This window comes from Marmota flaviventris, chromosome 3, assembly GCF_047511675.1.
Source record: "Marmota flaviventris isolate mMarFla1 chromosome 3, mMarFla1.hap1, whole genome shotgun sequence".
Taxonomy (NCBI): domain Eukaryota; kingdom Metazoa; phylum Chordata; class Mammalia; order Rodentia; family Sciuridae; genus Marmota; species Marmota flaviventris.
This window is the reverse complement of record NC_092500.1, coordinates 99,310,454-99,382,542: the sequence shown is the minus strand read 5'-3', so window position 1 is coordinate 99,382,542 and position 72,089 is coordinate 99,310,454. Positions and strand designations below refer to the sequence as shown.

The 72,089-nt window shown below is 34.1% G+C and overlaps 1 protein-coding gene, 1 non-coding gene and 1 pseudogene across 3 annotated transcripts; 2 read left to right on the top strand and 1 right to left on the bottom strand.

Moving 5' to 3' along the window:
• Positions 1–43,968: 43,968 nt before the first annotated feature.
• On the bottom strand, positions 43,969–50,772 carry LOC114082882 (NKG2-A/NKG2-B type II integral membrane protein-like). Of its 2 annotated transcripts, XM_027923985.2 has the most exons (7): positions 50,697–50,772; positions 48,929–49,266; positions 48,462–48,563; positions 47,941–47,991; positions 47,246–47,397; positions 45,569–45,669; positions 43,969–45,282 (listed from the first exon to the last, which is right to left on the bottom strand). In XM_027923985.2, the coding sequence occupies exons 2-7, from the start codon at positions 49,173–49,175 to the stop codon at positions 45,171–45,173; spliced, it is 765 nt and encodes a 254-aa protein (XP_027779786.2). In that variant the 5' UTR covers positions 49,176–49,266; positions 50,697–50,772; the 3' UTR covers positions 43,969–45,170. The 2 variants fall into 2 exon arrangements, with proteins under 2 accessions (XP_027779786.2, XP_027779787.2); XM_027923986.2 differs by lacking the exon at positions 47,941–47,991.
• A 2,835-nt stretch (positions 50,773–53,607) lies between these two features.
• On the top strand, positions 53,608–66,988 carry LOC114082900 (centrosomal protein of 70 kDa pseudogene; annotated as a pseudogene).
• A 340-nt stretch (positions 66,989–67,328) lies between these two features.
• On the top strand, positions 67,329–67,433 carry LOC114082912 (U6 spliceosomal RNA). The gene has a single exon (XR_003581056.2). It is a non-coding gene; the product is annotated as a U6 spliceosomal RNA (small nuclear RNA).
• Positions 67,434–72,089: the final 4,656 nt, after the last annotated feature.

Sequence of the window (72,089 nt, the reverse complement as noted above, 5' to 3'; positions counted from 1 at the left end):
AGTGGTTATAACATACATAAATGAAACAATGCCTTTGACAACTTCTACATTTTGTGTTCAAGTGGATTTTTGTTGTTTGTTTCAGTGCCTCAAGTATCAAAGAATCCTAGAATTTCGAAAATCACATAAAATTTGGACATTACTTATCCCAAGTACCCAGGGAATCTGAAAAATGGCTCATTTGTTGCAGATCCAGGTGAAAGAACCAAGGTTTCCAGAGACACAATTTAGTTTCTCTTGTGAACCTAAGAGCAAGTCCTCAAATTACATTGATTTATTTTTCCCTTTTGTTTATCCTCAGTAATTCATTTGTGCATCGATAAACAACAACAACTACAAAATCCATGCATGTGACTTAACTCTACAATTCACACTACCCTCTTGGTGAGGTTGAGAATAAGTACTAAAGATTTGCAATGGTCTTTCTGAGGTTTTGGGCAAATGGCCCTAGAGTCTTTCTATAGTGCATTCAGTTCTTTTCCCCATTATTTCAAGTAAAATTAGCAACACAAAAGCTCAATAAAAGTAAACAAGTAGTAGAAAATTTCTGATATTTTCATAAAAACTATTGTCTCTTGAGCTAGTATCTATTAAGAATCCTTGTGTGGCAATCATAGTGATTGACAATGGATGTACAAAATTGAATAAACTGTAAACCTTTCATCTAGTTGTTTACAGTCTATTAAAGACAAAGATTAAAAAAATGTGGCATATGTACACAATGGAGTTTTTCTCAGCAATAAAAGGGAATAAAATAATAGCATTTGCAGGTACATGGATGGCCTTGGAGAAGATAGTGCTAAGTGAAGTTAGCCAATCCCCAAAAAACAAATGCTGAATGTTTTCTCTGATATAAGGAGGCTGACTTATAGTGGGGTAGGGAGGGGTAACATGTGAGAAATAGATCAATTCTAGATAGAGCAGAGGGGTGAAGGGAAAGGGAGTGGGCAGGGGGTTAGCAATGATGGTGGGATGTGATAGACATCATCATCCAAAGTACACATATGAAGACACAAATTGGTGTCAACATACTTTATATAAAACCAGAGATATAAAAAAATTGTGCTGTAAAAATATAATGAGAATTGTAATGCATTCCACTGTCATTTATTTTTTTAAATCAATAAAAATAAATAAATTAAATAAAGACAAAGATATGAGCATATGTTGTTAAATTTATATGTAATTTCTATGAAAGACACAAACACTAGATGTTATTGAAAATGGTATTCTAGATGACACTTACCCATTGGGTTGCCAATATCAACTACAAGAAAATGATGTCACAGAAGGTGTTTCAGATGACATGGCTTTTATTTAGAGAGTTTCTCTGTACTTAATATGTTATATATGATGCTGAAATTGGTTAAAAGATACAAAGAATCAAAGACAGAAAGTTCAAAAACATGCACAAAAAAAATGAATCCATACAACTATGTTCAGTCTAGCCTTGTTAGTTTAATAAGTGGGACTATGAATAGCTAGAGATGAGGATGAAGGACTGAAGAGCCTGGAACCATAAGAAATGGTTGTGAGTAAAGAAAAAAGATCCATAAACTAAGCTGTATTGTTGGTAGTAGGTAACATGTAGGTCATAAAAAGCCTTCACGGAGTTTAAGATTAATGCACAAGGTCAGACTTCCATGCTCTGGGTAACAGTTTGACCTGTTCAGGGGACAATGAACTCCATAATAATGGAGATAAAAGAACAAACACAAATAATTATAAGTCCCATGCAATAGAGATAACTGATGTTTTCACCTGAAACTGTGATATCGGAAATGGTGAAGAAGATACTACTTAGGGAAGTAAATTGATAACCTGATGACATTAAATCTGACAATAGATGAAGATGAGTAGGCAGAAGGAAGGACAAGAATGATTCTTATTTTTAAATATTTTGTTATATTATTATTAACATATGCCAATTATACATATTTATAAGGTTCAGCATGATATTTTTTCTGTAAATATAAGTAATTTATTTAGATAAAAATGTCTAAACAAATCCATTTACAATTAGTACATTCTCTTACTTCCTACATAATGCTCTGTGGCACACAATTGTAGTTTGAGATATCAACAAATACTAAACTCCTAGAACAGTCCTCACTCTGCAGAGTGTCTCTTACACCTCCAGATATTCAGCTGTCACTTAAATCTTCATTAGCTTAAAGGTGAGAGATTGTGACATTTCGAGGTCAGCTCAGGAATTGAACCCTTATTTGTGGGACAGGCCTTCCCACTTGTCCTGCCAATCTTGCTGCTATGGTAGTCAAGCACATAAGCATAACTTAGTTTCAGAACAAAGTCCGTCTCATAGTGTTGTCTGCTTGAATAGCAAGTCTTCGTGAATTCCAGAAAAATCTGCCTTTTGATATCCTGAATACTCATTCTCTATCAGAGCATGCATGTGTACACACACACATTTTCTGTGTATGTATGTATGTGTTAACATGGATTGTTCTGCTAGTTTTGACCAGAATCTTAATATCCTTTTCTTCGTTTTTTTTTTTTTCTTTGATCAGTTCACCTTCCAAATATACTGGTAACTGCACATCTTCAACTTGTTCAGCATGATATTTGAACACACACACAGCATACATTGATCAAATTCAGTCTCCCATTATCAACTCTTCACCCTCCTACTTTTTCCAACATCTAATAATAATCACTATTCTATACTCATGTTAACTTCTTTCAAATTCCACATATGAGAGAGATCAAGAAGTACTTGTCTTTATGTGTCTAGATTATTTCAATTAAAATCCTCCAGTTCCATCCATTTTTGCTGCAAATGACAGAACTTTATTCTTCTTTATGGCTGAACAATATTCCATTATGTGAATATCACACTTTATCCATTCATCTGTTCATAAGCATCTAGTCTGGTTTCATAACTTGGCTATTGTAAATTTCAATTATATTAATATTGATATACATGTATAAATACAATATGCTAATTATAGTTCTTTTAGATAAATACCAAGGAGTGGGAGAACTAGTTTATAGGGTTGTTCCACTATTTTTGAGGAACTTCATACTTCTTTTTAAAGTGATTTTTCCAATTTGCAGTCCCATAGTGTATTAGTGTACATTACATGCCACATCCTTGCCAGCAATTATTGTTAGCTTTATTCTTGATAACTGAAGTGAGATGAAATCTAACTGGTTTAACATAGCCCTGGTATCAAAACTAGATAAAGACACATCAGATAAAGGAAACTATATGCTATAATCCCTGATAACTATGGATCCAAAAATATTCAATAAATTATTAGCAATCTGTATTTAAAAACACATTAAGGGGGCACTGCAAAAGTGGTTCAGTGGTAGAGTGCCTCCCTAACATGTGTGAGGCATTGGGTTTGATTTTCAACACCACATAAAAAAATAAATAAATATAAAGGTTCATCCACAACTAAAACTATATATATATAAATTTAAAAAAGAAAACCACATTAAGAAGATTTTACACCACCAACAAGTTGGTTTCATCCCAGCTATGAAAGTTTATTTCAACAATTACAAATCAATAAATGTAATTCATCACATTAAAAAATCAAGAAAAAAAATCACATGATTATTTTCACAGATACCAAAAAAAGCCTTTTATATCATCCTGTACCCATTCATGTTAAAAGCACTGAGTAAACTAGGTATAGAAGATACTTACATCAATATCATAAAGGCTATCTGTGATAAACCCAAAGTCAACATCATACTGAATGAAGAAAAGCTAAAAAAAATTTCTTTTAAAGTCAAGAACAATATAAGGATGTTCACTCTCATTATAAACTATATTTAATATAGTTCTTGAAAATCTAGCCAATACAAATAGGCAAAAAATAAAAAGAACACAAATAGAAAAGAAGAAGTCAAATGACCTGTTTGCAGATTATAAGATCCTATACTTCTAAGACTCAAAAATTCCACCAGAAGACTTCTAGTGCTAAAAAAGAAATTCAGCAAAGTAGTAGGATACGAGATCAGCATTCATAAATCACTACCTTTTCTATACTCCAATAATGAATCTGCTGAGAAGGAAATTAGAAAAATAATTCCATTCATGATAGTCTCGAAAAACACTGAGGAAAAAATTAAGGGAAAGACCACTACTATGACAACTATATAACATTGAGGAAAGAAATTGAAGATGCCGTTGGAAGATGGAAAGATCTACCATGTTTTTGGATAGGTAGAATTAACATTGTCCAAATAGCCAAATTACCAAAAACAATCTACAGATTTAATGCAATGCCCACTAGAGTGCCAATTGTTAGGGTCTGTAAACAAGTCAAGATGGCGCCTGGCATTTTGCCAGAGAGAGTGGTTTGTGAACTAATGCCAGCGAGCCATTAAGTGTGGAGATTCCTTATTGGTTGACTGCTGTATCTAGTTTATGTTAATTAAGATAAGCTGTGTGGGATGTATATATACCCCTCCTGTCCTACAATAAACGGCTCCCACTCCTGCTGTATCAATGTACACAAGTTGCTCGTCACCCCCTGGTTATTTTGCTGCAGCCGGACTGCGGCACCAATGACATTTTTCATAGAATTAAAAAAAAAAAAAAAGAAAAGCTCTATAATTCAAATGAAAAAAGAAATGACCCAGGATATCCAAAGTAATCTCAATCAATAACAGTGATCCTGGAGGCATCAAAATACTAAACTTCAAATTATACTACAGAGTTATAGTAACAAAAACTACTTAGTATTGGCATGTGCACAGACGTGAAAACCAAAGGAACAGAATAGAACACACAGAGACAAATTACAAAGATACAGAGATCTGATCCTTTACAAAGTTGCTGAAACATTGGAGAAAAATTAGTCTTTTTAACAATGGTGCTGGGAAAACCGGATATCATACCTACACAGAGAAGAATAAAACTAGATCTCTATTTCTCACCCTGCACAAAAATCAACTCAAAGTGGATTAAAGACACCTAGGAATTACACCAAAAATTTTCCAATTGCTAGAAGAAAACATAGAGTCAACACTCCAATATGTTGACACAGGTACTGACTTCCTTAACCAGACCACCAAAGTGCAAGAAATGAAACTGAAAATTAGCAAATGGGGTGGGATAAACTTAAAAAGCTTCTTCACTACAAAAGAAACAAGTGTGAAAAGAGAGACTACCGAATGGGAGATCTTTGCCAGCCACTCTTCTGACAGAGGATTATTTTCTAGAATAAATAAAGAACTCAAAAACTAAATACCTAAAAGCAAAGCAAAACAAAAAATCCAATTAAGAGATGAACAAAAGATGTTAACAAATATTTCTCAAAAGAACAAATAAGAATGGTCAAGAAATATATGAAACGATGTTCAACATCATTAGCAATCAGGAAAACACAGACCACTGGCTATTTTTGCTTTTGTTTCCTGTACTTTGATGGCTACCAAAAAAAAAAAAAATAATAATAATAATTATCTATCCCAAAACCTTGACATGTTTCCCTATGCTTTCTTCTGGTGGTTTTTTATAATGTTACATATTGCATTTAGGTCAAAGCTCTATTTTTAGTTGATTTTTCTGTAAGATAAGAGAAAATGTTCAAGTTTCAAATCTTCATAGGTATCAGTTTTCCCAGAACCATTTATTAAAATGGCTATCCTTTTTCTAAAGTATATTTTTGGCACCTTTATCAAGAACACTTGGTTTCAGATGTGTGAGTTTATTTCTAGGATTTCTATTCTCTTCTACTGGCCTATTTGTCTGTTTTTATGCCAGTTCTATGCTGATTTGGTTATGACTATGTAGTATGTCTTGCAATCGGGTTTTGTGGTAATCCCACTTTAGTTCTTTTTATTCAAGATTGGTTTGGCTATTCTGGGTCATTTGGACTTCCAAGAGAACTTTGGGGATTGTTTTGCTAGTTCTCTGAAGAATGTCATGTTATTTTGATAGGGATTGTAATAAATCTGTAAATTGCTTTGGGTAGTATGAACTTTTTAATATTATTTATTTTTCCAGTGCATCACATGGGAGGTCTTTCCATTTTATTTTACTTTCTTTGGTCTTTTTTCACCAGTGTTTTGAAATTTTCATTATAAAAAATTTCCCTTCCTTGGTTAAATTTATTCCTAGGTTTTTCAGTTTTAATTTTTGGGGGATGCTGGGGGGTGGGGGTGGAGGGCATTGTAACTATTTTGAATGAAATTGCTTTTGTGATTGTTTTCTCAGAATTCTTGTTACTGGTGTATTAAAATGGTACCTGATTTTTGCATATTGATTTTGTACCCTAAAACTTTACTGAATCCATTCTTCAATTCTGATAAATACATATGTTTTTAGATTTTGCTGAATGATTTGTTAGTGGTATCCTTAGTATAAAGGATACTAGAATAACCATCCTAAGGAAGAGGATGGTGACCTACTATATGGTCATAATGAAACGTGAGTATGTATGTATGTGTTTACTATTTGAGAAATTTTATGTTGTTTTAATTTTACTGAAAAATCTCTAAGAGGGAAATTTTATATTACTGACATATACAATTTTCAATAGAAGGTAAAATTAACAATGAAAATATAAACCGGGGATATAGAAATACATTTAGTTCATTTAATTAATTCACTGTTATTATCCAATTCAGAGTCTTTGGGGGGGCAAAACCTAAAAATGTACATATTTTCTTATGAGAGCCACAAAGAAACATGATTATAATTAAGAAAGTAGCCTCATAAAATGCCAGGCAGAATTTTGATATTAATTTTTTCTTCTTGCTTTACACTACCAACTATGAGAAAACAAAATAGTCAGATTAGTAAATTGGGAACCCAGGATTGGGCATACCCAGCTCAGTCAGTCACTGAGCCACTTCCAAAGACTGAGAACCTTCCCAGCTGCCTGCTAAAAACATATAGTCTGCTTAGATCCAACATACAATAAAAATTTTAAAGGATTCCATCTTTTACTGAAATTAGTTCTGAAATAAGGACTGCCTGATTTTAGGGTCCATATAGCAAGCACATTATATTTTCATACCTAAGATTAATTCTCAGAAAATTTGATAAAACTGCCATTTTGATCTTTATATCCTTGATGTCTATGTGATGCCTTCGATTCTAAATTCACCTACTGGCTATCATTCTCCTAATATTGTTTCCTGTACGTATCATGTGATTTTTAGGGGATTTGACCCAAGATCATCCTGTTAAGTAATTGAACTTTCTTATTGTGGACATATTTAAAACATAGGAATCTCTTTAATACACTTTCTTTTAATACATAAAAAATGGTTCAAGAGAAAATTAGTTTTCTTCATCAAATTTATTAAGTGGCTTATCTTTTTTTTTTCATTTCCAATTATAAAAGAAGCATTTGTGATGAAACACTCCAGCTTCTTTGGTTTGAACATTTTTTCCCTTTTAAAACTCATGTTGACATTGTATTCCCAATGTAATGGGAACGATGTTGGGCTGTCAGGAGGAATCAATGCTTTTGTTAGAGGAGTCAGATCTCACTTTCATAGGATTGAATTAGTTACCACAAGAGTGTGCTGTTAAAAAGTGAGGTTGCCCTTGTGTTTTGCCTCTTTAACATGTTGTCACTGGCTCTCTACTTTCCACCATGAGTTGAAGCCCCTCACCAGAAATGCCACAGATGGCTGTATCATGATTTTGGACTTCCCAATAGCCAGAGCTGTGAGTCAAAATAAAATTCTTTTCTTTATAAGGTGTCTAGTACCAGATACTCTATTATAGCAACAGAAACTATACTATGGCGGAAAATAGGTACTGAGAAGTGGGGTGTTACTATGCATATATATACATGTATATATATATCATGTGTGTGTGTATTATATATATATGAAAATGTAGAAACAGCTTTGGAACAGGAAAGTTCAGAACATTGGCAGAGGTTTTGTCCCTGCCCCCACCCCGCTCCCAGTACTGCAGCGTTTTTAAAGACAGTCAGTACAAATAGATATTACAGTATTCTCCCAGCCCCATAATGCATCATAGAATATGATCTCTTTTGTCCTAATAAAACACTTGTATAAAGCCTGTGACCTTGCAATCATATCTTTCTTTTTTCTTATTTTTATTTATTTATTGGTTCTTTTTTAGTTACACATTACAATAGAATCCATTTAACATAATTATGAAAGCATTAAATATATTTATTCTAATTTAGTCACCAATACCTCTCTTTCCCTTCCCCTCCCTCACTCCCTGCACCCATCCCTCTATTGATTTTCCTACCATTTACATATTGTTATTTTTTAAATTAATTTCTTGTGGATGAACACAGTAATGAGATTCACTGTTGTGTATTCATATGTGAACATAAGAAAGATGTCAGATTCATTCTACTGTCTTTCCTTTTTCTATCCCCACTCCCTTCCCTTCATTCCCCTTGTCTACTCCACTTAACTTTTATTCTTTTTACCCCCTCCCTACCTTTATTGAGGGTTAGCTTCCACATATCAGAGAAAACATTCAATCCTTAGTTTTTTGGGATTGTCTTACTTCACTTAGCATGATAGTCTCCAGATCCACCCATTTATCAGCAAATGTCATAAATTTGTTCTTCTTTATAGCTGAGTAATACTATATTGTCAGAGTTTTGAAATACAGTCTAGAAAAGGCCTAGAATGCAATAAATGGATCCTTGAGGGTAATTCTGGTGAAGATTCAGAAGACAAAATGACTACAAAGTCTGGAAATTCTTTTATTTTTTAAAGAATTATTTAAAGCCATTTTTAAAAGAATATTTATTTTTTAGTTGTAGTTGGACAAAATAACTTTATTTTATTTATTTATTTTTATGTGGTGCTGAGGATTGAACCCAGGGCCTTGCATATGCTAAGTGAGCACTCTACCACTGCCACAACGTTAGCCCCTGGAATTTCTTAAAGAGATTTTTTACATGGTTGTTATAAACATACCCAGATAGGAATGTGGATGGCAAAGGCCATCCTCATGAGGTCTCAGATCAAAATAGAAAATAGCTTATTGGTAACCAGAATAAAGTCCATCCTTGCAAAGAAATTGGCTGCATTGCATCCATGTGGTAGGGCTTTGTGGAAGGCAGAATCTAGAAGTGATGAAGGAGGATTTCTGGTGGAGGGAGTTTCACTGCAAATACTTGAACAGCTGCATGGTTATCTTGGAATTTGTACAGTAATATAAAAAAGGAAATGGACTATTTAAAGACAGAATTTATAATTTTAAAAAAAGCCAAGTATAAAATTAGGAAATTTTCAGCCTGGCCATGTAAAGAATAAAAACCATTCAAGAGTTTGGCTGAGTGGCTTGTTACTAAAGAGATAAGCATGAATGGAAAGAAGTCAGGTATTATTTGTGAAGACATTGGGGGAAAGTCCCCAGAGAAAGCATTTTACAGGTATTGATGCCTCTCCTTTCAATACAGTGTTACTGTGATGTGAAGCTCTGTAGGAGGGCAGAATTGTTTGGAAGTACTGGCCTGGAGCTTCCTTGGAAATTTGTTCCCCATATTCTGGTGCAGCACTTATTGACTGTTCTATCTTCAGCTTAAAAAATTCCAGAGTAGCTGATGCTTCTGTACATAAACTGTAAACCTTGGTGACACTCAGACTTAGTTCAAAGTGATCCTGGGTGCAGTTCATGATTTAGCTGCAGAGTGAGCAAGCATTTTAAGCCTTAGTGGCATCTGCATTCATGTGGTACTAATTCTACAGGAGTGCAGAATGTAAGACAGTAAGAAGTTTTCCTTCACCTAGATTTCAATGGATGCATTGGAATCCCTGGAGCTCATTCAGAAACTGGCTGAAGGGCTAGTATTGCCATATAGAATTTCTATGATGACAATGCTTAAGGAACCCTTGAAGTGGAGCTATAACTTGGACCCTGGAACAGTAGACCCTGGTAGCATGTGATGCCTTCCTGGGAGAGACATAGGCACCACTATGCAACTATCATCGCAGGGGCCTGAAGCACAGATTGGGCCTGGCAAAGCCATAGGAGGGAAGCTGCCTGACATTTTGGAGGCCCCAACTCCCCTGTGTGTCCAGAAGGTGGCACATGGAGTGAAAATTTATTCTCCAGCTTTAAGAATTCATGCCTGCCCTCTTAGGCTTCAGAGTTGCTTGGGGCCTCTTACTTCTTTCGTTTGGCCTATTTCTCCCTTTTGGAAAGGGAATGTCTGCCCTACTCCTGTCCCACTATTGTATTTGGAGGTAGATAACTTGTTTGATTTTATAGGTTCATAACGAGACTTCAGATTTTGGAAATAATTTTTTATGTGTTGTTAGTATATTATGTTATACTAATATTGGAGTGCTTTTTGGCATGATCATACATGAATGGAATATAATTTGCTCTACTTCAGTCTCAATTCTTCTACTCTCTCTACCTTCCTCCTCCCCCTGTTCTCCTTTTTCTACCCTACTGGTTGGTCTTCCTTCAATTTATTTATAGTGTTTTTAATTTTTTTTTAGGTTAGTGCCTTACAAATACGCATAAAGGTGAAAATCACTGTGCTATATTCATATATATACAGAGCATAATTTGGTCATTTTATTCCACTATTCCTCTCTTTCCCCATCCCTCATCTCTCCCCTCAATCCCCTTCCTCTGCTCCACTGATCTTCCTTCTATTTTCACAGGATTCCACACGCCCTTGTTTTCATTAGTTTGTTCTAGCTTCTGCATATGAGATAAAGTATTCAACCCTTGACTATCTGATTCTGGCTTATTTCATTTAGCTTGGTGTTCTCCAGTTCTATCCATTTATCAGCAAATGCCATAATTTCATTCTTTTTTATGACTGAAAAACACTCCACTGTGTATATAATATACCACATTTTCTTAACCCATTCATCTGTTTACAGGCACGTGGACTTGTTCTATAACTTGGCTATTATGAGTTGCACTTCCATATACATCGATGTGCCTGTATCACTATAGTTTGCTGATTTTTGTCTTTTGGATAAATATACTGAATAGTGAGATTGTTGGGTCATATGGTGGTCCTATTCCTAGTCTTTTGAGGAATCTCCATACTGCTTTCCAGAATGATTCTACTAATTTGCAGACCCACCAATAATGTATGAATATACCTTTCCCCCCACATCCTCACCACAATTTATTATTATTTGTATTCTTGTATTTCAGTCTTGTCATCTTCTAGAACACTGTAAAATTTTCATCTGGTACCAAATCAGGGATGGTTAAAGATGGGCTTGCCAAAACTTCACAGTTTTTTTCAAAATTTCAATTCCAAATAATATAGCTTTTCTATACGTTCAAAATAACCTATGAAGGAAGGAGATTGGAGTTCTTGACCAATGAAGAAAAATGGTAATTATTCCAACTATTTCAGTAAGGAGAATGCATGTCCAGTAAATAGTTTTACTCTTGCTTATTGTCCAGATATGATAGGTATTGGATTCATAAAAATAATAAAGATTTGATAGGTGAAAATGAAGCCAGATTTAAAGTTAGGTAGTCAGAGTAGTTAGATAAATCGGGTCTAATGCCGAGTGAAATCTAAAATGGAGGCCATGCTGGCAATGATTCCGGGAAACGCAGGACAACTCATGGAATGTTAATGAAGTCCCGAAAAGGCCCTAGGCCAAAGTCCACCTCAAAGAAATGTTAATGAACAGCCCCCAGCAAAAAGGTGCTGACTCAGAAGTCCTTCCTGACCAGATTACTTCTTTGGCCCACCTGTGTCCCACCCCTCGGGCCTTCCCACCTACATTCCATCACTGAAAGAACTATAAAAAGGGGAGACAACATCCCTTCCATGGATTCCATCTCTTGGGTCCCCTTCTTCCTCCGGGAGAAGTCTTTTCTGCTGTCCTTTAATAAACTTCTAAATTCTACTCTGACCTTGCCTCGGCGTGCTTCTTTGGTGTTATTCTTCAACGTCACCGGTCAACAACGGTAACAAAAGGAAAAATACCTCTTGGAACTACTTTTTTTCATATTTGAGGAAGAAAATATTTTTTAAATCACATATAGTAAGAACTTAATATGGTTGGACTTTATATTAAGGATCTTATTATTATTTATTATTCAGAACAGCAATTTTATTAGATACAATTGTAGTCATATCAGAAGATATGAAACTAGGAAACTAGTGCATAAAGTTTCTCAGTAAAAAATAACAAATATAGTAGCAAAGACTTAGGAGCTAGCAAAGGCTTTTCTTGTGCTTTTATATGTGCTTTTCAATAATCCTCAAGTAACTCTATAAAGACACTATTTCTACCGTATTCGACAGGGGTAGGCACTGAACCAGAATAGATGTACAACTAAGTTAGACTACTAATAAGGTCCAACTAGAATTTACACCCACATGATCTAGTTACATTGCCCATGTTTTAACTTTAAACTACATTGTTTGTTCCTTATTAGTATATTGATCAAGGACCCTGTGTGAAGGATCTGTCTGATATTCTTAAACCCTATACAAGTCATCTCACAAAATGTTTTTGAAAGAAGAAACAAAACCATAGGGTAGAAAATTAATAAAATGCAAAAGAATTTTTCTAATTTCCAATATTTTCTTTTATAAGCAAACTATAAATAATGAAATATATAAATAATAATGAAAAAAATGATATATAATAAAAAATATAATTTTAAAATATTCCTATGGCTATTATAGTAGATTAAATTATTTTTCAGTGAATCTACACTTCCTCCTCTCACCACGATCAGAAGAGTAGAATTTGTAGTCAACTAATGATAGATGTGGCCATGTGACTTATTTTGGTACTATAAGGTGGGTGGGAAAGTGACAGCATATGAGTTCTGAGCTCATACATTAAGAAACACAATTAATTTTTTTCTGATATATAAAACCATAAAAATTGAACATATTTACAGGGAAAATATGATATTTTGATATCTGTATGCCTTGTTTAACCTCAAACTGTAAACCTCAAACTCTTGCCATTTCTTTATGATGAAACATTTAAAATACTTTCTCCTAGCTTTTCAAAATATACAGTACATTAAATAAAGAAATATAAATTCTACTTGCCTTTCTGAGAGCTGCTTATCTTTTTATTTGTTTATTTATATATGACAGCAGAATGCATTACAATTCTTATTACACATATAGAGCACAATTTTTCATATCTCTGGGTGTGTACACAGTATATTTACACCAATTTATGTCTTCATACCTGTACTTTGGATAATAATGATCATCACATTCAACCATCATTTCTAACCCCATGTCCCCTTCCCTTCCCCTCCAACCCCCTGCTCTATCTAGAATTCATCTATTCCTCCCATGCTCCCGCTCCCTATCCCACTATGAATTAGCCTCCTTATATCAAAGAAAACTTTCAGCATTTGGTTTTTTGGAAAATTTCACTTAGCATTATCTTCTCTAACTCCATCCATCTACTTGCAAATGCCATGATTTTATTCTCTTTTATTCCTGAGTAATATTCCATTGTGTATATTTTCCACATTTTTTTATCCATTCATCTATTGAAGGACATTGAGGTTGGTTCCACAGTTTAGCTATTGTGAATTCTGCTGAAAGACATTGATGTGGCTGTGTCCCTGTAGTATGCTGTTTTTAAGTCATTTGGATATAGACCAAGAAGTGGAATAGCTGGGTCAAATGGTGGTTCCAGTCCCAATTTTCAAAGAAATCTCTATACTGCTTTCCATATTGGCTGCACCAATTTGCAGTCCCACCAGCAATGTATAGTGTACCTTTTTCCCCACGTCCTCACCAACACTTATTGTTGTTTGTCTTCATAATAGCCATCATTCTGACTGGAGTGAGATGAAATCTTAGAGTGGTTTTGATTTGCATTTCTCTAATTGCTAGTGATGATGAACATTTTCTCATGAATTTGTTGATTGATTGTATTTCCTCTTCTGAGAAGTGTCTGTTCAGGTCCTTGGCATATTTATTGATTGGGTTATTATTATTATTATTTTTTTTTTGGTGTTTAGCTTTTTGAATTCTTTATATACCCTAGAGATTAGTGCTCTATCTGATGTGTGAGGAGTAAAGATTTGCTCCCAAGATGTAGGCTGAGAGCTGCTAATCTTTACTATTAAAAGGATCATGCACCAGCTGGGGGCAGTGGCATATACCCGTAATCCCAGCAGTTTGGGAGGCTGAGGCAGGAAGATTCTGAGTTCAAAGCCAGCCTTAGCAATTTAGCGAGGCCCAAAGCAACTCAGTTAGACCCTGTCTGTAAATAAAATACAAAATAAAGTTGGGGATGTAGCTCAGTGGTCCAGTGCCCCTGAGTTCAATCCCTAGTACCCACCCCAACCCCCCTGCCAAAATCATGCAAAGTGTTCTGAGGATAAGATATATTAAAAAGATCTGAGCTGAATCTGTGCTCTGGAGTCAAGCCTATTCAAGCGCAGCACAGATCAACTGAAAATCAGAAGCAAATGGTTGAATGAGAAATAAATGCTTATTTTTTAATATTAATGCAACTTTAGGTTGTGTGTTATAAAACTTTCACTACTGGATTCAGTTATAATTTGTAGAAATATATTTCATGAAATTAATTTTGAATATTCATTTTTTTGCTCTATTTGAATATAGAGAATAAACATAGAGAACATAGAGGATATCTCTATATTTAAAGATAGGAATACACGTGGAATATTTCTTTGGAATAAACAAGAATCAAGAATAATCAAGCTCTCTCCTGTTTTAAGTGAACTATGGTGGAAATAGTCTCAAATTATTGTCATATCACTAAAATGCATTCCTAATTTGCCCATAACTAGATGCTTGACTCATATAAATTCTTTTAACATTTTAATTTTTCTTTAATCCTTCTTTCTTAATTATTTAACATTTAATTTTTTCCACCACAGTATTTTTCTAAGCATAATAATAGTGACAGAAAGAGAGAGAGAATTAAAAAAAAAAAAAAAAAAAAACAGGGCATCTACCAACAAGGAAAAAGCAGACACATCAAATATATATATATATATATATATATATATATATATATATAATAACATTGATTATTACTTAGTGAAAAAGTCAATCTCCACCAGAAATTGGTATTTATTGTTAATAATGCCATACTAAAATACATTTAGAAAATAACATTTCTGGTTCCATTCTTGGAGGAAGTGGGACAGATCTCAAGACTATTTTATAGTAATCTGTGGTTGTTCTAAAGTAACTTTGAGTACAAATTAATGACTTATTGTACTCTCAATTCCAAATCTATTCTTCATTGACCCACCTTGAAATAAGGGAGCTAGACCCTGGTCACTTTTCTCCCTTTCCAGCTTACATGATAAGTTTGTTCAGTAAAAGTCACTGAAGACTGTAGACAAGGCACTTCTTCCGGGTTTCCAGTTGTCTTTTCTCCTTTTGCTTCTATGGTGAGGATGCCAACTTCATGCCTACAGGACATCCTGTAGTGTTCACCTTCCAGCAAATATTTGTTTCCAGTCTCAGTTATAGTTCTCCATAATCCAGCCTCTAACTGCTGGCACAATGTCATGGAGCCTTCTTGCTGGCCAGATGCTAGTTGAGATCTGTCATAATCAGTTTTACCCAACGATGACACTGTCTTCAGCGAGGGAATAAACCCTTCTTCAGCAATTAGACTTGCCTTCAAAGTTATTCCTCCTTTAAGTACTCTCCTCTACTGCTAAGGTGTTCTTTGCAATTTTCTTTGATCATCTCTTAGTAGGCTCTCCTCTGCAAATAGTTAAGACTTTACATGAAACTTCTCCTGATTTATGTCTTCAAACTGAATTCTAACTTGTACAGTGGTTCCCGTTGCCTACGATTTCATTATCTGTGATTTCAGTCACCCTCTGTCAATCACTTCTATAATTTGGATCTAAAATATTTGTCGAGAGGGAACTGTGACCAAACACAGAGCAGGCCCAGTGGCCGGCTGAGGGGCAGAGCCGCCCCCCACCCCCCTCGCCTGCCAGGTAGGGGAAGGGTGACCACCGACAGAAAAGGCCCAGTGGCCTGCGGCGGGACAGAGCTTCCAATCACTCCTGCAAGGTAGGCGGGCCTGCGACCCACTGGCAGAAGAGGAGCAGCCGCCTGCTGAGAGGCTGAGCCGCCCCCTCCCCCTGCGCCGGCATAGTAGAGGGAACTGTGACCAAACACAGAGCAGGCCCAGCGGCCTGCTGAGGGGCAGAGCCGCCCCCCACCTCCCTCGCCTGCCAGGTAGGGGAAGGGTGACCACCGACAGAAAAGGCCCAGTGGCCCGCGGCGGGACAGAGCTTCCAATCACTCCTGCAAGGTAGGCGGGCCTGCGACCCACCGGCAGAAGAGGAGCAGCCGCCTGCTGAGAGGCTGAGCCGCCCCCTCCCCCTGCGCCGGCATAGTAGAGGGAACTGTGACCAAACACAGAGCAGGCCCAGCGGCCAGCTGAGGGGCAGAGCCGCCCCCCACCCCCCTCGCCTGCCAGGTAGGGGAAGGGTGACCACCGACAGAAAAGGCCCAGTGGCCCGCGGCGGGACAGAGCTTCCAATCACTCCTGCAAGGTAGGCGGGCCTGCGACCCACCGGCAGAAGAGGAGCAGCCGCCTGCTGAGAGGCTGAGCCGCCCCCTCCCCCTGCGCCGGCATAGTAGAGGGAACTGTGACCAAACACAGAGCAGGCCCAGCGGCCGGCTGAGGGGCAGAGCCGCCCCCCACCCCCCGCGCCTGCCAGGTAGGGGAACTGTGACCACCAACAGAAAAGGCCCAGTGGCCCGCGGAGGGGCAGAGCTTCCAATCACTCCTGCAAGGTAGGCGGGCCTGCGACCCACCTGCAGAAGAGGAGCAGCCGCCTGCTGAGAGGCAGAGCCGCCCCCTCCCCCCCGCGCCTGCAAGGTAGTCGGAACTGTGACCACTATCAGAACAGGTCAGACCTGCAACCGAGAGACAGAACAGGCCCAGTGGCCTGAGGAAGGGAAGAGCCGCCACCCCCCCACGCCTGCAAAGTAGGCGGACCTGCGACCCACTGGCAGTACAGCCCCAGAGGCCTGCAGAGGGGCAGTGCCGCTGCCTGCACCTGCAAAGTAGGCAGAACTGCGACCACCGACAGAACAAGCCTAGCGGCCCGCAGAGGGACAGAGCCGCCGCCCGCGCCTGCAAGGTCGGCGGACCTGCTACCGACCGGCAGAACAGGCCCAGCGGCCTGCCGGCGTGGTAGGCACATTTCCCCAATTGGAGGAGGGGCAGAGCCGCCGCCTGCGCCTGCGAGGGAGACTTTGCAACTATACAAGACCAATATAAATATATAGGGGGAAAATTCAATAGCACAACAGTTTCACCAAGCAGAAAGGAACGCGAACAGTATGAAGAGACAAGGAAAGAAAGGACCACAAGCATTGCAGGTCAACTCAACGTTAGAAGAGGTAATAGCTGCAGCAGATGGAATGTCAGATAAAGAATTCAGGATATACATGCTTCAGATGATCTGGAGTCTCAAGGAAGACATCAGACAGCAAAATCAGACAATGAAAGATCACTTCAACAATGAATTACATAAACAAATCCAAGAAGCAAAAGATCAACTATACAGGGAAATAGAGGTTATAAAAAACAAACAAACAGAAATCCTAGAAATGCAGGAAGCAATAAGCCAACTTAAAAACTCAATTGAGAATACTACCAGCAGAGTAGAACACTTAGAAGACAGAACATCAGACAATGAAGATAAAGTATTTCAACTTGAAAAGAACATAGACAGCTCAGCAAGACTGTTAAGAAACCATGAGCAGAACATCCAAGAAATATGGGATAACATCAAGAGACCAAATTTAAGAGTCATTGGGATACAGGAAGGAAGAGAGTTTCAAACCAAAGGAATGAGCAATCTATTCAATGAAATAATAGGAGAAAACTTCCCAGACTTGAAGAATGAGACAGAACCCCAAATCCTAGAAGCCTACAGGACGCCGAATGTGCAAAATCATAAGAGACCCACACCTAGACACATTATAATGAAGATGCCCAACATACAGAATAAGGAGAGAATTTTAAAAGCTACAAGAGAAAGGAAGCAGATCACATTTAGGGGTAAGCCAATCAGGATAACAGCTGATCTTTCAACACAGACTCTGAAAGCTAGAAGATCCTGGAATAACATATTTCAAACACTGAAAGAAAATGGGTTCCAACCAAGAATTGTGTTTCCAGTGAAATTAAGCTTCAGGATGGAAGATGAAATTAAAACCTTCCACAATAAACAAAAGTTAAAAGAATTTGCAGCTAGAAAACCATCTCTTCAAAACATCCTTGGCAAAACATTACAGGAAGAGGAAATGGAAAATAATAATGAAAACCAACAGTGGGAGGTAGGACACTAAAGGGGGGAAAATAATCAAAGTGGAAAACAAACCATGTTTAGTAACATAAATAAACAAATATGGCTGGAAGAACAACCCATATCTCAATAATAACCCTAAATGTTAATGGCTTAAACTCACCAATCAAGAGACACAGGCTAGTAGAATGGATCACAAAACAAGACCCAACAATATGCTGCCTACAGGAGACGCATTTGATAGGAAAAGACATACATAGGCTGAAGGTGAAAGGTTCGGAAAAATCATATCACTCATATGGACTTCGGAAACAAGCAGGAGTATCCATACTCATATCAAATAAAATAGATTTTAAGCCAAAGTTAATCAAAAGGGATAAAGAGGGACACTACATACTGCTCAAGGGAACCATACACCAACAAGACATAACAATCATAAATATATATGCCCCAAACAATGGTGCAGCTATGTTCATCAAACAAACTCTTCTCAAGTTCAAGAGTCTAATAGACCACCATACCATAATCATGGGAGACTTCAACACACCTCTCTCACCACTGGACAGATCTTCCAAACAAAAGTTGAATAAGGAAACTATAGAACTCAATAACACAATTAATAACCTAGACTTAATTGACATATATAGAATATACCACCCAACATCAAGCAGTTACACTTTTTTCTCAGCAGCACATGGATCCTTCTCAAAAATAGATCATATATTATGTCACAGGGAAACTCTTAGACAATACAAAGGAGTAGAGATAATACCATGCATCCTATCTGATCATAATGGAATGGAACTGAAAATCAACGATAAAAGAAGGAAGGAAAAAGAATACATCACTTGGAGAATGAACAATAGGTTACTGAATGATCAATGGGTTATAGAAGACATCAAGGAGGAAATTAAAAAATTCTTAGAGATTAATGAAAACACAGACACAACATATCGGAATCTATGGGACACACTGAAAGCAGTTCTAAGAGGAAAATTCATTGCTTGGAGTTCATTCCTTAAAAAAAGAAAAAACCAACAAATAAATGATCTCATACTTCATCTCAAAATCCTAGAAAAAGAAGAGCAAAACAACAGCAAAAGAAGTAGAAGGCAAGAAATAATTAAAATCAGAGCTGAAATTAAGGAAATCGAAACAAAAGAAACAATTGAAAAAATTGACAAAACTAAAAGTTGGTTCTTTGAAAAAATAAACAAAATCGACAGACCCTTAGCCATGCTAGCGAAGAGAAGAAGAGAGAGAACTCAAATCACTAACATACGGGATGAAAGAGGCAATATCACAACAGACACTTCAGAAATACAGAAGATAATCAAAAATTATTTTGAATCCTTATACTCCAATAAATTAGAAGATAGTGAAGGCATAGATAAATTTCTTAAGTCATATGATCTGCCCAGATTGAGTCAGGAGGATATAGACAACCTAAACAGACCAATATCAATTGAGGAAATAGAAGAAACCATCAAAAGACTACCAACTAAGAAAAGCCCAGGACCAGATGGGTATACAGCAGAGTTTTACAAAACCTTTAAAGAAGAACTAATACCAATACTTTTCAAGCTACTTCGGGAAATAGAAAAAGAGGGAGAACTTCCAAATTCATTCTACGAGGCCAACATCACCCTGATACCTAAACCAGACAAAGACACTTCAAAGAAAGAAAACTACAGACCAATATCTCTAATGAACCTAGATGCAAAAATCCTCAATAAAATTCTGGCCACTCGGATACAAAAACATATCAAAAAAATTGTGCACCATGATCAAGTAGGATTCATCCCTGGGATGCAAGGCTGGTTCAATATACGGAAATCAATAAATGTTATTCACCACATCAATAGACTTAAAAATAAGAACCATATGATCATCTCGATAGATGCGGAAAAAGCATTCAACAAAGTACAGCATCCCTTTATGTTCAAAACTCTAGAAAAACTAGGGATAACAGGAACGTACCTCAATATTGTAAAAGCAATCTATGCTAAGCCTCAGGCTAGCATCATTCTGAATGGAGAAAAATTGAAGGCATTCCCTCTAAAATCTGGAACAAGACAGGGATGCCCTCTCTCACCACTTCTGTTCAACATAGTTCTCGAAACACTGGCCAGAGCAATTAGACAGACGAAAGAAATTAAAGGCATCAAAATAGGAAAAGAAGAACTTAAATTATCACTATTTGCAGATGACATGATTCTATACCTAGCAGACCCAAAAGGGTCTACAAAGAAACTATTAGAGCTAATAAATGAATTCAGCAAAGTGGCAGGATATAAAATCAACACGCATAAATCAAAGGCATTCCTGTATATCAGCGACAAATCCTCTGAAATGGAAATGAGGACAACCACTCCATTCACAATATCTTAAAAAAAAATAAAATACTTGGGAATCAACCTAACAAAAGAGGTGAAAGAGTTATACAATGAAAACTACAGAACCCTAAAGAGAGAAATAGAAGAAGATCTTAGAAGATGGAAAAATATACCCTGTTCATGGATAGGCAGAACTAACATCATCAAAATGGCGATATTACCAAAAGTTCTCTATAGGTTTAATGCAATGCCAATCAAAATCCCAATGGCATTTCTTGTAGAAATAGAGAAAGCAGTCATGAAATTCATATGGAAAAATAAAAGACCCAGAATAGCAAAAACAATGCTAAGCAGGAAGTGTGAATCAGGCGGTATAGCGATACCAGACTTCAAACTATATTACAGAGCAATAGTAACAAAAACAGCATGGTACTGGTACCAAAACAGGCGGGTGGACCAATGGTACAGAATAGAGGACACAGAAACCAATCCACAAAACTACAACTATCTTATATTTGATAAAGGGGCTAAAAGCATGCAATGGAGGAAGGATAGCATCTTCAACAAATGGTGCTGGGAAAACTGGAAATCCATATGCAACAAAATGAAACTGAATCCCTTTCTCTCGCCATGCACAAAAGTTAATTCAAAATGGATCAAGGAGCTTGATATCAAATCAGAGACACGCCGTCTGATAGAAGAAAAAGTTGGCTACGATCTACATACTGTGGGGTCGGGCTCCAAATTCCTCAATAGGACACCCATAGCACAAAAGTTAATAACTAGAATCAACCAATGGGACTTACTCAAACTAAAAAGTTTTTTCTCAGCAAAAGATACAATAAGAGAGGTAAATAGAGAGCCTACATCCTGGGAACAAATCTTTACTCCTCACACTTCAGATAGAGCCCTAATATCCAGAGTATACAAAGAACTCAAAAAATTAGACAATAAGAGAACAAACAACCCAATCAACAAATGGGCCAAGGACCTGAACAGACACTTCTCAGAGGAGGACATACAATCAATCAACAAGTACATGAAAAAATGCTCACCATCTCTAGCAGTCAGAGAAATGCAAATCAAAACCACCCTAAGATACCATCTCACTCTAGTTAGATTGGCAGCCATTATGAAGTCAAACAACAGCAAGTGCTGGCGAGGATGTGGGGAAAAGGGTACACTTGTACATTGCTGGTGGGACTGCAAATTGGTGCAGCCAATTTGGAAAGCAGTATGGAGATTTCTTGGAAAGCTGGGAATGGAGCCACCATTTGACCCAGCTATTCCCCTTCTCGGTCTATTCCCTAAAGACCTAAAAAGAGCATGCTACAGGGACACTGCTACATCGATGTTCATAGCAGCACAATTCACAATAGCTAGACTGTGGAACCAACCTAGATGCCCTTCAATGGATGAATGGATAAAAAAAAATGTGGCATTTATACACAATGGAGTATTACTCTGCATTAAAAAATGACAAAATCATAGAATTTACAGGGAAATGGATGGCATTAGAGCAGATTATGCTAAGTGAAGCTAGCCAATCCCTAAAAAACAAATGCCAAATGTCTTCTTTGATATAAGGAGAGTAACTAAGAACAGAGTAGGGTCGAAGAGCATGAGAAGAAGATTAACATTAAACAGGGATGAGAGGTGGGAGGGAAAGGGAGAGAGAAGGGAAAATGCATGGAAATGGAAGGAGACCCTCAGAGTTATACAAAAGTACATACAAGAGGAAGTGAGGGGAAGGGGAAAAATAATACAAGGGGGACAAACGAATGTCAGTAGAGGGGGCAGAGAGAGAAGAGGGGAGGGGAGGGGAGGGGAGGGGGGATAGTAGAGGATAGGAAAGGCAGCAGAATACAACAGACACTAGTATGGCAATATGTAAATCAATGGATGTGTAACTGATGTGGTTCTGCAATCTGTATATGGGGTAAAAATGGGAGCTCATAACCCACTTGAATCAAATTGTGAAATATGATATATCAAGAACTATGTAATGTTTTGAACAGCCAACAATAGAAAATTAAAAAAAAAAAAGTCAAAACTTGGCAAAAACCTTTCTCACAAGTTGAGAAAACACAAGAAACAATTATAAAATTTCAAAATTAAGCTGTGTACAGTATTTGAGCTCTTGTTTAATTTGTTTACTTCCTTTTTCACATTTGTGGTGGTAAAAATGGCAGTCATTTAAGCAAATCTGTTTTCAATAATCCCATTTTGCTAAAGGCTTCAAAATTTTAAGTTTGGTGTTTTATCCAGTGACTACTTTTAATTAAAGATTCACAACTGAAAAAAAATAAATAAAAAAATAAAAAAAATAAAATATTTGTCAAAGGCCCATGTGTTAACGTTTTGATTCTCAGCCTCTGGCGCTGTTGGGAAGTGGTGAAAATTTTGAGAGGTAGGCCCCAGTGGGAGGTAGTTTGTCATTGGGTATGATCCCTCAAAGGAGATTGTGGGACTTTGGTCTCTTCCTCTCTCTTTGCTTTCTAGCCACCATGAAGTGAGCAACTTTCTTCACCATGTACTGAAGTCCATAATTTGCTGCTTTATTACAGGCCCCAAAGCAATGGGGTCAAGTGTCTAAGGCTGAAACTTCCAAAAATGTGAGCCAAAATTAAAACTTTTATTGTTTTCTGATTTATCTCAAGTGTTGTGTTACAATAATACAAAACATAATCACAGTTAATGAAAAATTACAGAAATAAACAATTTTATTAGTTTCAAATTTTAGTTCTGAATATTATAATGAAATTTCATGGCATCTTCTTCTGTCCTGCCCAAAATATGAATCCTGCCTTTGCCAAGAATATTCACATTGTACATACAACCTGCCTTAAGGAAGAAGAGAGAGAGAAACACCACATCACATCACTTTTATTACAATATATTTTATTAATTATACTATTTAGTTATTGTATTTGTAAACATTTTAATGACTAATTTAGAAATTAAATTTATGTATAGAACATAGTATATATAGGGTTCAATACTATCTGAATTTCAGGCATCCTCTGTGGGTCTTGTAACATATCCCTCATGGGTAAAGAGAGATCACTATATACCGTTCCACATAGAATTATTGAGTCCTTATTTTTAAAAAACTTTCAAGATCCAAAACAAATCAATTTATTTGAAAATATAGATGGGCTTATTCATCTTATTCAAGATTTTGAAATAATAATTTTTGATAAATTGTATTTATATTTTGTACATGAATTATTATCATGTATTTCTTAAGCTCTTGCTATAATATTTATTATTTTTGCTATAATATTTATTATTTTTCATAGCAAAAGCTTAAGGAATGTATAATATATAGCTGGATATATTTTAAAGTTAATGAGAATAAAGATTTTAAAGTAATTCTAAGTAAATAATAATATTGCTTTTTAATAAAGAATATATATTTTTTATTGGTGCATATTAATTATACAAAATAGTAGGTTTTATTGTGGCACATCCATACATGCATAGCATATAACATAATTTGATCAATTGTACTTTTCAGTACCTTCCTTTAATCTAGCACCCCCTTCTCCTTGTTCTCCTTTCTCTACCCTCATATTCTCCCTTCTACATTCATGACATACTGTTTTATTTTCCCTACCATCCAGATGTGAGAGAAAACATGATTCTTGTCTTTGTGAGTTTGGCTTATTTTTCTTAACATAGTAATTTCCAACTCCATCCATTTTTCTGAAAGTGACATAATTTTATGTCTCCATTATGGCTTCATTATACAGATGTCACATATTTTTTCATCACACTTAGGCTGATTTTATAATTTGGTTATTGTAAATTGTACCATGAAAAACAGGGATGTACATGTATCTCTGAAGTATTATGACTAGTTCTTTCAAATGAATGGCAAGAGGTAGTCTAACTGGATCACATGGTAGTTCTATTTTTAACTTTTTGAGGAAACTCCATACTGATGTCCATAGAGGCTATATGACTTTGCATTCCCATTAACAATGCAAAAGTTTTCCTTTTTCTGCATCTTCATCCACACTTATTATTATTTGTATTATTGATGATTGCCATTCATATTAGAGTGAGATGGAATCTCAGCATAGTTTTGATTCATATTTCCCAGATGTCTATAGATGTTGATTTTTGTTGTTGTTGTTGTTCAAATGATGGTTTGCCACTAGTACTTCTTTTTGAGAAGTGCCTATTCAGTTAATTTGACTATTTGTTGAATGGTTTATTTGTTTTGTTTTTGATATTGAATTCTTGAGTTTTTTATATATTATGGATACTAATCCTCTGTTGTGGGAGGCCAAACTCGCACGTGACCACATTTGTCTCCTCTTCTGATTGGTGTGGCATCCTCACTCTGTGACCTGGTTGCCTATGTAACCCAGAAGGTAGCCCTGATCTGTAGGGTGCTAGCAACTGTGTCTTCATGCATGGCATGCCTTCCAACATCCCTATGGGTGGAGCTATGCTCACCTGTTCCTTTGGAATATTACCCCTTGCCCTGTTTGGGATAGAATGTTCCATGGAAACACCCTTTGTGTGTCCCCTTCTCTTACTCTGCCCTTAGGTGTGGCCTTCCTAGATGTCAGTCAATCTGCTGACAGCTGACATCTGAAGCTAGACTCAGCCCCTTGAAACCTGACCCCTTGCCTCATTTGAATAGCAGCACGTTCGGGTTCTCTCTCTTTCTGTGGACCCTTAAGGTGAGAGAAGCTGTCACAGCATCCACAAAGAAAAATGTTGAGGGCCACAACCAAGTCAAGATGGCGCCTGGCAGTTTGCCAGGAGGAGTGGTTTGTGAAGTAACACCAGAGAGCCATTAAGATGATGAGGATTCCTTAATGACTGACTGCTGTATCTAGATGATGTTAATTAAATTAAGCTGTGTGTAATTAGTTGGGTATATATACCTCTGCTGTCCTGTAATAAAGGGCTCCCACTGTTTCAATCTTCACAAGTTGCTTGTCACCCCCCGATTATTTTGCCCAGCCAGACTGCGGCAGAAAAAGATATTTCTGTCTCTGTGTGGTTATTTCGCGCAGCCCAGTTTCCCTGGAGTGACCCCTGAGTGTTTTAGTCACAAGCAACCCGCGCAAATGGCGTACCTGGGTGGGCAAAAGGTCTGAGTTTTTATGTTGCTGGAAACATGACACTCTGTTAGAAGAGTAACTGGCAAACATTTTCTGTCATGCTACAGGCAAAAAGTAGAAATATATTATTTATTTATAGATGGCATGAGTAGTACTACACCATACTTAGGTAAACCACAGCACTTGGTATTTAGAAACATACTTTTATTTTCTAGGATTCAGAAGAAAATCTGTGTAAAAATTCAAATATGCACATATCTATTTTCTGAAGATATTGAAAACTAGAAGCATAGAGATTAACATATGTTATAAACATATACAAATAAAATTCATGAGGTTATATGTTATTAATATTGATAACTAAATTGATTAGCAGTGTGTGGGGCATGGGGACAAGAGGGCAATAGCTCATAGAATTTTCAGTCAAAAGTGCTGAACATGGAAGAAAATTAATGGGACAAAACCACAATTTTTCTACTCTGAGATGGCTCTGGTCTTCTTTGCAGGAAGTATAATGCCAGCCATAAACAGAACAGAAAGATCCTAAAAGTGACAGCACAATAGGATGATATTAGCACTTATATACTCAGGTAACAGGAAAAAAAAAAATAGGCATCTGTGTAGAGGAAACCAAGTTGACCCCAGAACTGAGTCATTGTTAAAATCCAGGAATGGATGTCATATTTCTCACAACTATCAGTATATAGATCAATTACCAACCACAGAACTCATATTTGCCTTGGACACGATTCTAGAATAGAGAGAGTGGAATCACCACAATAGAGGAATAGATAGTACCAGGCTTTCATTCCTCTAAGGAAGCAACTTAACAACAACACAAGAACTAAACTGCCTTTATGAGCACTTCAGAAAATAGCTACAAGATGGCAGTGCATCATGTGAATGCAAAGACAATAAAAAATAAAGCAGTATGGTACTGCACAAATTCATACCAACCAATGAAGCAAGATAGAGAACACTCAATTAAACTGTACTGACTATAGTAAAAAGACCTTCAACAAAGATGCTAAGACTACACATTGGGGAAACAATAATCTTTTCAACAAATAGTAGTGGAAAAACTGAATATCTACATGGAAAAGAATTAAATTAGTTTTTTCTTACATTCCATACAAAAACTAACTTAAAAATGGGTGTTTTTACCTCTTACTTTCCAGACTTGAAAAGACTGGGGGTAAAAATGTAAATCACAGAGTAAAAGAAAAATTTATTTAAATGTCACAAACTTAATAAGTATATAATACATAAATTTTATAACAAGAACCTCTAAGAAGGAAAAAATAGACATCAAAGGAAAAAAAAGAAAGAAAGAAATGGGGAAAAAAGGAACCAAACAAACAAACAAAAAAAGGAACCAAACAAAACTAGATTATTCTAATGATTTATACCAGAAAATCATGTTCAATCCAAAATTAATAAGAAAAATATTTATTAATGTCAATGATATTGCTATACAAACACTGGAACTTCTAATATTAAAATTTATGATACTACTAAATTTTGATGAGGATTGGATCAAGGAACATATCCTGATACTATTAAGTAAACAGATATTAGTACAATAAACTAGTAAACATTAGGATTAATTTAATAAATTTTGGCATCAAGATAAATTTATGAGCCTGCAATTTCATTACATTTATAGATGTAATATGCTGGCAAAGTACATATATAAGGAGGATTAGAAAATATAAAAATATTTCCTTATTTTATATTGGTGCATTATAATTATACAGAATAATGGGCTTTATTTTTACATATTCATACATGTGCATGGTATAACAATATCATTCCCCCAGTATTTCCCCTTTCCTTCTCTTCCTCCTCCATTCCTTTTCTCTACTCTACTGTTCTTCCTTTGATTTTCATGAGATCATTTTCCCCAACATTTTTTTTCTTTTTTTAATCTCCAGGTTTTACATATGAGAGAAAACATATGGCCCTTGTTACCTGATTTTGACTTATTATTCTTAAAATAATATTAAGAAAAATTACACCCATTTTCTTGCAAATGCTATAATTTCATTCTTCTTTACAACTGAATGAAATTCCATCATATATATATATATATATATATATATATATATATATATATATCTATCTCACATTTTCTTTACCCATTCATCCACTGGTAGATACTTAGGCTTGTTCCATAATTTGACAATTGTGAATTGTGCTGCTATAGTATGCTAACTTTAACACTTTAGGATAAACACTAAGGAGAGGGATAATTGAGTCTTCTGGTGCCTCTATTCCTAATCATTAAAGGAATCTCCCTACTAATTTCCATAATGGTTGTACTAATTTTCAATCTCATCAACAGTGTAAAAATGTGCTTTTTTTCTGCACATCCTCTCCAGCGTTTATTGTTTGTATTCTTGATGATTGCCATCTGACTGGTGTGAGATGAAATTTCTGTAGTTTTTTTTCCCCCTGTTTTTATTTGTATAGTTTGTACCAGGGATTAAACCCAGGAGTGCTTTACCACTGAGCTATATCCCCAACCCTTTTTATTTTTTTATTTTGAGACAGGATCTCAATAAGTTACTTAGTTCCTCTCTAAGTTACTGAAGCTGGTCTTGAACTTGCAATCCTGTCTCAGCCTCCCAAGTCAATAGAATTATAGGCATATGCCAACTCAGTGTAGTTTTGATCTGATACTTCTCTAATTGCTAAAGATATTTTTATATAATTATTGGCCATTTGTATTTCTTCTTTTGATAAGTGTCTGTTTAATTCATTTGCCGGTTCACTAATTGGGTTATTTGGATTTTGGGTGTTAAGTTTTCTGAGTGCCTTATACATTCTGGATATTAATTCCCTGCCAGAGAGTAGCTAGCAAAAGATTTTCTCTTATTCTGTAGGTTCTTTCTTCAAAATTTTCCTTTGCAGTGGAGAAACTTTTTAATTTGATGCCATCCCATTTATTAATTCTTGGCATTATTTTCTGAGCTGTGGGAGTTCTACTGAGAAAGTTGTTGCCTGCGCCTTATGCTGGAGCATTGATCCTGTTTTTTTCTTCTCAAGATGCATTATTTCTAGTCTAATTCCTGAGTCTTTAATCCATTTTGACATGACTTGTGTGCAAGTGAGAGATAAGAATCTATTTTAATTTTTTAAAATATGAATAATAAGCTTTCCTGCATCATTTATAAAGGCTATTTTTCTCCAATGTATATTTTTGGGACATTTGTCAAGGATCAGATGACTGTATCTGTGTGGGTTTGTCCCTGTGTCTTCTATTTCGTATCATTGGTCTATGTGACTATATTTTGCTAATATTATATAATTTTCCCCCTTATATCTCTGTAGTATAATTTAAAGTCAGGTAATTGTTATGCCACCCACATTGCTTTTGGGGGGGGGGGATTGTTGTTGTTGTTGTTTTGTTTTTTTGGCACAGAATTGCTTTTGCTCTTCTGAGTATTTTATTTTTCCAAATGAATTTTAGGACTGCTTTTTCCAGTTTGGTGAAGAAATGTCATTGGCATTGTGATGGTGATCTCATTGAATCTTTAATTTTTTGGTAATATGGTGAATTTAACAATATCAATTCTGCCTATCAAGCAACAGGAGAAGTCTCTTCATCTTCTTTGTGTCTCCTATTTCTTCAGGGTTCTATAGTTTTTATTATAGAGGTCTTCACCTCCTTAGTTAGATTTATTCTTAAAAAACTTTTGAGGCAATTATGAGTGAGACTTTCAAACTAGTTCCTAAAGATCCTCTAGATTTCTGTGATATCTGTACTTATTTCTCCTTTTCATCTCTAATTTTATTAATTTGGGAGTTTTTTTAGCTAGTTTGACAAAAGGCTTATCAATATTGTTTATCTTTTCAAAGAATGAATTCTATTTTTTTTTCCTCTCAATTTCATTATTTTGGCTCTGATCTTAAATACTTCCTTCCTTACACTGGTTCTGGTATTAGTTTACTTTTCAAGACCCTTGATATGCAACATAAATTATTTGGGATTTTTCAGATTTTTTTATGTAGACACTCATAGTTATAAACTTTCCTTTTAGAACTACCTTCACAGCATCCCACAGATTCTATTGTGTTGTAACACTACTCTTGTTTGATTCTAAGAATTTTGAAATTTCTCTCCCGATCTCTTCTATCACCAATTTAGCACTCAAAAGTGTATTATTCAAGCTCCATAAGTACACATAGTTTCTATAATTTTTATTCCTTTTCTGAAGTTGATTTCTTTTTTCTTTTCTTTTTTTTTTTTTTTTTTTTTTTGCAGTGGAGATTGCACCCTGGGGCACTGAGCTACATTCCCAGCCCTTTTTTTTTAAATTTTGAGATAGGGTCTCACTAAGTTTCTTAGGGTCTCTAAATTGCTTAGGCTGGTCTGGAGCTTGAGTTCTCCTAAGTCTCCCAAGTTGTTGAAATTACAGGCATGCACCACCACACCCAGTCTCTGGTATTGATTTCTAATTTCATTTCATTATGATCAAATAAGATAAACAGAATTATATTGATTTTTATTTTTACTAAGATTTGTATATGATTAAGATATTGTCTTTTGAAGAAGGTTTCATGACCAGGTCAAAAGAAAATGAGAAGTAAGAAGAAAGTACCTATTGTTGGATGCAGTATTTTATAGATGACTTTTAAGTGCATTTGATTTAGAAGATTTTTTAGGTCTGAAAAATCTTTACTGAGTCTATGTCTAGATGACTGATCTATTGTTGAGAGAGGTGTGTTGAAATCACCTAGCATTATTGTATACTATTTCATATATCCACTTCCAAAACCTAATTTATTTTCTCAATAATATTTTTGAGAAGATTTTATTTTTACCACCATGATGGTCACTAAGATAAAACAAATGATTCCTTGGTCCCAGCAATGAATTTCTCTGGAGATGATAAAATATGCTAAGAGAAATTAAAGAAATGCAAAATGAAGATGCAGACAGATGTTTAGATGTTGCATATAAGGGAATCTTCATGCACAGGGAATCATAATGAAAAGCCTGAGCCCCAAATGCACATCTACAATTGTAATTCTTTCAGAATGTATCATTACATTCAATAACTAGACTGCTCCTCATAAATGAAGAATATATGAGCATATTCTTACTTTTAACCTACCATCCATATTCTAGAACAGTTAGATTGAAGATTGATTAAATGTTTACCCAGGCAGCAGCAGTTCTTGTCATTTTCTTGAAGATCTTGAGAAACATTTTGAAGGTCTTATTCCACATAGGCTAATTCCTGCTCAGTTTCTGAAAAGGAGCAAAGTTTTCTTGTGTTTCTTTTGATGCTTCTTTGGGTCATTGGCCTGCTCCAGTTCCTAGGAGATTTTTCATCTCTGCAGCTAGGTGTTATCAAGAACTGTGCTGTATTATAACTCTTTTAAGAAGTTAACATGTGACTTACATATTGATGAGAACCTAGCATAGTCAAACTGGGTGATGGGGTTAGGGGGAGAGCAGTACTTGTCATTTTGCAGTTGAAGAATTGGAAAGTCTGCTTCTATTATCTTTAGAATATTAAATCATGTCCCATTGTAAGATAAATAATTTTAGTAGATATTGTATATTTGATATATCTTCAATTCAAAAACTAAAAAGCAATAAACAAGGAATAAAGAAGGGCATGCATAAAATTATTCTTATTAGCTTAGAGTAATATTCCACAAAAATTTTTTAAGATTAGAAAATCAGTATTAAAATTTTAAATGCTATATTGGAAAAAAAAACGATGCATTGATTTTTATGACAATTTTGAAATCCAATAATAATAAAAGACTGAGTGTTCCAAAGGTGGACAAAATAGCAATAAGAAAAATAGTAATTTACTGTACTCAAATAGTTATATTCAGTGACTACTGTTGTTGTGCCCCAAAGGCTCATGTGTTGAGGACTTGGTGTACAATGCATAATATTCAGAGGTGGGCCTTTTTGGAAATGATTGGATCATGAAGGTTTAAACTCATAAGTGCCTTAATCCATCTGATAAATTCATGATCTGAGTGAACTTTTGGGAAGTGGTGCCCCATTGGTGAAGTGGGTCCTTGGGGGCATACTCTTGGAGACTCTATCATATGCCAAACCCTTCTTCTTTCTCTCTGTATCCTGGCTGCCATGAAAGGAGAAGCTTTCCTCTGTCATGTCCTTTAGCCAAGATGTTCTGCCTCACTCAAGCCCAAAGAAATGGAGGCAGCCAATCATGGACTGAAACTGTGAGATAAAATAAATCTTCCCTACTTAAGTTGTTTATATCAGATACTTTATGAAAAGTTAACACAACTACCATTTATTTGTTAAAAAGGAACAAAGTACTATCAAGTGATCTTTTATTTTAAATGAAGAGTTCTGAGAAATCATTAAAAACTTTTTAAAGAAATAAATATTTTGTAGGTTGGAAAATGAGACACTAAACTTATGTATAACATAAACAATATGGAAAGCAAAACAACAAGTACTTCTGAAAAGTACTTGTCTTATAGAAATAATTGGCTAAATTATTAAATTGATTGATTAAATGACTAAAATATTAACCCATAAAATGAAATATAAAATTGTAGACCATTTATCAAAGGACACTGTTGCTTCAAATTTTCAGAAAGATTCTATCAGTGAGCGTCACTTTAGTTGTATAAGTAATTGTAATAATTCAAATAATGTAATTTAATAACTCAGTCCTTGGGCTCTGCATTTAGTGAGATCTAGAATTAATTTGTCTTTGTAACTTACAATATGGGACCTTATGATGTTAATTGATGTCTAATAATCTAGTTTACTTATCTAAAAGAAGAATAAAAATTTACAAAATACAATTCACGTTAAACTACGCTCAAAGTGGCAATTCTAAACTGTCAATAAATATTAAGTACTTTTAAACAGTTTTAACAGAATTTTTATGTTATTATGTCTGTTTCACATCAGTGATAATGTAAGACAAATATATTCATAAATGTATATATGTGTGTATACCTAATAGTACATATATATATACACATATATGCATATATATTTTTAACATGTACTATTTACAAAAAGCAAAATTAATTCTTCATTGTCATGATGCCAACTACTTTTATTTTAAACTACATTGATATCACCAGGCACGGTGATCCACTCTTCTAATCCCAGCAAGTCTAGAACCTGTGATGGAGGATCTCAAGTTCAAAGCCAGCCTTAGCAACATAGCAAGGCCCTAAGCAACTCAGTGAGACCATATCTCTAATAAAATGTAAAAAAAAAAAAAAGGGCTGGTGATGTGGCTCAATGGTTAAGTGCCTCTGGGTTCAATGCGCAGTGCCAAAAAAAAAAAAACCTATATTGATATGAAACTCAAATATGCTTTGCATGTGCACTTGAATAATTCTCCACAGGCAACAACTTGAATACTTTAAGAAATTCTCTAATATAGTGCTTTTTAAATTTTAGAGTTGTTTTTTCACCCTGAAATTATTCAAATAAAGATGATGTGTTCTACATTGATTTGTTTGGTATACAAGTCTCTGTTGCATCACATCTAGCATTTATAATCTTTGTCACTAATTACTCCAAGGAAAAACCACTTTATTGCAACTTTATTGTTTCTCTGCCTTAGTTCTAAACTTTTCTTTTTTTAATTGAACTCGTTTTATATTACTCATATTGTTCTGCAAAAAAATATGCTCCTTGAGGGGATAAAATATTAAATAATAGTGAACTACCACCATGTTAGAGACCAAAATATTAAATAACTTTTTATTATATTATTTATTGATTAATCCTCCAACCATAAATAATTGTCTGCATGCTAATTGGAATATTTGTTGTAAAGCAAAAGCCTAAGATAAACTATGTTGAAGAGGGAAGAAAATAATTTTAAGCATTTCACCTAGCCCCAGAAATGAAGAAGCATTTAAAACAAGTGCTTTAAATGACACATGAACATAATGAAAAACAAAACTTTAAACCTAAAGTATAGTTTGTTTAAAATGAAATTCTTTTTAACATTCCTCATCTTTTATCCTATCATAACAAAGGATATTCACCTCCATGCCACCTCTAAGAGATTGAGCCCAGCCAAAGCCAACAATTCAGCCTTCTAAAATCTACAAAAATGGAATTTAAATCCATTGTTAAGTAGCTGAAATCTTGACTCCCTTTAAGTCCTTTATGACAATGCCTACTGTTGGTAGTTATGTGCCACATAAAGACATGTTGGTAAAATTTCTTTGTGATGAATCAAATGTACAACAGTGGTCCCACATGATCATATCACCTAGGAACATCATAACTGTCTTACTTATCTATGATGTTCACAAAATTACAAAACTGCCTAATGTTTCTCATAATGCATCACTGTCATTAAGTAATGCATTACTGTATACATATTCTTACTAATTTTCTTTTATTATATTTTCATAAATTATCATCAATTTATGAAAATATAATAAAAGAAAATTATATATGTGTGTTCCCTGTATTCTTATTAGAATTAAATTTATCTCTATTTATATATTTTCATAAATTAATAGTCTTTTCTTAATCATATTATAGAATTAAAACAATGAAATTATTTGTTAAAGGTGCCAAATAAAGTAACATTCACTGATGTTCTATTTTTATTTAATTTAATTTTGCTTTTTTGGTGCATTAGGGTTGTACATAATAATTGGGTTAAATTTTATACAATCACACATGCATGCAATTTAATTTATTTCTATTTAGCTTCCTGCTGCCTCCTCTTTCATTCCCCTCCTTCTTCCTCCTAATTACCCTCATATTTTACTGGTCTAACTTGTACTTGTTTATATATTTTTAATTGGTGCTTCATAGATATACATAAAGGTGAAATTTACAGCAGTATATTTACACATGCACTGTGTAATTTTGTAAAATTTGCATTTTCTTTTCTTTCCCATCACTTCTCCCTTCCCCTCATTCTCCTCCTACTCTAGAGATCTTTCCTCTATCTTTATATCTCATTCCTGTTTTTTCCCTTACTTTGCTCTGGCAGCTACACATGAGAGAGAACATCTGACCCTTGATTTTCTGAGTCTGTCTTATTTCACTTATCTTAATGTTCTCAGTTTCATCCATTAACCACCAAGTGCCATAATTTCATTCTTCTTCACGGTCAAGTAAAATTCCATTGTGTATATGGACCATATTTTCTTAATTCATTCATCTGTTGATGGGCACCTAGTTTGTTTTCATAACTTGGGTGTTGAAAATTGCACTGTTATAAACATTGATGTAGCTATATCACTATAATATGCTGATTTTAGTTCTTTGGGATAAATATAAGGACTGGGATATCTGGGTCATATGGTGCTTCCATTCCAAGTCTTTGAGCAATTTCCATACTGCTTTTTAAAGTGATTGTGCTAATTTGCAGTCCTATTAACAATGCATAAATGTACTTTTTCTTCCACACTCATCAACATTTATTATTTTTATTTGTGACTTTTTTTTTTCCTATTTGTATTCCTTAAATTTCCTTCTCTTGCCTGATTGCTCTGGCTTGAGTTTAAGAACTATATTGAATAGGATGATGAGAGTGGCCATTCTTGTCTTGTTTCTCTTTTTAGAGAAAATGCTTTCAAGTTTTTTGTTTTGTTTTGTTTTTTCATTTAGTATGAAGTTGGCTTTGGGTTTGTCATATATAATATTTATAATGTTGAGGCAATTTCCTTGTATTCCTAGTTTCTATAGCCTTTTTAACAAGAATAGCTGTTGAATTTTGTCATATATTTTTTTCTGCATCTATTGAAATGATCATATTGTTCTTAACCTTAACTCTATTTATATGATGAATTATGTTTACCAATCCCTGGGATGAAACCCACTGATCATGGAGTACAATCTTCTTGATGAGTTTTTGAATGTGGCTTGCTAATATTTTATTAAAGATTTTTGCATTTCTTTCACCTGGTATATTGATCTATAGTTCTTTTCTTGATGTGTCTTTGTATAGGTTATAGAGACTTCATAGAATGTATTAGGGAATATTCCCTTCCTTTCAATTTCCTGGAATAATTTGAGGAAGAGTTTAGTCTTCTTTAAAATTGGGTAGAATTCAGGTGAGAATCCATTCAAATCCTTAGCTTTTCTTTGTTGGAAGGCTTTTAGTTTCTGTTTAAGTTTCATTATAAGATATTGGTTTGTTTAGGTTTACTATATCCTCATTATTCAATTTGGGTAAATCATATGAGCTTAGAAATTTGTAAATATCATCCAGATTTTCCAGTTTATTGGAGTGGAACTTTTCAAAATAATTTCTACTAATCCTCTGGCTTTCAAAAGTGTCTTCAGTGATACCTCATTTTCCATCTCTAATTATGTTAAAATGTGTCTTCTTTCTTTTGGTTAGTTTGGCTAGGGGGTTATCAATCTTTTTCTTTTTTAAAAGGCAACTCTTCACTGCATTGTTCCTGTATATTATTCTCAATTTTATTCATTAATTGAAGCTCTGATCTCAATTATTTCCTGTCTTCTACTTATTTTGGCATTAGAATATTCTTTCTTTCCTAAGGTCTTTAGGTATAGCATTATCTTATATTGTGTGGGGGAGGGGTGCATGCTGGGGATTGAACCCAGGGCCTTTGCATACAAGGTAAGCACTCTCCCAACTGAGCTATATTCCCAGCCCCTGGAATCTGTTTTTTAATGTAGGCACTCAATGCTATAAACTTTCCTCTTAGAGATTTTTGTACATTATGTCTCTGTGCTCAGAATTTTTTAATTTTTCTTTGATCCATTCTTCATTTAAAAGCAGACTATTCTATCTCCATGTGTCTATGTAATTAGTGTAATTTTTCTTGCTGTTGGTTTCTAATTTCATTCCATATGCTGTGATAAGATGCATAGGGTTATACTATGTTTTGGTTTACTAATACTTACTTTGTGACCTAGAATATGGTCTATTTTTTAGTAGTTTCCATGAGCTGCAGAGAATAAAGTAAATTCAGCTGTTTCAGAGAACTATATCCTGTATAGGTGTTAGCTGTATTTGAAAAGTATTATTTAGTCAGAAATATTTTATCAATTTTATATTTGAATTACCTGTCTATAGGTGTTGAAATCACCCAGTATTATTACATTGAAGTCTATCTGGGATTTAATGTCAAGAAATTTTCTTTTTTTATGTAATTAGGTGCATTAATATTGGGGGCATAAATAATTATTATTGTTATAATTTCTTATTGGATTGGTCCCTTTACCAGTATGTAGTGACCTTTGTCTCGTCTGATTAACTTTTGCTTGAAATTTGCTTTGTCACTTCATCAGATACAAGAATATCTATCCTGCTTCTTTTTAGACTCCATTTGCAAAAAATACATAAAATAAAAAATAAAAAGCAGGGTTGGGGTTGTGGCTCAGTGGTAGAGCACTCGCCTAGCATGTGTGAAGTACTGGGTTCAATCCTCAGCACCAATAAAAAATAAAGGCATTGTGTGTGTGTGTGTGTGTGTGTGTATATATATATATATATATATATATATATATATACACACATACATACATATATATAAAATAATAAAATTATATATATAAAATAATAAAATTAAATTTAGAGAGGAGCAAAAGGGGGTATAAGAAAACATACAAAGATGTTGTGTCCATCGAAAACTAAAAAATAAATATTAAAATTCTCTCTCTCTCTCTCTCTCTCTCTCTTTAAAAAAGAAAAAGAAAACAAATCTTATTGAGAAAAAAAAGGCTTATTTCCACTGAGGTGATCAAAACTGTTGGCAAGAATGAATGTTCATTCCTTATGCTGATTTGCCATTCTTTTCATTTATTTTGGGTAAAGGGCTGGGGGTTGTTAAGTCCCATATCTTTGTGTTTCTCCCCAAATTGCTAGCTATTTTGGCCATGAGCCAAAACTGATTATAATAGCTCTCAGTTGTCTGTCTCTAGTATCGGATGGGATACACTGGGGAGTGTTAATAACTAGTGTATTCTCATAGTGGGTCTAATGCAGAGTTCTAAACTGGAAGTTTCAGTGGCTGGAGTTTGGCCTTAACTGACCATTGGAACTCTGTCAGTGGACATTTGAGATTTGGTCCACACCCTCCTGTCGCTAGAGAAATGTTCATTTCAGGTAGATGCCTGGACTCCTAGGGCCTCCCCAAATTTTCACTACCAGGGTTAGGAGTCTCACTCTGGACAAGCTTCACATATTCATCTCCATAACTGTGAATTACCCAGAATCACACCTGGAGTATACACACCCCTGTCTGGTGTGTTGCGGGTGTCTTCTCAGATGCTTGGGTGGGACAGCAGCAACAAAGGGAGCTCTCTCTCCTCAGTATCCTGAGCCCAGAGCACTCTAGGCACAATGCCTTCTGCACCTGCTTCAATTTTGCTCGTCCAGATATACTCTGAACCCCACAGTAGGCAATCGTTGGGTCAGGCAGGCAATTTCTTTAATATTTTTTCTATCTCCAGCCTCTTCTCACTGCTACATAGCCACTCAAAAATGGTTTCCACCACTGCAGCACTGATTCTGGTTGTACTCTCTGCCCCTCAATCAATTGATTTTAAATTCTTTTCAATTTACTCAATTGATTACTTCCCAGCTTGGGTTGTGGCTCAATGGTAGAATGCTTGCCTCGCATGTGAGACACTGGGTTTGACTCTCAGTACCACATATAAATGAATAAATAAAATAAAAGTCCATTGTCAACTACTGCCTCCTCTGTCTCTGGGCTAATGAAGGTCATCCTCCTCAACTGTACCTCAGGTTCTCCCAAGTCAATTTTACTCGCCATGCTTTTCTCTCTCTTTGCCTGTTCTCCCACTCCCCTCCACGGTGGGCTGGTGGTGCTAGTGCCAGTTAAGCTGACACATCTCTCATATTTTATTTCTTATATTATGTTCAAAATTTCTGACATTATGTGTGTCTATAATTATTTTGCTGTCCAATATTGAATTTCAGTGAATTCCCTTAGTCACCCATCTCAGTGAAGAGCAGTCTTTCTGCTTTTTAAGTCTTGAGCCAAGGCTCTGCTGGGAAGTGCACCCTTTCTCTAATCTACCATATTCTGCCTAATGATGTTCTATTTGTTAATGTGAGTTATGAAAGTCTGCTGTTCCTACAGACATTCACTTGATGTTTTCATTTAAATGATGCTATGTATCATGTCCTTTGTTGCATGTAATAAGAGTCTTTTACTCTCTGGCATAACTTCAATAAAATCTATGTTCAAAGAAAATAAAAACTGCAAAATTTACTCAGTATTATAGGAGTAATTATAGTTTACTTTCTGATGCATTATATGCACTAAAATGTGTATATATTTTTTCTCCCTTATATGTATATGATATATGATGTATATAACATAAATATATGTTAGTGTGTTTCTCATATATTATTTCTTATATTATGGTACATTATAGTACATTCTAATAATGTACTACCTAGTGTCTTAAGAGAGATGGGTAAAGGAGAAGTTGCTAACAAGTAAAAATATTATTTTAAATGATTGAAAAATAAATTCATTTTCAAGGATTTTTTAAATGATGAGAATTAATGCCAAACTCAATCTACCTACAAGAAATATTTAAGGATCTTCTAAACATGAAACACTGATTACTGATAAAAACTTGGGTATACAAAAAGGGGAGGTGAAGAAATGAAATGATGTGAATATATCAAAATGGATATTAAATGGATAAAATACTAATGACAAACTTCAAGTTTAAAAATATATGTCAGCATTAGATTTCAGAAAGAAAATACAGGTATTAAAAATAAAAAGGTAGTTTTGACTGAGAAAAAGTAAAATTACTAATTTATCAGACTTTAATGAGTAAACATATGCTATAAAATGAAGAGTGCTAATAAAAAATATTTAAAATATCAAATTGCTAGGGGCTGTAGTGCACACCTATAGTCCCAGCAGCTCCAGCTCAGGAAACTGAGGCAGGAGGATCACAAGTTCAAAGCCAGCTTCAGCAACTTAGCAAGGCCCTAAGGAACTTAAAAAGACTCCAAATAAAAATTAAAAAGGGTTGGGGTTGGGCTGAGTATGTGGCTCAGTGGTACAGTGCTTGCCCAGCACATGTGAGGCACTGGGTTTGATCTTCAGTACCACATAAAAAAATAAATTGAATAAAGTTATTGTGTTCATCTACAAATAAAAAATAAATTTTATTTTTTAAAAAAGGCCTGGGGTTATGGCTCAGTGGTTAAGCGCTTCTGGGTTCAATCCCTAGTACCCCCCCCAAAATTAATAATCTTGTATAGTGGAAATTGAACAATAAAAAACTTATTTTAAAAATCATAGAAAAAGTAGAGTACAAAAATGTTTGCATACAATCTAAGTTAAATTTAAATTAACATTAATAGTTATATTAATGTATCTATATATACAAATAAAATCCATATGTAATATATTTAATAATGTGATAATTATGTTAATTATAAATATAATAATACCCAAGTTAAGTACATGTGTTTATGTTTAAAAATAAATACTTGTCTTCCTAAAGTCAGTATCATGTATTTCATGTACCCCAAGCAACTAAAATGTTCTCCATAAATAAAAGTTCTTAAATGAAAAAATTATGTTGGTTATTTTAGTGAGATAGTCTTTTAATAGAAGCATAAAGAAAGATGAAAGTAAAAAGGTGAAGGAAGAGCAGCACAAACCAAAAGAAATTTGTTGAGAGTTAATGAACTATCATTAGGGAAAAATCATTAGAAGTGAAGAAGCATAATTTAAAGTGGAAGATTCGTTATCCAAACAATTAACTTTTAAAAATAATGCATGCATACCTAAACTAACAAGTTTGACATAGGATTAAAAAGAACTGAAAAGGCAAAAAAATCATTAATGAGTATTTAAAACTTTTCTATTTCTGCTTATCATATGAGATATATCAGTCTCTAAAAAATAAAATAAACAAATAAAATATGCATATGCACATAGCTATGGACTTTATACTAACACAAAATAATCATGTTTTAAATTCCCATGAAATCTTTCCAAATACATCATTTTGTCAAGTTTCTAAGGATATTAACATAAAAATATATGGAACTATGCTCCCAATGCAGAAGACACTACTCAAGTTTTTCCAGTAGATTCTTGAAATATAAGAATTCAAATAAAAAATAAATAAAATTTAAAAATCAGTTTCTCAGTCATATTAACAACATTCAGATAATAGAGCATTTCAGCCTCACAGAAAATTCTAAGTACTATTTACCTAAAAAAGAAGCCAATAACCAAAAATGGTTTTTAATGGTTTATATGGTTTTTAATTCAGCAATATATTTCTAAGTAGTTTATGGGCTAAAAAAAAAATCATAGTGAGCCAGGTACAATGGCACATGCCTGTAATCCTAGCATCTTGGGAAGTTGAGACAGAAAGATTGCAAATTCAAGGCCAGTCTCAGAAACTTAGTGATACCCTAAGCAAATTAGTGAGACTCTGTTTCAAATTTTTAAAAAAGGACTGGGGATTTAGTTTAGAGGTAAAGTGCCTCCGGGTTCGATTCCTAGTGTCAAAGGGGGAAAAGAGAAAAAGAAGGAGGAGGAGGAGGAGGAGGAAGAAGAGGATGATGAGGAGGAGATGATCACAATGAATGTTCACAATTTTTATATGAATTAAAGGAAAATATAATCAGAAAAACTTTTCTTTCAAAATTGACTTAAAGACAATATTAAGAAAAAAGAAAAGAAATTGAATTTTGAGCATGTGTTATAAGAAACTAAAAAGAGAAAAGCTAAAATTAAACACAAATGAACCAGAAAGTAGAAACAATAAATAGTATAAAATCATGAAAACAAAATTACAGTAGCAAAGATCAATAAAATCAAAGTTTCTTTCATTGAAAAGACATAATAAAATTGACAAAACATTGTTGAAGAAAAGATTTGGAAATGTCTAAATACTTTATGTCTAAATTAAAATGAGAATACTATTATGGTTTTACAGATATTAAACATATTAAAACCATAATAACAGCTTCTCACACTTGTTAATAAGCAAAGAGTGCAAGATTTGAGGCATAGGCAGGAAAAGGATAATTAACCCTAGAATTGGACCTTGGATAAAGAAAGCTGGCAATAGACCAGCCACAGAGTTGTATTATATTGAGAATCACTAACATGCAGAATAAGAATTAAATCCTAAAGGCCAGAGAGAAAAATATCAAATTATATATAGGGGGAAAACAATTCGGATTTCAGCAGATTTCTCAACCCAGGCCTTCAAAGCTAGGAATCCTGGAATAATATATATCAAGCTCTGAAAGAAATGGATGCCAACCAAGAATTTAATATCCAGAAAAATTGCTTCAGATTTGAAGATGAAATAAATATCTTCCATAATAAACCAAGTTAAAAAGAATTCACAACTAGAAAGTCTACACTACAGAACATTCTTAACCAAATATTCCATGAGGATAAAATGAAAAAAAAAAAGTGAAAACCAGCAAAGGGAGGAACTACACTAAAAGAATACTCAATCAAAGGAGAAACTAATTCAAATTAAAAACCAGAAATAAACCAAAATGACCAGAAATACAAATCACATCAACCTCGAATGCTTATGGCCTAAATTCATCAATCAAAAGACATAGATTGGCAGATTGGATTAAAAAAAGCCCCTTCACATAAATACAGTTATCTCATACTAGACAAGGCACCAAAAACATGTATTAGAGAAAAGATAACCTCTTCACCATAGTGCTGGGAAAACTGAAAATCCTATGCAACAAAATGAAAGTAAGCCCCTATCTCTCACCAGGCACAAAACTCAACTCAAAGTGGATCAAGGATGTAGGAATTAGACCAGAGACCCTGCAACTAATAGAAGAAAAAGTAGAATTAGGCCCTGACTTCCTTAACAAGACTCCTATAGTGCAAGAAATAAAATTAAGATCAATAAATGGGATGAATTTAAACTGACAAGCTTCTTCTCAGCAAAAGAAACAATCAGTGAGGTGAATAGAGAGCCTACAGAATGGGAGCAAATTTTTACTACACACACATCAGATATAGCACTAATCTCTAGGATATATAAAGAACTCAAAAAACTTAACACCAAAAAAAATAATAATAATAACCCAATCAATAAATCAGCTAAGGAACTGAACAGACACTTCTCAGAAGTAATATATAATCAATCAACAAATATTCAACATCTCTAGCAATTAGAGAAATGCAAATCAAAACTCCTCTAAGATTTCATCTCACTCCAGTCAGAATGGCAGCTATTATGCATACAAACAACAATAAGTATTCGAAAGGATGTGGGGGAAAAGGCACACTCACACATTGCTGGTGGGACTGCAAATTGGTATAGCCAATTTGGAAAGCAGTACGGAGATTCCTTGGAAAACTGAGAATGGAACAACCATTTGACCCAGCTATCCCTCTCCTCCCTCTATACCCAAAGGTATACTACAGGGACACAGCCACATCAATGTTTATAGCAGCACAATTCACAAAACCTAAACTGTGGAGCCAACCTAGATGCCCTTCAGTAGATGAATGGATAAAGAAAATGTAATATATATACACAATGGAATATTATTCAACAGTAAAAGAGATTAAAATCATGGCATTTGCAGGTAAATGAATGAATCCTAAGTGAAGTAAGCCAATCCCCAAAACTAAATGCCAAATGTTGTCTCTGATATGTTTTCTGCTGATTCATAATGGGGATGAAGGGCCATGTGAGGAACAGGCAAACTTTAGATAGGGCAAAGGGAAGGGAAGGGAAGGGAAGGGAAGGGGCATGATGTAGAAAAGACAGTGGAATGAGATGGACAGTACCTGTATAAAGACACGAATGGTGTGACTACTTTGTGTACACCAGAGACATGAAAAATTGTGCTCTATATGTGTAATATGAATTGAAATGTATTCTGCTGTCATATATGACAAATTAGAATAAGTAAAAAAAAAGATCCAACAATAAACACTCTCCAAGAGATTCATTTCATAGGCAAAGACATTCACAAACTTAAAGTGAAAGGATGGGAAAAAAAACATATCACTCATTTGGATTGCATAAATAAGCAGAGTTTCCATCCTCATGTAAGAATATATTTTAACATCTATAGGAAATAGAAAATTCCTACAAAATACCTATTTAAAATTTTAGTATAACAAATAGCTGAGCAAAACTATATATTAAATAAATTCATTAAAGAAATTTAATCTGTTATATAAACCATTCTAAAGACTAATTCTACAAATACATATGGTATCATGAGTCAGTCAGCTTTCATCATGGACATATTTCATTATGAAATACCTGGCAAAAATTACTTGGAAGAGGAAATATTTATTTTGGCTCATAGTTTCAGAGATTCAGTTCATGGTCCACTAACACCAATTTTATTTCATAAATTCAAGATTATTTAATATTTTAGAAAGATATAGGTAATTTTTTCATAAACACCATACAGAGAAAACATCATTCCAATTGATACAAAAAATAATAATAATAAATCACTTGATAACAAAGTCTAATAGAAGAATAAGAATATTACAGAACTGTATCTATTGGAGAAGTTGTGATAAAAATTCATAAATCAGATGAAATGTTGAAATTTTTTTCTAGAGTAGGAAATGATACACGTAATATAAATAGAACCTTGAAAATCAAGCAATTGCACTTGGAAAGAAAATAGAAGTGTGATTATTTATATATAAAGCAGTAGTTTACAGAGAAAATACATAATAATCTATATTTGAATGATAGCATTAATACATAAAATCAGTGAAGCATTGGATGTAAGATCAACATGCAAACATCAATTATAATTTTATTCACAGCAACAAAAATTACTAAAAACAATTTACATTTAAAAATAAGGATGTCATTTACAAAACCATTATTGTGAATACTTAAATTTCTGTAAGACTAATATCAAAAGAACATGTGATCAAGAAAAATTAAATAACCCTAATTTGTTGAAGAACATAGCATGATATTTACTGGAAAAGTCAATATTATAAGGATGACTAAACTTTACCTGAGTCAATGCAATCTCAAAGATAATTCTGGAAAAAAATGTTTTAACAGCATCATTGAAGTACCCAGCATAAAATTCATACTGTTAAATTCTATAAATCAGTGATTTTTAGTATATTCACTTAGCTACAATCATCACTGCTATCAGAAATCTAAACAATTTCCATCACTCCGAAAAAAAACACATACTTAGTAGTGGTCAAGTTCCATTGCGTCATAATCTTAGCCCTCGGTAACCACTAGTCCACACTGTTTCCACAGGTTTGTCTGTTTTTGGCATTTCACAGAAATGGACTCAGGTAACATGGAATCTTTTAGAAAGGTTGAATATCATGAATAGAATATTGAGTAAAAAAAGACAGACACAAAGTATTATTTTTATTTTTGGCATATATTAGAATTCAATAATTGTTTTTGAAAATTTTTGTTATTAGAACAAATGATATAATTCCACTCTAAGACTAAAGCAATCCTAATATTACTTCCACTTCATGAAATACAAAATTACCTGACAGACTTCAGATTTAGGTGTATTAATGTTAAAGCTTATGTTTACAATTGTATGTATTTGAAGATTCGCAACTGTCTGATTTAAGCTCAGATGAGTACAGCATAGCACAGTTACGTTCATCATCTGATGATTCCTTTACCCTGTAATGATGAAAAGTGCAGAATTCAGTTATATTTTATAGAAAAAAAAATCTATTAAGTGAAAGCATTTTTCTTATAATTGTAAAAAACAATACTAAAATGGATGACATTTTCATATAATTTTAGTAAAATCTAGTAATTATAAAGACAATCCATTCTTTAATATTTATGTCAACATTTCACTAATTTGCAATTTTTTTACATGTTTATAAGTCAAATTATTAATACTATTCTTTTGAACATAAATTTTTTTAGATGTAGCATAATTAAAAAAAAAAAAACTTACTTTAATTTGAAAGTTGAGCCATTTATCAATTCCCATGGATGATCCTTGCTCTTACGAAAGACTCCAACCCATGACAGAAGTGAGAGGGAATGTAGAAAAGACTGCCAGAAAACAGAATTTTTATTTAAATAATCAGTGTGAAAGGTTTCATTACTTTTAAAAATAGTACATTATGTCATAGTACCTTAATGTTCCCAACCAATTAATTGGATAAACAATAAACCCACTTTTTGTATTGTTGAAAACCTTGCATAAATGTTCATAATTGAACATTTTTGAACTTTAAAATTAACTCTTTATTTAATAACCACATGCTGTTTTTGTGAATAAGGAATACTGTGATTCATGTATTCTGTTACACATGTTAACAAAATAAACATAGCAAGAATTTAAATAAGTTTCCAGATACTATATATTTAATTATCCAGAGGCTGTGACTAAATCAATGTATTTTTCCACTATGTTCCTCAGAGTGTGAGTTTTAGAAGGAAATTAAGGGTTTACACTGAAGAAATAAATTACATGGAAGCCAAAAATCAGGTGTTCTATGCACCACACCATTTTTTTTAAGTCTCTACTGTTATCTGTTTCTGTATTTGTGAAATGCTGATAGTTCGGTGAAGGTGGCATTGATTTGTGTCTCTCTGCTGCTACATGATAATACAACTATAAATTATGGGATTAGTGAAAGACAGGAACAAAAAAGAATTCTGAAAGATGGAAAGAAAGAGGTAAAAATGGTTTGACAGTGTAGTATTAGGGAACCACAAAGGACCCTAATACTTAAATCCCTTATCCAAAAGAAGAAAGTGCCCCTTGCATGCTGGCTCCCTACCCAACCTAGCAATAAGAGGTAGCTCTTGTAAGCTCCTCTGTGTGAAAGGAACTCCCACTAGCAGGACCTGACACAGTAGAAACCATTGGTGAAGATGATCTTTCAGAATATCCATCAACAGCGTGAGGGGATTCAGAAAAAGGAATTCCATGAGTACAAATGCTCCACCTTGGAAGTCTGTTTGTCCCTGGGGGCATGAGACTCACCGCTCCCATCCAGAGATCAGTTATTGGAATGGATTTTTAAATGTTATATCCACATAATACAGTAGTGAAAATTAGAAAACTACAGGTAAATGTAATAAGATGGATAAATCACCCAAATACCATATAAGATTGAAACGGGAAAAAATTAAAATGCATAGTTATGATTGCATTCATGTAAAGTTCAAAAACAGGCAAAGCGAATTTATCATAGCAGAAGCCAAGATAGTGGTTTAGGCAGGAACCAGAATGTTGAGCACATATGCAAGGGTGGGACAGGTGGGAATTGGAACCTTTTTATCTAGTGATCTGACTGTAATTACCTCAGTCTAGTCCCTTTGCAATCAATCTGCACAATCAAGAGATGTTTAGTTTTCTTTATGTGAAATAAAATTAAATAGTAAAGTTTATTTCAGAATGAAAGGATAAAATTTTTATGAGCATGACTTTTCATAAAAAGGAAATAAACAAATGTATATTAAAGCATACAAATAAAGATAAAATCATAGAGCCAAATAATGAAATATTATTCAGACTTGTAAATACCTGGCAAATATGTACAAGAATATGAATGAATTCTATAAATATAATATTGCCCATGAAAAAGCTTTTAATAGAATGAAACATTTAAAACCTTACCATTTCTTCTTCATTGTCTATATAAAGCAGATTAGAGTTCTTAGAAGCACAGGACACCAAACTCTCATTCCAAGTCACTTTTTCTATGCTAATGTAGTAACAGTTATTCGAATATGTTAACCATTCCTTTGGACAACGTCTACAATGATATGCTGAAGGAAGATTTTCATGAATTTTTATTCAGAAATGAGGTAAATTTTTTTAAAATTAGAATGAATTTACATATTTGTGTACATAAAAAAATGTATACAACATACCTATGTACCCCTTGGGCTGTTACATATTAAACCAAAAATATACTTATATACACAAACACGGAAAAGGACCAGCCTCTCATCCCATGGATGTGCCCATAGAAAGCAAACAAAGAGAAAAACCTCACATGAGACTCTTAAAGATCACTGAACACTTCTTTTTCTAGAATATAAAATTAGTTTATGCCATGTAATATACCAAAATTAGGAAATTGGAGCCATTAGGCCAAAAGATTATATATTTATTTTAAATTGAAATTTCATCTTATTGTCTGGACAAAAAGAAATGTCCTCCTATAATCTTTATTTATGGGAATTTAGTGCCAATTTTTCTAGATGTATTTTCCCCCAAGAAATTGATTACCATCTTTGCATGGCTTTAGTCACATAGAAAAACATAATATATACAAATATATCAGAACTTTGAAAATCATTATGTACCTTTCTGGGTTCCTATCAGGGAAGAATTATTCTCCTCCTGTATTACAGTAGCTAGAAAAGTTAAAATAGATCTTATAAAAATTAATATCCAAATACATCATAATCATTTTAGTTTCTTAGTGTAAAATATATGTATTATTTAGAATGAGAATAATGTAGACTCAAATTGATTTTTAAAAGAAAATCAATAAAGAAAAAAAATTATTTCAATGAAAACCTAACATCACCATCTCTTTCAGTACAATATTTAGCATAACCACTTTCAGAACACAACTTATATTTCTCAGTGAAACTTCCCAGTCTCCTAAAGTATGTTTTTGAGTTACAAAATCACAATAGATAAACATAATTTAAAATACTTACTGCAATCCTTCAGTTATATTTTTGAAAAATTCAGAATAACCACTTCACATTTAGTCTAAATATTAAAAGGAAAGTTCTGTTCCCTGAAATGAAATATATAGAGGACCTTCCAATGATTAGTGAAAACTTCCCTTATAATCTTCCAAAAATATTCTTACATGGAATAACAACTGTAATCATCACCACCACAGTGACCATTAATACAAAGCAGGTGATTCCCAGGATCCCAGCAGTGAGCTTCTCTGGAGGTGATGGAAACTCTGCAGAGGAGAAATAGTAGCACAGAGAAAGGAGGATGCAGATAGCTGTTCAGAAGGTTCATATACAAGAGAAACACCATACACTGGGAATCGTAAAGATAAACTTGGACCCAATTTCACATCTACCACTGTAATCTGTCTTTAGAATACACCATCACATTTTCAGTGAACACAATGCTCCAGAAGTTCTTTATCAAGGACTAGAAACTTCAACAATGTGACAAAAGCTAGTCTTCATATTTTAAAATAGAGAAACGGCTCAAGTTAGAACTCCTATCCTCACAAATATGAGAGTTTATTCCCTACTTCCTACCCACACATCTGCACCCCAACTACATACACTGAGGATTGATTACAAATTTTACCTTTGCAGTGGTTGTCCTTGTCATCCCCTGGATGTTCCTGAGAAGAATTTCGAAGATTTAAATCTGCATAGGTTATTTCCTCCTCAGTTACTGAAATGGAGCTTTTAATGTCCTTATATTTTCTTCGCTGCTTCTTTGGGTTCTTACCAAGATTCAGTTCTGTGTAGATCACTCCTTGATTACTCATTTCTGTAGCTGAGTTGATGTCAAGGACCGTGCTCTGATAATTGTGCTTAACTAATGGCATATGTGGTGATGAGACCCTTAATGCAGTCAATGGGCGGGGTGAGGAGCAAGCTTTGGTGCTCACTTTGCTTTTGAAAATGGTAAATCTTTCCCTAGAGAATTAAACATTAAAACTTATGGTTAAATTGGGTAATATTTTAAGGATCCTCTACTTTTGACAAAATATTATTGGTGGGGCATCAAACAATAAATTAGTGATAAATTAAGATGCTTATGAATAAGGATATCTTTAATAAAGTTGGTTTCCACAGAAATAATTTAAGGTCATGAAGAATATATTGGCATGAACAATTACAATGCTGTAATAGAAGAAAGTGTATGTTGACTTTATAAAAAATTGACATCCAATGAGGTTTAAAACTGTTTAAACAGAGAATTGAAAAGTAGACACATCTTAATTTCTTGCACTGTCCTACCTTTATTTAGTGGCTTATATGTATGTACTAAAATAGATTAGAAGTATTAGATAGTCTTATTTTGAATAATTGAGAAGTTATTAGGAAATTACTAAAAATTAAGGATATTGTATATGTTGAAAAATGTTCTCTGACATTATAAACATATGCATGACATAAACAATATTAAGAAGACTACAAAAGTAATTTTAATACTTATTTTATGGAAATAATTGGCTATGAGATCATGAAATGATAAAGTATAGAGCTTTCATTGTAAGTTGAAACTTCCAGATAGTCTATGGTCATGAAAATCAGTGAGGGTTACTTTAGTTGTATAAGTAATTAGAATAATGCAGATAAAGTAATTTTATAATTACCAATAACCAAGTTTACTCTTCTAAAATTCAAATATGAATATATAAAATATAATGCATGTAAAACACTTAACACAATCTGGCACTTAAAATTTCCATAAATGTTAGCTATTTAAACTACTATTTAAGTCATAATTGCTGTCATTGTTTATAAATCATATCAGCTATGCCATGTATAAGAAACCTTTATACAAGGATCTTATATATCAGTTTGATATATATTTATTGATTAATTGTTTAGAAGTCTTTATTAAGTTTAGTAGTTTGTTTAATCTAGCTCATCCGGATTTTTATTGAAAGCATAAACTACAGTTATTTACCATCTAAGTAAGTATCTGATGACTTACATTTGGCTTTCACCATTCATAGAAATTTCTGTTAAGACTCTATGATGGCTGAGCTAAATATAAATTAATGTTATTTTTCAAATATTCAAAGCTTACTGATTATAATATTAAAAAATTAATGGTCTATTGTTTCAATGCCCCTGGGTTTCATTTTAAATCATATTGATTAACAAACCCCAATATATGTGGACGCACTTGATTAATTAGGTAATAATTAGAAACCTTTAATAAATCCTCCAATGTATTTCATATTGTAAGAAATTTCCTCAACCTATTTAAGACATGGATGCAGTACTTTGATCTTATTGTCTATGACTTGTACTTCAGGTGCAGCATGTCTAGTATTTGCAACCCCCCTCTATCTGAGGTGGGCTAGCAGAGACAGGAGAGTAGCAACACATACCTTGTGTTGCCAGAAAGTCATGCATCCTTTATTGGGAAGACCTGGTTACTCACATAAGGAGGTCTGCCATAGCTGAGTAAGAAAAGGTGAAATTGAATGACCTAAGTCCAGGATAAGAACAAACAATATCTGTGATCTTCACAGATTGCCCTCTGAAGGCTCAGAGTGAGTCAAGAATGGAAAAAGTAGATTTCTCATCAATGTGTCACTTAAGGTTGAACAGGAAATTCTCACACACAGGCTATTTTGAAATCAATTTATCTCATCACACACCTCCAGAATATAGGACACTTGGGCTTCTGTTGAAGAACAATAGGGACTTCTGTGTCATTTAGTTTGTCCATTTCCAAGTGCCTCTAAAAGCTTGTTCACATATTCTATAAGATCTGGAGGGACAGAATTCTAACCGTTCATGCACTTAACTGGTTTCCATTTTAAACACAAACATTTTCTTAAGAGAATCTTAGATTTTAATTTCTTTTTAAATATTAGGCTTCTGAATCTTAGGATTATATCTTTTTTATTTATTTGCTTTTGCTTTTTTGGTTTTGGGGGCATTGTTTTCATATTGCTTTTTGATTTCTGATGCTGGGGCCTAGGGCCAAATCTATACTAGGTATGTGTCTCATCACGGACTTCTTTTCCTCAAATTTTTTTATCATTTATGTTATAATGGAAAAAAAAATACAAAACTCATAACATTTCAATAGAAATATATATATATATATATATATATATATATATATATATATATATATATATACATGTCTCACTAATTATTCTGAGCAATTACTACACTTTCAACTTCTGTATTTGGCACAAAAAATACCAGTGCTGAACTTATTTTCTCTGCTTGAGTTCTTTAAACTTCTGCATTTTATTTTATTATCATTTCTTTTTATTTTATTTTATTTTATTTTATTTTGGTGTACTGGGGCTAGAACCCCAAGCTTCACACATTCTAAGCAAGCACTCTCCCACTGAACTACCTTCCAGTCTTTTGTTTTGTTGAGAAAGGTCTCACTAAGTATGGCCAGGCTGGTCTTCAACTTGCAATCTTCTTGCCTCAGCCTTCTGTGTAGCTGTAATTACAGGCATTATAGGTGTGCACCATTCTTTCCAGTTTAGGTTTTCAATACATTAATCTTCAGAATTCCCTTGATAAAAATAAATATATTTAGATGGATAAAATATTATTTGATGTTGAGCTATATCAGCATGCCTGAGGTGAAAATATTAAATAACTACTCATTCATTCACTCATTCTCAATCAAAACTGTCAGTTTTAAAAGGTATAATTAGTTGTAAGTGACAAAATTGAAGTTAAAATCTAGAAAAGTAAATTTTTAAAAATTTCTCCTAAAAGGTAACATCAACAAGTTAGCAGAATAGGAGTCCTTCATTCAAATACCACCAGAGAAACAATAATTTTGCAGCCATCCATAGATGAAATGCCTTGGAATTCAGGTAGGAGTTTGAAAACTCTATTGAAGACCAAGATCAAGGAGGAGTGTTTTAAGAGGGTAGACTCACACCCATGTGGGGGATTTGCTGAAAGGGGTCCCCACCCTAGACCCAGAAATAACCTCATCCCCTTTGAGTTCAGTTACAACCTATCAGACTTTGATCCTGCTACCAAAACCATCTACCAAGGGACCTGGAAGGAGTCATACTCACTAGGACATTGAAAGACAGGTTGATTGACCTCAGTCCAAGCTCAGACCATGGAACTACCATGTACCTTCACTCTGGCCCCTCTCAGCTTCAGTCTGGGATCAATCCTGTTCCCTCAGGAACCTACTGGGAGATATACCCATTTACATTCCCAGAACAGGCTTGCTGACATCAGAAATAGACCCTGCTATGATTTAGATATGATTTGTGCTTGCCAAGACTCACTCTGAAATTCTGTTGCCAATGTAACAGTGTTGAGAGGAGTGGGACATTTGAGAGGTGATTGGGTCATTGAGGCTCTCCCATCATGAAGGAATTAATGTGGTACCTGTGAGGCAGAATTAGTTGGCATACGAATAAGTTGTTTAGGAAGTGAGTTTCACAGGCTGGGGTTGTGGCTTAGTGGTACAGCACTTGCCTAGCACATGTGAAACACTGGGTTCGATTCTCAACACCACATAAAATAAATAAATAAATTTCTGAAACTTAAAAAAAAAGTGAGTTTCACTTCTTTGACTCACTCTCTGCTTGTTCTCTCACCATATGACCCCTTTATTCCGTATGTACACTCTGGAGTAGCATGTGTCTTTCATCAAAAGACCAGTTGCTGGCACTTTCCTAGCTTCTAGATCCATGGACCAAAATAAAACTCTTTACCTTATGTATTAAACATCCTCTTGAATTTTGCCATAGTAACAGAAGATATATTAATAAGGCATTTAATCAAAATTCCACCCCTCCACTGTAGCTTGGGAACAGTCCCACCCCCACAGGGACCTGAATTAGACATGGTCACCAGCAGTAACTATGATCTGACCTGCTGAATTTGGTCTTGCTGTGGATCTTTAAATGCCCCTGTAATTCCGTTCAAGTCCTTCTCGACTGCGACTTGAGCGAAGTCGTCCCTAGCCAGTTACACATCAAATAAATAATAGAATGTTCATGAACCCAAAGCATGAAAAACTTGGTCTCAACTATAGACACTGACAAAGCCCTGGGACTCCATTCCATCCCCTCTTAGCTGTGGACCAGGGCAGTGTTGTCCACCCAGTAACCCACCCAATGACAGTGGAGGCTTTCTCAAGGACCCCCCAAAAGTCACAATATCACATACCTATTATTAGCCCCACCATATGTACACCCTGAGGCACTAGTCCTGTAAACCAATGTCCTAGACAGAGTCTGAAATGGGACAGAATCCATGTCCATTAGAGGCCTAATAACAGGCCCAACAACCATGGATGCCACGGTAGACACAGAATCTCCAACCTTATTTGACTGTTATCTTGGAGATAATTTCATCATCCCAGAAACAAAACAGAAGTCATTAAGCTGTCAAAAACAGGTTGTAAAGACTAAAAGAGGTATCTGCTCTTTCAAATGCAGACATAAGTGCAAGAATATATGGATAATGAAGAATCAGGCAAATAGAATATCAGCAAAGGAAACTAATAAAACTCTAATAACCAACCCCAAAATGGAGATCTGCAAATTCCCTAAAAGAGAATTCAAAAGAATCATTTTAAAGAATCTCAAAGAAGATCAAGAAAGCACTAGGTAAATAATAAAATTAAGAGAACAATGTAGACACATAACTAAAAGTTTAAAAATTCAATAGCGAGTTTCCACAGCTGACTCAACTATGCAGAAATAGCAAACCTAAAATAGATTTACCTAAAATTAACCAATTAGTAGAGCAACAAATTATAATAAAAAATATGGAAAGAAAGAAGGCATACAGTACCTGAATGGTAATCTATGAACTATTTTGACTAATGGGATACCATCCCAAATATGAATGTATTGATTCTGGATGTCAAAAAGGGAGAAGAAAAATAAAAGAAAATTCATTATTTCAAAGAGCACTGTTTGAAAAGTTTGCAAATCTTGGAATGAATATGGTCACCCAGATTTGTGAAGTTCAATAGATCCCAAGGAATATCAACCATTGAAATATTTTATGAGCCACATTATAATAAATTGTCAAAAGCCAAAGACAAATAAAGTCTCTTTTTTCATTTGTTCAGATTAGTTTTAAATGACAGTAGAATGCATCTTGACACATCTTACATAAATGGAGTATAATTTCTCATTCTTCTAGTTGTACATGATGTAGAATCACACTGGTCATGTAATCATATATACACATAGGATCATAATGTCTGAGTCATTCTACTATCTCTTCTACCCCCATATCTCTCCCCTCCCTTTACTGCCCTCTGTCTAATCCAAAGTACCCTATTCTTCCCTAGCCATCCCCCTTTGTGAATTAGCATCCAAATATCAGAGTTCATTTGGCCTTGGTTCATTGAGATTGGCTTATTTCGCTTTACTAATCAAAATATTCTGATATATTTGGATATATATATATATATATATATATATATATATATATATGAATAACTGATATTTTCCAGTTCCATCCATTTACCTGAAAATGCCATAATTTCATTCTTCTTTAAGACTGAGTAATATGATATTGTGTATATATACAACATTTTCTTTATCCATTCCTTTGTTGAAGGGCATCTAAGTTGTTTCCATAATTTAGCTATTGTGAATTGAGATGCTGTAAGCACTGATGTGGCTGCACCACTGTAGTATGCTGATTTTAAGTCCTGTGGGTATATGCCAAGGAATGGGACAACTGGGTCAAAAGGTGGTTCCTTTCCAGGTTTTCTGAGGAATCTCAATACTGCCTTCCAGAATGGTTGAACCAATTTGCAGTTCCACCAGCAATATGTGAGTGTACCTTTTCCCCCACATCCTCACCAACATTTATTGTTTCCTGTATTTTTAATGATTGTAATTCTGACAGGAGTGATATGAAATTTTAGAGTAGTTTTGATTTGCATTTGCTAATCTCTAATTGCTAGAGATGTTGAACATTTTTTTCATATATTTGTTGATTGACTGTATTTCTTCTTCTGTGAAATGTCTGTTTAGTTCCTTGGTCCATTTATTGATTGGGTCATGTCTTATTGGTGTTAAGTTTTTTGAGTTCTTTATATATCCTGGAGATTAATGCTTTATCTGAAGTATGTGTGGTAAAGATTTTCTCCCATTTCATTGGCTCTTTCTTCATGTTATTATTTTTTTTCTGAGAAGATTTTTAGTTTGAATCCATCCCATTTATTGATTCTTCACTTTTTGTGCTTTACAAGACTTGTTAAGGAAGTCAGTTCCTAAGGCAACATGTAGATTTGGGCCTTCTGTTGTGTTGCCAATACCATGCTGTTTTTGTTACTATGGCTCTATAATATAGTTTAAGGTCTGGTATTGTGATGCCACCTGCTTCACTCTTTTTACTAAGGATTGCTTTGGATCTCTTATATTTGGATATTATTTATCCTGGGTCTCTTATTTTTCCAAATGAGTATCATGATTGCTTTTTCTATATCTATGAAGAAAATCATTGGGATTTTAATGGAAAGTACATTAAATCTGTATAATACCTTTGGTAGTATGGCCATTTTGACAATGTTAACTCTGCTATCCAAGAGCATGGGAGATCTTTCTATCTTCTAAGGTTTTTAATTTCTTTTTTTAGTGTTCTGTAATTTTCATTGTAGGGGTCATTCATCTCTTTTGTTAGGTTGATTTCCAAGTATTTTATTTTCTTCATGACTATTGTCAGTGGGATAGTTTTTCTGATTTCCTTTTCATTGGATTTATCACTGATGTATAGGAATGCATTTGACTTATGGGTGTTGATTTTATATCCTACTACTTTGCTGAGTTTATTTATAAATTCTAGAAGTTTTCTGGTTGAATTTTTTGGCTCTATAAAATCATATAATTGGCAAATAGTGATAGTTTGATTTCTTTTTCTGTTCATATCCCTTTAATTTCTTTCTTCTGTCTATTGCTCTGGCTAGAATTTCAAGAACAATATTGAATAGAAGTGGTGAAAGAGGGCACCCTTGTCTTATTTCAGGTTTTAGGGGAAATGCTTTCATTTTTTCTCCATTTAAAATGATGTTGGCCTTGATTTTAACACAGATAGATTTTACAATGTTGAGGTATGTTCCTACTACCCATAGTTTTCCTAGTGTTTTCAACATGAAGGGGTGCTATATTTTGTCAAATATTTTTTTCTGCATCTATTGAGATAACATATGATTCTTGTCTTTAAGTCTATTGATGTGATGAATTACATTTATTGATTTCTGTATGTTAAACCAACTTTACAATCCTGGGATAAACCCCACTTCATCATGGTTCACTATCTTTTTCATTTATTTTGTATGAAATTTACCAGAACTTTATTGAAAATTTTTGCATCTATGTTCATCAGGGATATCGGTCTGAAGTTTTCTTTCTTTGATGTGTCTTTGTCTTATTTTGGTATCAAGGTGATACTAGCTTTATAGAATGAGTTTGTATGGGTTCCCTCCTTTTCTGTTTCATGGAATAATTTGAGAAGTATTGGTGTTAATTCTTCTTTGAAAGACTTGTAAAACTTGGCTGAGAATTCATCTGATCCTGGGCTTTTCTTGATTGGAAGGCTTTTGATAGCATATTCTATTTCATTGCTTATAGATACTGTATCCACCTAAAACTAAAGAAATAAATATTTTTTAAAAATCATGTATGTCCTCCTGATTCAGTTTGGGTAGTTCATATGTCTCTAGAAGTTTGTCATTGTCTTCAAGATTTTCTATTTTATTGGAGTATAAATATTCACAATAGTTTCTGATTATCTTCTGTATTTCTGTAGTATCTGTTGTAATATTTCCTTTTTATCAAGAATTTTAGTAATTTGAGTTTTCTCTTTCTCTTCATTGATGTAGCTAAGTGTTTATCAATTTTATTTATTTTTTCAAAGAACCATCTTTTTGTTTTGACAATTCTTTGAATTATTTCTTTTGTTTCAGTTTTATTGATTTCAGCTCTGATTTTAATTATTTCCTGTCTTCTTCTGCTTTGGTGTTGATTTTTTTGATGTTGTTTTGTTTTGTTCTATTGCCCTAGGGCTGTGAGATGTAATGTTAAGTCATTTATTTATTGCCTTTTTGTTCTTTTAATGAATGAGCATAGTGCAATGAACTTTTCTCTTAGCACTGCTTTTATGGTGTCCCACAGATTTTCATATGTTGTATCAGTATTCTCATTTACCTCTAAGTATTTTTTTATTTCATCCCTGATATCTTCTACTATTGATTCATAATTCAGAAACATATTATTTAGTCTTCAGGTGTTAAATTAGCTTCAATTTTTTAATTTATTGTTGATTTCTAATTTCATTCCATTATGATCTGATAAGGATGCAGGGTAGTTATCTCCATTGTTTTATATTTGCTAAGAGTTGCTTGGTGGATTAACATATGGTCTGTTTTAGAGAAGGATCCATGTGTGGCTGAGAGGAAATTGTATCACTCATTGATGGGTAAAATAGTATATATATATATATATATATATATATATATATATATATATATTCATTAAATCTAAATTATTGATTTTGTTATTTAGTTCTATAATTTTTTTTAGTTTAGTTTTTGTTTGGAAGATCTATCCAGTAGTAAAGTCACCCAGTATTATTGAGTTGTTTTCTATTTAATTCTCAAAATTGAGAAGGATTTGTTTGATGTACATAGATGCTCCATTATTGGGTAATGATTGTTATGTCTTGCTGATGTATAGTTCCCTTAAGCAGTATGAAATGTCCTTCTTTATCTCTTTGACTAACTTTGGTTTGAAGTCCACTTTACCTGATATAAAGATAGAAACTCCTGCTTGTTTACTTGATCCAAGTGAGTGAGATGTTTTTTCCCATCCTTTCACCTACAGTCTGTGTGAATGTATTTGCCTATGAGGTGACTGTCTTGGAGACAGCATATTTTGGGGTCTTGTTTTTAATCCAATATCCAGTCTACGTCTTTTGACTGATGAGTTTTGGCCATTAACATTCAAGGTTATTATTGAAATATAATTTGTATTACCAGTCATTTTGGTTTATGTCTGAGTTTTAGCTTGATTTAGTTTCTCCTTTGATTGACTATTCCTTTAGTGTGGTTCTTCTCTTTGCTGGTTTTCACTTTTTTTCCATTTCATCCTCATAGAATATTTTGTTGAGAATGATCTGTAATGCAAGCCTTCTAGTTGTGAATTCTTTTAACTTTATCATGAAAGTGTTTTTATTTCATCTTCAAATCTGGAGCTTAATTTTGCTGGATATAAAATTCTTGGTTGATATCTATTTTATTTCAGAGCTTAATATATGTTATTCCAGGCCCTCTTTGCTTTGATGGTCTGAGTTGAGAAATCACCTGAGATATGAACTAGTTTCCCCCAATAAGTAATCTGATTTTTTCTCTCATGGCTTTTAAAATGCTATTCTCATTATGTATGCCAGATACTTTTATTAAAATGTGCCTTGGTGTAAGTCTGTTGTAATTTTGTACAATTGGGGTCATGAAGCCTCTTTTATTTGATTTTCCATTTAATTCTTTAGGTTTAGAAAATTTTCTGATATTATTTCATTGAAAAGATTTTTCATTCCTTTTGTTTGTATATCTGCTCCTTCCTCTATCCCAAGAAATCTTAAATTTGGTCTTTTTGTGTTATTCCATAATTCTTGGAGATTCTAATCATGGTTTCTTACCATCTTCACTATGTGGTCAACTTTATTTTCAAGATTACATATTTTGTCTTCATTGTCTGAGGTTCTGTCTTTCAAGTAGTCTAGTCTATTGGTGATGCTCTCTATTGAATTTTTAATTTGATCTATTGATTTCTTTACTTTATGGATTTCTGCTTCATTTCATTTCAGAATCTCTATCTCTTTATTGAAGTTATCTTTCATCTCCTAAAATTTATTTCTCATTTCACTCCTTACATCATTCTTTATGTCACAGATCAGTTTTACTACCCACATTACTCATTCTCTGACATTTATTTTACTGTGTTACCAATGGATTTTATTATTGGAGAAACTTGGTTTCTTTGGGGCATCTAGTTTCCTTATTTTTTCATGTTGTTCTTGTGTCTTCCCATCTGGAAGTGTGGATCTGAGGCAGCACCATTTCTACCCTGTAGATTTATACTGTCATTGAAGGTTTCCAGTACCTCACCTTTAAGGGAGAGACCAATATTAACAGCACTCAATGCAAGCAATATGCAGACTTAAAACAAATTGTTCTGATTAAGATGTCTACAGTTTTGTGTCAATAAACAGAAATGGTATGATTAATTATGGTCTACTTAAATACAGTAAATTTGCAAAAGGATTTACAATTTCAAATGGTGAACAAAGAGGGAACAGAAGTGGTGTAGGATGTGATGTTTATAAGGAAGCAGGAGACAAGACAGAGGTAGAAGGTTATATTAAAAGTTAAAGAGGAACTGATAGAGGTTGGTTGCTAGCAGGAGAAAAGAAAGAGAATCCAGGGAAACAGATGAGAGGAAAAAATATATGCATGATTTTAAAAGTAAAATATATATACATATATAATAACAAAAATAGTAAAAATAATAGAATACAAAACAAAACTGTAATATACTATTCTGACATACCAGTCCTTGATAAACTGATGCATAAAGAATATTTGGTTTCAAAAACGATAGAGATGTGAGAGAGAAATACAAGGATCTTGATGGAAAATTTAACAATTGTTTTCATTGGAGTTCAGAAGTTCCTCAGCTTCCCTTCTTAGCCAATTGGTGGGATTATCTGGAGTTTGGTGATAACTCCACACTCAGAATGCTTGTAGTTGTTAGGGTGAAATGGTTTGTCCTGGGGATGAAACTCCTGGAGGTGGGATGTAGACTTAGGATTGCTGTTTGCTGGGAGGCCTATTAGCCTGGAGATTTTAAATCAGAGAATTGCAATTGCTGGTCCACATTGGAAGACTGCACTCCAGGACTCTCTTTTGGGTTCCACTGCTGCCTTAATGAGATGTATTTTTAATATAAGTACAAAGATTGATAAAAGAAAAAAAAAGTACACCATAAAACATAAACCAATAAAAATTGCTAAAAAATACTGTCATAATAAGACAAGTAAAATATAGGCCAAAAGAGTGATCATGTAGCACTTCCTATTCTTATTAGAATTATAATGAAAATATATGTTTATATATTTATAAAATATATAAATATCTGTATTGTAAAACTTGGTTGACTTAAATTCATTAAGAAAAAAGAATTTTAAAAAAGTAAATACCAAAACATGCATCACAAGTAATTACACTGAAAAGCAAATTAAATAAAAATGTACTACACAGAAGATAACATTGACTAAAATTAATTACACAGTACAAAAATTGCAATGGAGAGAATTAAAAAGGCCAGAGGTTTTTCACTGAAAAAGACTAATAAAATTAGCCCCTGTGAGGCTATTGAAAAATAAACAGAAGGCACAAATAATACACAGTTAGAAATTAGGATGCCATTGTGGTTCTTATACACATTAGACAGATAATTAAAGCATACTCTGAATACATTTTAATATCTGTATGAAATAGAAAACACAGGATTCCTCATTACTCCAGGCTCCAATGGAACCAAGATCCAGACCCATTGTAGTTGAACCTGATACTAGGTTGGTTACCATGGACTGAGGCTCAAGGACCACACTTGCAGAGTCAGACCACAGCCAGCTACCAAGTATTAAGGACCTAAGTCTACCTTACAAAAATTGCAATGGAGAGAATTAAAAAGGCCAGAGGTTTTTCACTGAAAAAGAAATTAGCCCCTGTGAGGCTATTGAAAAATAAACAGAAGGCACAAATAATACACAGTTAGGTCTCAGACTCATCCTTTCAGAATCAGGAGCCATAGACATTCTAGCATGTAAACAGTCCTTGAAGACTTAGGCTAAAAGTCCTTACTAGCATGAGATCAACCTGCATGAACCCACACTTCTCACCATCCCTTACAGACCCAGGTAACAGGCCATCCTACCCAAAGAGTTCAGCAGCAATTCCACCCATGCACCATGAAAGATGGCCTGCCTAAAATCTCTGGATAGAATAACCAGTGAAGGTTTTCCCAACCAAAGCCAGTCTGCTAAGACTGGAGTAAATCTCTACTTCTTCAAAAGTATAGACACCAACATATGACCAAAGGATGAGAAACCATGAACCATAACACTATCAATAAAAGTGTTAAATAAAACAATGTAACAGGGCATTTTAAAAATGAAGATTTATAAACTGCTTAAGAATTCAAACTAATTGTATTAAATAATGATAATAAGCTACAAGAACTGTTAGGGGTTAGGGGAACAGCACTGGAGAAGGCACAAAAATTCATTTAGAAAGGAGGAATAAGTTGAAAAGATCCATTGTACAACATGATGTTTAATTTAAAACAAATTATATACTTGGGTCTTAGTCTATTTTCTGCTGCTATAATTGACTGGAAAGCTGTAAGTATAAAAATTTATACAAAAAAGCTTTACTGGAGTCAGAAGTATGAGGTAGAGGAATCAGAACTGGTAAGGACCTTCCTTCTTTCTGCATCATAACATGGCAGAAAGACCATGTGTCCTTCAGAGAGATGAAATTGAGCTGAACTCATCCATTTTATAAGACTGAACCATCTGCTGAAATAAATACCCCCCCAAATAAGAGTACATCCTCTCATGAACAGAACCCTCATGAATCACCTCTTAAAGATCACACAGTTTACTATGTCCAACAGCAATTGAATTTCAACATGAGTTTTGGAGGGAATATTCAAACCATGGCAACTTAAAACTCATTAAGAGAGTAGTATTCTCACCACAAAAAGCATCTAATATGTGAAGTAATATGTATGCTAATAAGCTCTATTTAGCCATTCCACCTGTATGTGTATGTGAGTATTTAAGTTTATATTTCAAAATATTATGCCATACATTATAAAATATATAATTTTGCCAGTTATAAATAAATCAAAAACTAATTATTTTAACCATATCAATAATTACATTAAATATAGATTATAATAATCTACCCAAATATGTGGTATAGAATGTCTCAATAAAACAACCATCCCAACTATGTGCTGCCTTCAAGAAACATTTTTAAATATAAGGCATATATATTTTAAAAATAAAAAATAAAAAAGGAAATACCATAAACACTAATCAATAAAAAAATCTGCACTGACCACATTGATATAATACAAAATAAAATATAGAACTAGGAATATTATCAGAGATTTAAAAAAATAGGATTATATAACGATTACTAAAAAAACATAATTTCAAATACTTATGTAACTAAAAATAGCTTTCAAAACATGGAGCCAATCTTATCAACTTGAACAAGAAAGGTAAATGCACAATTCAGTTCCGGATGTTACAACTCCATTCTCAGTACTTAATACATCATGTATACAAGAAAGTACTAAGGTATCAAGTATATAGAAAATTTCAACAAAACCATAACTACTTTGACCCAACTGACTTGTATGGAACATTCCATTCCACAGTAAGGAATAAGCTTTCTTTTTTCACATATACATAGTATATTCACCAAAATATACCATATTCTAGAACATAAAGTTCAAAATGTTTAAGGGATTCAAATCATTAAAAGTGTATTACTTAAACACAATGTGATGTAATTAGAAATCAATATTTAGAAAAATATTTGAAGATTTAATACCAGCCAAGCAGTCAAAAAGACTTTCAGGAGGTTAGGTCAGATGCATTTCACTGTTCTTTTTTCCTGTCCCTTCTTCCTCCCGCTCAATCCCCTTCATCTGCTCCACTTATCTTTACCCTGTTTTGATGAAATTCCCTCTTCCCCAACCCCCCAATCCCACACCATTTTGGATTAGCTTCACATATCAGAGAAAACATTTCACTGACATTTGGCTTTTTGGAACTGGCTTATCTCACTTAGCATGATAGTCTCCAATTCCATCCATTTACCAGCAAATGCCATAATCCCTACATTAAATATATCCACACGACACTAATTACAAAAAAAACTAAATAAATTGCAGAAAGATCAGTAGAGTAGAAGGAAGGAAGTAGGGAGTAGGAGGAGGAGAGAAGGAGGAAATGCAAATTATATTCCATGCTTTGGTGATTATGTCAAAATGTATTCTAATGTTATATATAATTAAAAAGAATCAATATTTTTTGAAAAAAGAATGTCAGGAGGGAAATTAGAAAAAACTTTTAATGTAATAAAATGAAAACACAACAGATCAAAATTTGTGAGAAATAAATCACAGTTTAGGAGGAAATTTATAGAATTGAGCAATAACTCCATGAAGAAGAAAGTCTCAAATTAATGAACCAAGTTTCTGAAAGAAAGTCAAAAGAGAAGAGAAAGACCCAAAGAAAGAAGAAACATATGGGTATTAGGACATATCAATGAAAATAAAAATTAAAAAACAAGTTAACCCAAATTTTTATGAAAACACAACTATATTGATAGACCTCCACATGGACAAATCAATAGAGAGAAGACACAAATTTCATATATATATATATATATATATATATATATATATATATATATATGAAAGAGGATATATAATTACTGAAGTTGGTATTTATTTGAATAATTAATAATAAATAAATTTTATTTGAAAAAGTATTGCACTGAGGTTCCCAGGGTGGTCTCACCACTATGATCCTCCTGTCTCAGCCTCCTGAGTAGCTGAGATTATAGGTACATATCATAGCACCTAGCAATAAAAAAAAATTGAAAGATTTTTAGACTTTGTCAATGATACATCACGGAGACTATATTCTATGTAAGTGTCCAATGTGTGATAGGAAGTGTTACCATTCTTCAAAGACAAAGTTAACTCATTGACCCATTGATGTAAATAGAACAGAAAAAATTGGGAAAATACTGTGCTAGATCTGTACTCTGACCTGCACTGGCTCCAAATGTGCAGCTGCTGTGTTAGAATTTCACTTAGAAATGGCCTTGAAACAGTATTGAAAAAATATGCCAACCCTTTGGTGAGAACTCCACGCATCAAATACAGAATAAAACATAGATAGTGGAGAAAGCACCATCTTTTTTATTTAATTCCATTCTTTTTTTTTTTAAGTTACTAATAGATTTTTTTTTTTTTACTTTGTTTATTTATATGTGGTGCTGAGGATTGAACCCGGGCCTCACACATGCCAGGCAAGCGCTCTACCACTGAGCCACAATCCCATTCCGGAAGGCACCATCTTTAAAACAGAAAAATGACCCCCCTCCAGATGGAATCTGCCCTATTTTGAACTTCCCAGTCAGCTTTATGAAGATCCAGTTTCAGACATGAGATGACTTCATTGAGATCCACTTGAATGACCAGGTGTCAGATGCAAGAGGAATGTGCCATGGCTGAGACAACTCAAATTTTCTTATTACCAGTCTCTACTTCTTTTAATTCTTCAAAAGAAACTACATTTCTGGCAGCCCCTAAAAATCAGAAGTCCAGTCGATTATAAAAAAACAAAACATCAAACAAAAACACGCATGCTTAAAAAAAAAGCAGGAAGAAGCAGAATGGGAAATTATAAATGTGCTGTTGATGAAGCATGGCTTAAAATCTCTGTGCTTAGTCAAAAGATCAGATATAAAAGATTGCATCCTTTTTGGCAAACAATCATCACAAAGGATGAGACAGAATTTGAAAAGGTTGATGGAAGAAATAGCACATCAACAGAACATGATACAGGAGCTTATAGAAAATAACCAGAAGCTTAAAAATGAACTTCAGCTAAAACAAAATTGAGCAGCCCATCAGGAAGAGCAAGCTTCCAAATGAGTTGGAACCAATGATGGAGAGTATGAAAGCCAAAATTGGTGAATTGGAAGATGTATCCCTAAATAAGGTTTGCCAGCAAGAAGCTAAAATAAAAGATCTTCACAAGGAGCAGAAAATTTTACAGGCAAAATACCAACATTACAAGAAAAAATGAAATGAATAGAACAACAAGAGATTATTGGTTCTTTTTTTAAAATTTTTATTGTTGGTTGTTCAAAACATTACATAGTTCTTGATATATCATATTTCACACTTTGATTCAAGTGGGTTATGAACTCCCATTTTTACCCCGTATACAAATTGCAGAATCACATCAGTTACACATCCATTGATTTACATATTGCCATACTAGTGTCTGTTGTATTCTGCTGACTTTCCTATCCTCTACTATCCCCCCTCCCCTCCCCTCTTCTCTCTCTACCCCCTCTACTGTCATTCATTTCTCCCCCTTGTATTATTTTCCCCTTTCCCCTCACTTCCTCTTGTATGTAATTTTGTATAACCCTGAGGGTCTCCTTCCATTTCCATGCAATTTCCCTTCTCTCTCCCTTTCCCTCCCACCTCTCATCCCTGTTTAATGTTAATCTTCTTCTCATGCTCTTCGTCCCTACTCTGTTCTTAGTTACTCTCCTTATATCAAAGAAGACATTTGGCATTTGTTTTTTAGGGATTGGCTAGCTTCACTTAGCATAATCTGCTCTAATGCCATCCATTTCCCTGCAAATTCTATGATTTTGTCATTTTTTAATGCAGATTATTATCGGTTCTTTGCAAAAAAAGATATCTGTAGATTAACGCAGGAGGATGAACAGCACATCATAGCTCAAAACAGAGTGTTTGCCTATCTCTGCAAAAGAGTTTCTCATACTGTCCTGGATAGACAGTTGCCTTGCCTAATTGACTACTGTGAATCCAAGGAAAAACCTAACAATGATTTGAAAATCCAGAAGAAGAAAAAGACTATTGAAATATAGGTACATCACCAAGCCTATAAATGCCTTCTAGTGTCATTACAGAATCAACTCAAGTATATAAGATCCAAGATTGATGCACTTACAAGTGAAAAGCTGAACCTCCAAAAAATTTGGAAAGCAGGCCCACACAACAGGAATTAAAACTTAAAAAATAACAAGTGAAGAAACTGAAAAAAAAGCTATAAAGGAAAGTATCAAATTACAGGAGCTTGTCAGTCACTAAAAAACACTGAGGACACAGAGAAAAGATGAACCCAGCAAAGAAAACCATCAATCGGTCCTAACTGATGGTTTTCTTTGCTGGGTAGCATCAATTTACAACCTAGGAACTCCAGTAATAATTTATAAACAGAACAAAGGAGGAACCCAAAATTTTAATAAAAATCTTATACAACTTTGTGGATTTGAGCATCTTATTCCTGTAATAGAAATGTGGGAAGATGAACTGACATCCCTAAAGGATTTGTATAAGTCCTTGAAAATACTATCTACTGAACTGGTGCCTTGGAATAATTTAAAGAAACAGGATGAAAATGAAGATATTAAAGTTGAAGATCTGTTGTCTATGGTGGATACAATGAAGGAAGAAGTTAAAAATAAGGAAAAGGATAGCAACATGTCCTTTAAACTTTGTAAGCTATTATCTCTCACTTCCAAAAATTATTTGATGTGCCTTCTTTAAATGGAGTTTATCCCTGAATGAATAAAGTTTACACTAGGCTTGGAGAAATGAACAATGCTGTGAGAAACCTCCACAGATTCTTAGAATTAGATAGTTCATCATCTTTGTATGTGCTGGTAAGCACAGATGGAAAATAGTGTAGGCTGATTAATGAGGATGTGAATGAGCAGGTTAAGCAGGTGTTAGGACCTGAAGACTTCCAAAGGTATTTGTTTGAGAAGTATCATCCAGAATGCTTGGAGTGACAAAATTAAAGACATTCAAAAGTTCATAACTTATTTACCTTCCTATTTGGAATGGCACTTGTTAAATAACTTGACAACCTAAAATTATCCCACACCTTTAGGGATGAAGAAAATGCCAAGTATTTTCAAGATAGAAATAAATTGTTGGGCCTGTAAGTTTACACAGGGTGGGTAAGAAACTACTCAGCATAAGCCTGTTCTCAGGGAAAGTTATATGTGGAAAAATTCAAACCATCTTAGCTACTGTAGAAACTATTAAAATCAATTTTTAAAGAAAAACATAGATAGCTTTTACATATATAAAGGGACTAACATTGCAATTAAAAACATACTGGTTTGGGTGATCACTGTGGCAGCACATATACTAAATTGGAATGATACAGAGAAGATTAGCATGGCCCTGTGCAAGGATGACACGCAAATTTGTGAAGCGTTCCATATTTTTTTGAAGGGGAGGTCTGTTACCACTGTCACTGGGCTTTAGGATGCTGACTACTTTGCTTCATTATTTGATACATTTGTTGTATTCAAAGACTTGAAATGTAGGACATCATTAAGTTTATATTATGTTTATATTTTTGAAATATTTATTTTACTTACAATTAATTAATAAAAGCAGATTTTAAAAACCTAAAAGAAACAACAACAACAAAAAAATTACTGGTTTGGAACATAACAGACAGATTTTTACAAAAGGTACAAGCACAAACTTATTCTCTCCCTGAATATTTTTTAAAAGAGTCTGAATCAAATAATGAAACAAAGCTTTATTTGAGAGAGAAAAATACAAGTTAGTGAGGGAGAGGACAAAGTAAGATGAGAACAGCGAAAATCAAAGTAACAATAATAATAGATATGGAAGGAGAAATAAGAAAATCCACAATATAATTCCAAGCATTACAACTGTAAGCAGCCTACTTTTTACTGTGCTTAATATTGGTTCCTAATGGATTGCATGCAGAGCCTTGACAGAAAGTCAAATAGGCCTCCCAGAATAAGAAAAGCATATGAAAACATTTATTTCCTGCCCAAATTCAAGACAGAGTGAATACACTACAGAAGAAATTCTCAGTAAACAGCAGGCTGGGTTACATGCTTTTGAGATTATGTTAAGGTGCATCCCAGTGTTGCATAAAACTAAAAAGAATTTTTTTAAAAAAAGACATTTTATACATCATAGATCTTTCCATTTAAGATCAATGAAGGAAGAATTAAATAAAAAAGCTGCTATTGAAAAGAAGAATCACAAATAGGCAAAAAAAATACATGAAAAAATTTTCAACATCTCTAGCAATCTGGGAAATGAAATTTAAAAATACACTGAGATTTCATCTCCCTCTGGTCAGAATGGCAATTATCAAAAATACAAATAGTGATAAATGCTGGTGAGGATGTGGAGGAAAAGGTACACTCATGCTTTGCTGATGGGACAGCAAATTAGAAAAATCTCTTTGGAAAAGAATATGGAGATCCCTCAAAAAAAAAAAAAAAAAAAAAAAAAAAAAACTAGGAATGGAACCACCATATGACCCAGCTATCCAACTCCTTGGCATTTATCCAAAAGAACTAAAATCAGCAATCAGCAAACTCTACAAATATAGATACACCAATGTTTACAGTAGCACTATTCACAATAGCCAAGTTATGGAACCAGCCCAGATGCCCATTAATAATTGATTAAGAAAATGTGCTGTATCTACACAATGGAGTTTTACTCAGCCATAAAAAATGAAATTATGGCATTTGCTACTAGATGGATGGAAGTAGAGAATATCTTGTTAAGTTCAATAAGCTAGAAAATTAAGGGTCAAATAAAGCAGTGGTGGGGGATTGCTCTGATCATAAAGATAGAGGGAAGGTCAGTGGAGTAGAAGAAGGTTAATGGGGGTAGGGAGGAGGGAAGAGAAAGGGGAGGACCAGGGAACTGAAGTGGAGTAAATTAATTTGTATACTTCCATACCTGTATCTTTATGTCAAAATGAACCCAACTGTTATGTACAACTAAAATGCACCAATAAGAGAGAAAAATTAAAGACTACTTGATGAGAACATTACCACATCAAATCTAAGAAAGAAAATGAGCCAAACTGAAGCTTCATGGGAGGATACAAGGAAGAAGAATCTCATAGAGCACATAAAAATGCATGTAGGTTTGTTGGAATAGAAATCATATTTTTCACTCTACCTGTTAAATTGCATTTAATAATTCTTAGTGGTAGCCAAACTAGAACACATCGAATAGTGCTTGCATTAAGTTTAGCATAATATAGAAAATATAGTCTGGTGTGGTATGACAAATAACTATAACTTGAAAGACATCAGTGGTCACCAGTTAACAAGCATTAAGAAATTACCCTACTTAAATTTCAAATTTAGGTAGTTTGTACCTGATGACTCAGAACCACCCTACTGACATCATTTCCCTCTAGCCTTGATCACATCTTTTTTCTTACAAAGTTCATCTTCCCATGACAGTTTATTTCCCCTATTCACATTCCTTCCTAGGTTCTCCCAGACATCCTTTGTATTCATCACTGATGATGAAGCACAGCCTTTCTCTCCACCATGTTGCCCCCCCCCCCATCCTCATACATACTGGCAATTAGAACTCTTTACTTCTCTACCTCCAAATAACCTCTTCCACTGTCTCAGCCAATCACTACCATGGCAGCACATTAGTCATAGTCATGAATTTTAACTGTTACCTCTCAAAAATGACTTACTGAATTCTGTATGGTGTTAACAGTTTGTTCATTATAGCACGATACAGTACAACATAGTAGAGTAAGATGTGTCTTTTTTTTTATAACCTTTAAATGGTTCATCTAAAAATGTCCTACTAAAGTCTCCCACCTTCCACAAACATCAACACTCAAATTTGTTCACATCATTTCTAAGTTGGAAAATAATATTTTCATTTCATTAGCATCTCCAGCCCTATCTGTAACTCTACTTCTAACCTGTGGGTCTTCGTCCTTCTTTACCTTTCTCCATGTTCAGATTGGTTCCATTGTATGGTATTTCTGCCAATGCACTAAGTTTTCCTGAACTTCTTTTACCCCACTTGTTCAGCAAAATTATAATCCTATCTGAAATTGTTTATTTCTCTGTCAATGACTGTTGAGACAAATACTTGCAGAATAGATCTGATTTACTGTGATACAAATTCATTGTCACCAACATGAAATTATTTGACACTGATACGGTATGTCCTGTTACATTACTTTGTCACCACTCTCATATTCTATGAAAATAATTTTATTGCACATCTTCCTTTTGTATTAAATCTCTTACTCTTTCACATATAATTCCTCTTATTCTGAGATAATCCATATTGCAGAGAAAGAGAAGACACTGATCAGACTGAAAATCTCTTAGCTGCCCTTCTATATATATACACACACATGCTTCTCATCTTACTTCTGACTAGTTAGAAAGCTGAATTCTTCTTACTCATTGATAAAGTTAATTTTCTCTTTATTTGGGTCCAACCATTCCTTCCACCAAGGAGTCATACACTGTTAACTATACCTCTTTCTTTCTGAATATTCAGTTGTAATAGTGGTATCCTTCACATCAGCCTAAAACTATATGCTATTTTCAATCTCATTTGACCTCATATCCCAATATACCTGTTATCCTCACTCTCAATCTTTTTAAATAAGCAAAAGTTCCCAGAGTTCTGTCTGCATTTGATTTTATACTCACTACTCAACCCATTAAAATCTGGTTCCATTCCCATGATTCCAAGGCTCTTGCAATCTTTTAGGTGACATTTGATCTATTTCACTCAATGGACCTCTTGTCATCAGCATTCATAACTCCCTTCTTAAGCACCTCTTTCCTGGCTCTATATTTTCTTGATACCTTTACCTGTCCTCACTATTTAAATTACCACCATAAACAGGTATTCATAATGTGCATGTGCTGAAAACATTTGTCCATTAGGTTTCATCTTATACATTTTCCTATCAATCAACATCTCCTCCTGATGTTCCAAACATTAACTGCTCAAACTCAACATTCCCAAATGAAAATTAAGTAAATAATATTTCCCTTAAAATATGTTCCTATGTTAGAAAAGCTCACCACATTTCAACTGAATATAAAGACAGAAACTTGGAGTTGTCCTATTTATTTCCTTCTCTACACTACTGTGTCGATCACAAAGCCTGGCCTGTTTTAAACAACAGATTATTTTCAAACTTCTGCCTCTGTGAGCCAGGCTGTCTCTGCAGTCTCACAGGTATCAACATTCACCCTGTCTGGATGCTACTGCCAAGCCACCCTCCTTAGTGAAGGAAGGGCCATTCTTATTAACACCAGTGGGACTTTGAATGCCCTGACATCTTTACCTGAAACACTTTCTCCCACTTTTCTTTCCCTTTATTCATTTGTTCTTTCTCCTCCTGTGCCCCTTTTTCTTTTGTAATACTGTGGATAGAGCCCAGGGCCTCAAGCACACTAGGTAAGTGCTCACTCACTGAACTACATCCCCAGTCCGCTCCCTCTTCTAATAGAACTATAAGAATTAAATTTATTAATAGGTTATCTCAATCTGCATTCTCTCAGGAAACTCTGAGAGAACTCCTGATCTATGTCAATTAGGTCTATTATAGTTTTATAACACCATGTTTTAAATTTACCTTTCCTTTTAAGTAAAAATAAAAATTTTAATTTAAAAACAATATCTTTGGTTATTGACTAATAGTTACATTTTTTCCAAACATTGAGTTTATTTTTCCGAAAACATAGTCAGTTGTTCCAGCAAAATTCATTGAATGTTTCATAATGTATTTTCCAATTCATTTACAAAGTAACATTTTTTTGTTTTGTTTTCTTTTCTTTTTTTTTTGGTCTCTAGTGTATGATAAGTCCTACAATGGCAAGACAGTGAACTTGGAATCTTCCTGTTTGGAACTTAGAATATTTGGTGATTTATTGGTGATGAAATACTAACACAATAGCCACAAAAGCAGAACAAAAAATTGTATTATTAATTTTTGTTTGAAAAACACAAAAAGAAAAAAAATACAAAATGAAGTGATTCTTGGGCTGGGATTGTGGCTCAGTGGTAGAGCACTCACCTCGCACTGCGAGA

What these genes read in the sequence shown, in the direction of transcription:
- LOC114082882 (XM_027923985.2), bottom strand. Translation starts at nt 49,175, where the DNA reads ATGCCATTAGTTAAGCACAATTATCAGAGCACGGTCCTTGACATCAAC. An exon ending in TAGACAATGAAGAAGAAATG is followed by an intron (nt 45,670 to 47,245) that starts GTAAGGTTTTAA and finishes GTTTTCTGGCAG; the next exon opens with TCTTTTCTACATTCCCTCTC. An exon ending in GGCTCAACTTTCAAATTAAA is followed by an intron (nt 45,283 to 45,568) that starts GTAAGTTTTTTT and finishes TCATCATTACAG; the next exon opens with GGTAAAGGAATCATCAGATG.